This window comes from Gavia stellata, unplaced genomic scaffold, assembly GCF_030936135.1.
Source record: "Gavia stellata isolate bGavSte3 unplaced genomic scaffold, bGavSte3.hap2 HAP2_SCAFFOLD_170, whole genome shotgun sequence".
NCBI classification, from domain to species: domain Eukaryota; kingdom Metazoa; phylum Chordata; class Aves; order Gaviiformes; family Gaviidae; genus Gavia; species Gavia stellata.
In genome coordinates this window covers 29,458-97,695 of record NW_026776357.1, presented here as the reverse complement: position 1 = coordinate 97,695, position 68,238 = coordinate 29,458, and the positions used below count along the sequence as shown (strand labels likewise).

General features: G+C 55.0%; 2 protein-coding genes and 1 long non-coding RNA gene across 3 annotated transcripts; 2 read left to right on the top strand and 1 right to left on the bottom strand.

Moving 5' to 3' along the window:
• Window positions 1-929: 929 nt before the first annotated feature.
• Window positions 930-21,230, bottom strand: LOC132320929 (maestro heat-like repeat-containing protein family member 2B). Its single transcript, XM_059834572.1, has 36 exons — window positions 21,152-21,230; window positions 20,944-21,055; window positions 19,080-19,153; window positions 18,430-18,569; window positions 17,609-17,731; window positions 16,915-17,080; window positions 16,414-16,512; window positions 15,772-15,923; window positions 15,239-15,382; window positions 14,354-14,453; window positions 14,129-14,242; window positions 13,575-13,648; window positions 13,114-13,233; window positions 11,981-12,088; window positions 11,626-11,785; window positions 11,200-11,240; window positions 10,781-10,933; window positions 10,017-10,058; window positions 9,470-9,577; window positions 9,144-9,263; window positions 8,836-8,958; window positions 7,847-8,008; window positions 7,498-7,620; window positions 7,114-7,181; window positions 6,618-6,753; window positions 6,417-6,512; window positions 5,844-5,948; window positions 5,495-5,618; window positions 4,442-4,542; window positions 3,859-4,011; window positions 3,158-3,303; window positions 2,748-2,910; window positions 2,255-2,451; window positions 1,502-1,639; window positions 1,199-1,310; window positions 930-1,043 (listed from the first exon to the last, which is right to left on the bottom strand). The coding sequence occupies exons 1-36, from the start codon at window positions 21,228-21,230 to the stop codon at window positions 1,005-1,007; spliced, it is 4,215 nt and encodes a 1,404-aa protein (XP_059690555.1). The 3' UTR covers window positions 930-1,004.
• A 5,793-nt stretch (window positions 21,231-27,023) lies between these two features.
• On the top strand, window positions 27,024-38,202 carry LOC132320930 (uncharacterized). The gene is made up of 3 exons (XR_009484618.1): window positions 27,024-27,072; window positions 29,968-30,138; window positions 37,593-38,202. It is a non-coding gene; the product is annotated as an uncharacterized LOC132320930 (long non-coding RNA).
• A 3,632-nt stretch (window positions 38,203-41,834) lies between these two features.
• Window positions 41,835-60,127, top strand: LOC132320928 (maestro heat-like repeat-containing protein family member 2B). The gene is made up of 34 exons (XM_059834571.1): window positions 41,835-41,838; window positions 42,647-42,786; window positions 43,485-43,607; window positions 44,136-44,301; window positions 44,704-44,802; window positions 45,293-45,444; window positions 45,834-45,977; window positions 46,755-46,839; window positions 46,951-47,064; window positions 47,543-47,616; window positions 47,958-48,077; window positions 49,103-49,210; window positions 49,406-49,565; window positions 49,951-49,991; window positions 50,258-50,399; window positions 50,984-51,036; window positions 51,476-51,583; window positions 51,790-51,909; window positions 52,095-52,217; window positions 53,045-53,206; window positions 53,433-53,555; window positions 53,872-53,939; window positions 54,300-54,435; window positions 54,541-54,636; window positions 55,105-55,209; window positions 55,435-55,558; window positions 56,511-56,611; window positions 57,042-57,194; window positions 57,750-57,895; window positions 58,143-58,305; window positions 58,602-58,798; window positions 59,413-59,550; window positions 59,742-59,853; window positions 60,009-60,127. The coding sequence occupies exons 1-34, from the start codon at window positions 41,835-41,837 to the stop codon at window positions 60,045-60,047; spliced, it is 3,939 nt and encodes a 1,312-aa protein (XP_059690554.1). The 3' UTR covers window positions 60,048-60,127.
• Window positions 60,128-68,238: the final 8,111 nt, after the last annotated feature.

Sequence of the window (68,238 nt, the reverse complement as noted above, 5' to 3'; positions counted from 1 at the left end):
GGCTTGACTCCCTCTTCCAGCTCCAGCCCCACCTCTGTCAAGGAACGTGACTGTGCAAGGCAGGAGCACGTGTTTGAGCAATCTTTGCAGGGTCTTCAGTTAGGAACACAGGGATGGTGGGACCCCCGGGACAGGGGACCAGAGGCTTACATGGGCTCACAGCGGGGCCAGGGTGCCCAGCAGCCTGAGGGATGAAACTGCATCTCTGCTGGTGGGCTCCCTGTGTGGAGCTGCCCCTGCCCCACACAGATGTGCCCAGGCCCGCCGGGGCTGGGGACCAGCACCAGTGGGGCCTGTGTTGGTGGGCAGGGGTCCGATGGGCCAGTCAGAGCCCTCTGCTACACTCTGTCCCTCTGCTCAGCCCCTGAGCCATAGCTGACCCTTTAAGATCCCCCGACATTCCCTACTTGTCCCCCAGTGCCACCCTTCTGCCCCCTGACCACACCCCTCTAAACTGCTGTGCCTCCCTTGGTTCTCCCCACCCATCCTCCAGTGCCCCCTACTCCCCCCAGTGCCCCCCTTTTCCCCTGATACCCCCCCACTCTGTCCCTGGGCAAGTGCTGGGGGGGGGCCCAGCATGGCAGGACACCGGGGAGGGCAAAGCCTGCTGTGGTGGTATGGTCAGGGCTCTCCTGGGCTGTTCCCTGCGCCAGCCCTTGCTGGTGCCAGAGGTGGTCGTGCCGTGGTGGGAGGGGTGGCAAGGGGATCCCCATGGGCAGTGGGAGGGCACGGCAAGGCCCCAGGACCCCATGGGGAGACCCCTGCTCTGGGGTCTGTCCCAGCACGACTGCGTTGTGCCCAGCCCATGAAGATCCAGGAGGGGCCATGCAGCTGGCAGCCCCCAGCCTCGGTGTCACCCACATGTGGTCCCGCCAAGCACAAGGGTGCCATCGGTGGAAAAAAGATACACTGCCCTTTAGGCATCTTGTGCTGAGCTTTATTTAATTAACTCCTTGGTGCTGGCTGGGGACAGGTATCGTGGAGAGACTCCTCTAGCACCTGCTTCACTCGCGGGTCCTTGTTGTGCTGCAGTCCCAAGAGAGCTGGAAGGACACAGGCAGTGCTGTGGGGACCTGGTCCTGGCCAGGCGCTCCCCTGTCTGCTCCGCTCCAGGGATCTTCCCACAAAAACAGACGTCCCAAGGAGCCGGATCTCACTAAAACCCTCTGAACCCTTCCTTCCCCACCCCCTGCCTTACCTCAGCAAAGAAGGCTGTAGCTGTCACCCGCAGCTTAACTGAGCAGGAATCCAGCCATGGGAAGAGGGTCTGCTTCAGACAGGGTGATAGAAGCCCAGCATGGACCAGGACGCTGCGCAAGGGAGCACAAGCGAGGGACACACAGTTACCCAGGAAGGCCAGGTTGCCAAAATTCATGTACACCAATGCAGATACTATTCTTCAGCTCAGGACGGCTTCCCAGGCATGCTGGAAGGGTCCTGCAGGCATTTCCCTGGGCACAGCCCCACAGGAGGCAGCCATGTGCATCCCTGCGACTCTTACCTGGTCAGGAGACGCACCCCATCAGAATGGGTCAGGGGGTCTTCAAGGAGAGCCCACGCTGCCCGATTCATGAGCAGCCGCATCCACTTCTCTGCCATGCATTTGCCTAGCACCAACTCTAAAGCCATAAGGAAAACCCTGGCAAAAGAAACAAAACACAAACCCAGTCAAAACACAGGCAAACAAAACAAGAAAAAAATCAAAACAGCAGCAGCACCACAAAACCAAAGAAAGATCAAATCACTGCAGTTTAGGGGAAGATTTCTCTTTAGCAGAGCTAAATACCCCAGGAATGATGCTTCGTAGACTGCAGCTAACGACACTGGCATTTTCATCATGCCCCAAACCCACTGAAGCAGAAGAAACTCCACGCCCCTGGACTGACTCCATGCTAGAGAACCAAGGCAACACCTAATACCTCTTCCCACCAGCATTTTGTGAAGAATGATGCCATTGCCCGCAAGAGTCACGCTCCCCCCCGGTGGGGGTCCGCTGAGGGAGTGCAAAGCTATCGTGCATGCAAGGGTATGCAGAAGGCAAGATGACAGCCGTCCACAGCACGAGCTGCCTCAGACCTTCCTGCCTGGGAGCTGGAGTTTCCCCATGAAGGAGCAGAAGTAAACCCAACCACGACGAGCAGTTTGCTCATCTAGGAAGCGGGGCAGGCAAAGCCCTCCCTCAACCCCACAAAGGCACGTGCCTTGGCAAGGGGAACCGAAGCCAGCCCCTCCATCTGCCCCTTCGGCTCCTTACCTGCACGGCTTCTCCTCAAGCACCTGGCCCTTGAGGAACAGTTGTCTTCCGCCTTCTCCCAGGGGGGAAAGCAGCCGCTCCTCGCCCAGGGTTTCGCTGGCCCACCTCAGGAGGCTGGGAAGGAGGTGGGGAAGCAGCTGCCTGAGCTCCTCTGTGCTCCTCAGGGCAAGCACCACTTCGGAGATGGCATGGGTGATCTGCAGAGAACCGTGACCAAGAAGCCCCTCTTCAGGCAAGGCCTTTTCCCACCAGCCTGGTTCCCCTGCCTGCCTGGGGCAGGGGGGTTACTGTCCGCAATTGTCACTTCTGCGACAGCCTTGTGGCTCAGGAGCACAACACTGTCCCAGCTCCCCACACTGCTTGAGGCCGGCCCAGCACAGCGCCCTGGGAGTCTCCAGGGGCATCTGCAAAGGGCACCTGACTCCCCCTTTTCCGAAGCAGGAGTTACAAAGCAGATGCAAAGCTACAGAAACGTGTCTGCCATTGAACGTACCATCAAAGTCTCCAGAGCAGTCTCATGGTTGTGCCACTCACAAGCGGAGGAGTTGGTCCCCAGGCAGTTGTTTCGTGCTCTGTTTAGTTTCTCCACTAAGCACCTCAGGACCTGAATCCCAATGGTGCTTCTCCCCAGGCTCCTCCACAGCTCCACCGTGTCACTGCAAGGGAACAGATGTTCACCCCTGAGCCCGTATCTTCGCAGTCCTGCAGTGCCCTCAAACCTTCTCCTCCTCTGCAATGGGGCTTACAACGCCCCAGTCACGGCAGAGACACAAGCACGCAGTCTTGCAACACTCAAGACAGCTCAGGCAGAAAAAAGACCTGCTTCTTAACTGGGCCACCCCAGTGCACGCAAGCTGTGGGGTCTCTGTTTGACTACAGTGGGGAAGTGGCTGGTGCACGTACCTGTCCATGGGCAGACCTTTCCGGAGGAGACTGCTGACGACGGGCTCCTGGTGAAAGTGGGCGAGGAGAAACACGGCCCAGAGCAGGAAGGGCCTGTGGGTGCTCTGCCGCATGTAGGTGCAAAGGGTCTTCAGGATTTTTGGCACCTGAATGGAAATGGAGGAGAAAGAAGGGCTCGGTGCATCCTTTACCCCCTCCTGCGGGGCCCAGACACAGTCATTCAGCACAGGACCAGTGCCTGCTCCCGTGACACAGGGTCCAGACCTAGCTTGAAACCTCACCCCTTCCACCCTGCCTGGCCCTGGCTCACGTCTGGAGCTGGGTGTGCTCTTGGCAACTGCGCACACGTACGCACACATGCACGCGCTCACACGCACAGACTCAGTCACTGCATGTGCCTGGGCCCAACCGTACGAGCAGCTGCGTGCCCTTGTGCACACAGAGGACACGGGCACGTTTCACACCCAACGCTTGAAGAACTCTCCCCACATGTGTGTAGCGATGCAAGAGCAAAACCAAACACGCTCTTTGAGACCCTGAAGTTGCCTTGCAGGGCCTCTGCAAGGGCACCTGACTCCTTCAGCAGCCCCTTGGCTCGACACACAGGTGGCATTTCTTGAGCCTCTGCCAACTGCACAGGGTGTCGTTAAACAGCCAACAGGAGCAAAGACAAAGTCAAATGGGAAAAAGGTCGCCTTTACCTCCTGGACTATTTCCTTCCTGCATTCCACCAGGAAGATGAACACCCACTTCCATAGTGGCTTCACACACGTGGGTGTGACGTGCAGCAAGCTGGGCAGGACCGCAGTCAGAAAGTCTGTAGCCTGCGCTGGAGGGATGCACTTGCAAACAGCCTGGAGAGAAGTCAGGAACAAGAGAGACCACGTCACAGCTCTGCTCCAGCAATTCAGAATGGAAAGGAAACTTGACAGAACTGTTAGTTCGGCAGTCGTGCAGGGGGCAATCACTTTTTCCTCCTGCTATGCATACAGTGCTGTTTACATCTGATGCAGCTACCCGATTGGGAAGTGTCGCCCCCCATGTTGTTTGCTTATTATGTACCAAATTTGTATTCTGACAAGAGCAATCACACACGCACACATATACGGTATCTGCTCCAGCATGCCTGAAGGACAGTCTTGTCTCAAAGCCTCCTGCTACTTGCTAACAACAGCCATCCTGGACAGCTTGCTCTGGAGACAGCGAGGGACGCTGGAGGGGAGCAGGGAGATGTGCAGGAGCCCAGGAGCTGGGCCCCCACCCCGCTCTTTTGGGGCCAGTTACCTTTGCTATTTTGGCGCAGGTCTGCACGGTGTCTGGGCTGTTCAGCTCCTCACCAAGGCACCTGATCTCATCTGCCTGAGGCACCACCTCCATGGTCCTGGCTGGAACAAACACCAGAAGAAAAGGGGAGTCACGCCCACAGAAAGGCAACCTCTGGCCCTAGATACTGCTAAAGGAGAACCCAGGGGGTGGCAGTGAAAGCCACAGGGAAACCCAGGGCCCTCCTGAACTCGGTGCAGCAGGATTTCCTGAGCCCGATAAATGGCTGACAAATCCCGGGCTGGAAAGAGCCCTCTTCCTCCTCGAACCATTTGTTGGGGCTTCAGGGTTTCAGCAGCTACTGGCCTCTGATCCCAGCAGCTGTGTCCCCTGTTCCCACACAGGCCACCATTGTCTCTGGGAGGCAGGAAACCTCCCCGTGACTGCCTCAGCACAGGCAGACCCTGCTGCCTGAAGAGGAAACGGTTCAAACACAACCCTTTGCGGCACGCCCCGGGCCTGCAGTTCAGATCCCTCTTCCCTGCCCAGTTTGCTCTGGGCAGCAAATTGGTTTCCTCTCTTGTGCTCAGCAGGAGAGTTCTTCCCTGGCGGCGATGAGTTTGGATAGTTTGCCTGGGGAGCTGCCTGTCTCTCCAGGCTCAAGGCAGGGAGCAAGGGGGAAGGCACCCTCTGGAATGTCAGGGGCCTCATCCGAGCGAGTTGTCTGACCACCCTCTGTCTCTCTTGGAACATGGAGGGGGGCAGACATGGAGGGGGACAGTCCCCAGCATTGGTGGCAATGTCCTGCTCTCAGACAGCAGTGGGGGATGGCCCTGACCAACTGCACACATGCGCTGCGGAGGTGGGACTCAGCGACCCTCTCCCAGGGATCCTTCCTGACATGTCCAGGGAGGCAGAGGGCTAACAGGGTGGGGGCACAAAACCAGCCAAGCACGTTGCCTCCCGCTTCCCTCCTGGGGACAGGGCCTGGCCCTGCAGGATCCCAGTGGTGCCAGGCCGGGAAGGGAGGGAGGATCAGGCTGAGCAAGGCTGGGAAGCGCCCACTCTCCTTACCTTGCATTTGGAGAAGGTAGCCAAGGCAGACCCATGCCCTCTGGCGGGACGTGGCCAGGCAGTCGCTGGTCAGAGTCGCCAGCAATCCCACCAGGGAGCCGAACCGCTTGCAAGGACGTCCTCTCTGCAGGGGAGAGCAGCAGGAAAAGGGTCGCAGGCAGCCCCAGCACCCGCTCGCTTCTATCGCCCATCCTGCTCCCTGAGCAGCGACCGGGCAGAGGGGCAGGCAGAAGGGCTGCCCCGTAATCCCTGGAGCCCCAAAACCCAGCACCCAGTTGGGCAGGGTTCCCTTCTGGGGCCATGAATGGTGGGAAAAGGGCGCCAGGGCACGCGAGGGGGCTCTACTCACCATGAGCTCGAATCGCTCCTTGCAAGCTCCCAGCACATGGGCACAAACCTGCAGGGCTCTCTCCCGCTCCCATTCGTTGGCTGAGGTGAGCCAGCCCTTCAGGACCTGAGGCAGGGTGCATCTCTCTCACAACAGGCATCTTTCTCTCCCGGAGATCCCTCTCCAACTCCCTCCTTCTCTGGCCCCTTCCCAGTGCCAACCCCAGCCCCACCGAGCACTGGCACTGCTGCCTCCACTGCCTCGCTCCCTCCAGCTGCCTCTGCCCTGAGGCTGCTGTTGCTACACTGCCAGCGTCTCCCGACTCCAGCCTTCCTCCAGGCTGCTCTCAGCCAGCTCAGGGCTGGCTCTGGGCTTTCCCTCCATCAGGGCCCACTGCTCTGCCTGGCCAGAGGCTGCAGTGGCCGGGCGCTCCCGTCCCCCAGCTCAGCCCCTGGCCCCGGCCAGACGCACAGCCTCAGAGCAAGGAGCCAAAGCCCCACATTCCTGCAGGAAAGGTATCCACCTCCTAACACCCTCTAAGGCCTCCACTCTCTGCCCCTGAAACACTTTCCCTCTTGCCCCACGGCTACTCACATGGACCACGTCATCAAAGCAGGCAGAGGTCACCTCTGCCTCCAGAAAGGTTTCTAGGAGATGGCCCAGATCTTCCACGCATCTCCTGTGCAGAAGCTGAAAGCAGGAAAGCAGAGCTGAGGTTCTGCATCATGGGGGCTGCCGGGGCGCACTGAGGTGGGATCCTGACCCAGGGGTGGGCAGGCACTGGCCAGCGGGTACCTGCATGTTCACAGCTGCCCTCACTGTCTTCCTGCCCTTTTTCATCTGCTCCTTGGAAGGACAGGACAAGACAGTCTGGCAGCACACTGCCAGCAGCTTGTGATTTTCCTCCCGCCTCAGAGGTGGCCTCAGCTTGCTGGCCAGAGGAAAAAGGAAGAGAAAACACAAAGGAGATTTACTGTCTCCAGAGTGGCTCAAACCACACCTGGGTTCCTCCTAATCGAGGGCCCCAAATCCAACACCCCCGCCCACGCCAGCGAGCACTGCCTTCAGCGCCAGCAATTCCTGCCTCCTCCCAGGCAGCAGGCAAACCCCTGCCCCCAGGTTAAGGAACCTCGGGGGCTCCCTTCCTGTGGGAGACACCCGACATGGGGAACACCCTCCCACTCCACAGCCCCAGCAGCTCCCGGCCCCATGCTCAAGGCCACTGGGGCTGCCCCAGCCAGCTGGGATGGGGCACACTGGGAGTCCCCACAGCCCGGGGAACAGACCTCACCTCAACTCCTCCAGGGCCTGGAACACTCCATACACCAGGGAGTCCCAGGGCTCCCCCTTGATCCAGTCCTGCAAGTCCCAGAGAGAGAAGCACAGAGTTGGCAGGGGCACGAGACAGCCCTCCCGCCTCCCCTGGGGACAGGCTCTGCTGCCAGGCCTGGGCAGACACTGCCCCGGCACCCCCACGCATCCCCAAAGGCACTGCAGGAGGGACCCTGCTCCCCAGCCACAGCCACCCAGCACCAGCACTCAAGAGCCCCACCAGCTCCGGACACAGCTCCAGGAGCTCACGTGAAGCCCAGAGACCATCGTGCCTCTGGGGTAACGAGTCCGATGGCACAGCCCAAAACTCCCCCGTGCGACCGCCCCGGCTACAGGCACTCACCAGCAAGGTCCACGTTGCCTTCTGCTTTAAGGACAGCTCAAAGCTGCCGCAGTCGCCCACAGCCTGGATGGCACAGCTGACCTCGGTGATGCTCTGCACCAGGGCGAGCTTGAGCTGCAAGTCCTGAGGCCAAAGAGAGCAAAGCACCCCTTCAACTCTTTGAAGGGCTGAGAGGTGGAAGAAGAGCATGGGCAGGGGAAACCCATGGGGGGCTGGATCTGGACGTTGAGGACAAACCCTTCCTTGGGAGATCTTTAGAAAGGGACCGTCCACCTCGGTGCACCCCAGCCCCAAGGGGCTGAAGCTGGGACACCCAGGCATCCCTGCCCTGTGTGCCCCATGCTCCTACCCTCTGTTTAGCTCTGGAGAGCCGCAGGATGTTGCCCACGATTTCTTTATCCACGCGGGTGAGCAGCTGCTCCTTGGGGGCACGCAGTGCAATGCCGCTGTAGGTGCACATCAGAGCAGCACGAATGGCCTGGGCGCTCTCCATCTTCTGCTGCTGCTGGACCTGTGTCAACAGAGATGCCCTGAGAGGTCAGCCCCGGGACTCTGGCAGGCTCCTGCGGCAGGCCCTGCCCTGCACCCTCACCAGCTCCTTGTTTCCCTGGGCACCTCCAGGCAGCTCCCCAGGCCACTCCTCGAGCTGCGAGTTCCAAGGCCAGAAGTTGTTCCCATCCCACAGCTTGGGATCTCGCATGGGGATGGGGATGAGGTGCAGCCAGCATCGCACACACTGCTGGCTCTTTTACCACTGATTTGAGAGGTCGGGGAGCTGCCTGGAACCTTTCTGTGGAAAGGTATCTGACATAGCCTGCCACGGTCCTGCTCAGACACGCAGCCCGTGCTCGTCAGGGGTGCAGATGAGCCCACTCTGCTCACCTCCCCAGGCCAGGCTGCACCACTCTCTCTGTAGGGCCCTGCCCTGCCCTGAAAGGCTTCCCCACAGCCCCCAGGTGGGGAGCAGAGCCAGCGAGACTTCACCAGGCTCCTGCTCTTGGCTCTCAGCTTTGGGGAAGGGTCAGAGTGTCACACCGTGCCCACCCCCTTGTCGCCAGCTCCTGCTGAAGTTAAGTCAGGGGCAAGGTGGCTGCAAGCAAGCAACCGCTGCAGCTGCCCCAGCTGGGTGGCTCTGATCCACCCGGTGTCAAACCCCCTCCTCTCCAAAGACACCTCAGGGGCCCCAATGTCAGGACGTCCCCTCTGAAACAGAGGTCTCGGCTAGCTCTTACACGAATGCTTATCTCAAGGCAGCTGCCACAACTTGGCTGCTGCAGGTGTAGAAGTGAAAGAAGGCCAAAAAAGGAAAGCCAAACAGGGAAACCCTGGATCCTTTACCTTCCAGCCCATGGAAGTCTGATAAAACCAGCCTCTGGTGAAAGCAGTGGAGAACATGTTCACTGTGTCCAAGACCAGATGGAAGTGGCTCTCAGCCGTGTGGGACACAACAGAAATCATTCCCTGCAACCACAGAGAAACAGGGAGTTGGCTCCAGCCCAGGCACTCGGCCATGGCCAGCAACAACGGCCAGGCAGGACATTGCGGCAAGGGGGAAATGGCAGCAAGGGGGAAATCGAGGTCTGGAGCAGCCCTGCCTCTCCCCCAGGAACAGGCAGGGGATGCGCAGGACAGGAACATCACCTCACCTGGGCTTCAGACAGCTGCACAGGGTTTGTCTCCTGCAGGAACCTCAGCACCTGCCCTTGGACGTGTCTGAGATCCTGACAAGCTGCCAGCACTGTCCCAAGGGCCTTGTACAGGAAAAGCTGCAAGAGAGGAGGCCACGTCCCAGATGTGGTCATGGACCGACCTGTCAGGAAAGGTCTGGCCCCAGACAGACCCGACCACCCCTGGTGGTAGCCAGCCACTGGAATAGCCCAGGGAGGTGCATTTTGGGGGCAAGAGAAGGGGAAGCAATGAAAACCGCCTGCGTGGGCAGAGCCCAAGCCCTGGCGCGGGGCAGGAGACACACCTTCTCCCAGGAGCCGGGGGCAGAGCTGCCCAGCTGCTGGCTCAGCTCCTGGCTCAGGCCCATGGTCCAGGCCCTGTCCTCGATGGGCTCCAGTGACGCTCGCAGGAACTGTGGGGAACAGAGAGGAAGCGAGTGTTCCCCTGCCCTTGGCCAGGATGCTTTCTACGCTCGCATGTCCCGGGACACTGCTGAGGGGAGCTACTGGGAACGGCAGACTCTTCCCCTGCCCCACCCAGCCCTCTTTTCACCAGCCTCCCTCTTCTCCTAACACCTCAGGCGAGAGCCCCCCGGCATGCCAGACATAGAGGAGGAGGCAGTGCTAAGGCGTGTGCCACAGCGATAGAGGGCATTAGCCATCAGCCGTGGCACGTGCGCAGACAGCAGCTCCTCTGAGCGGGCAGGCACCTACTGCGGGGGGAGGCACAGGGCACTCAGGAGGTGCCCCCACCTCCTGCTGCCTACACAGGCAGCCCCGAGCTTCCTCCCACAACTTTGTCTGTTCCCTCTTCTCCCCCTCTATTTGTGACACCCCCCAAGGATGCTGTACCTTGAGCACACGATGCTCCCACTCTGCAGAGTCCAGGGACCTCTTGGTTTTCTCTAGAAAGCAAGAGGAAGCAAAAGCCGTCGCTGCTATTTAAGCTCACACCAAAGACGAGCCCTGTGGTCTCCTCTGCGGTCAGACCTCCCAACATTCCCAGGCCATCAGGCTAGAAAGGGCCTACAAGCACCTACACCAAAGCCCTTGTGAGGCCAAAGACACAGGAGGGATCCCAGGAACATTTGTCAGGGCCACTGATTCAAGCTGGGCAAGGACGTGCTGTCCACAACAGATCCCCACTGCTTGACTGCAGCTCCCAGAACAACTCCGACCACTGCGTGCCAGCGTGCATTGGCAACACACATTTTCTCCTTAATGACCCACCACTTTCTGCCCATTTGCAGCTCTTCTCCCAGGCTATTGCCAAGGACAGCTGCTGCAAACCTGGCCTGGCCTGGCAACTTGGTTCTCCAAAGCCAGGGGCTGCACCCCCTCCAGGAGCACCAGTCCTGTCCCTCCCCCAAACACCGTCCCGGCCAGGACATGGGGGTGCCGCAAAGACCTGCCCTCCAAAAGGACATCAACACCCCATCCATCCCTTGGGCCAAATCGACACTGGGGGACGGCTGCCCCCAGCCTCAGCTTTGGCTCCCTGGAAGGGGAAAGGCTGCAGAGCAAGTGCTGGGGAACTGGGGACAATTCTCCTCCGTCACGCTGGGAAGCTGCATTTTCCTGACCCCCTTCCCTCCCCCCAGCCTCTCCCTCCCCACCCGCACTTTACCTTCCAAGTACTGCAGCAGGAGGGGGATCTTGGTAGTCCACACCACCCCCAAAGCTCGGTGTATCCTGCCATGCAGGGCCTGCAGCAGCTGCAAGGCAGCGACTGCACGTTCGCCGCTCTTGTGAGGAGCTGCTGCCACCACCTAGGCGAGGGCAGGAGAGAAGGGTCACTCCTGCCACCAGAGCTGCAGTTTTTCCCGGGAGGGAGGGAGGGAGCTCGATGCCGCTCCTGCACCCGGGGTGCTGCTAGCCCCAAGAAAGGAGTGGGATACCGGACAGGCCCAGGCAGTCTCAGGCACACTGCCTCCTCCTTGGGGGATCCCGGCACGGGCCTCAACAGCATCTCTGCCCTGGGCTCCCCCACCACCCCTGGCCAGAAAAGCTCTTTCCCCCGGGCCCCACTACTCACCAGCAGCCGAGCCAGCAGGGCCTGGGGAGCCGGCAGCCGGGCTGTGGGGAGGAAGAAAGGCTGGGTGAGCCAACAAGCCCCCTCCGTGCCCTGCCCATCGCGCCTCCGATGCCCCACACAGGGCTGAGGGCTGAGAGCAGCTGTGCTGCCACAGCGCTGACCCGGGAGAAATCCCCAGGGCTGCCCAGCACGGGACGAAGGCAGCTCCAGCATGGCCAGGAATGGGCCCCGGCTCGCCAGGAGAGTGCTGCGAGCAGGAGAGGCAGGCCTCTGCGCTGGGCAAGGGGCAATGCAGGGCAGAGCCCCTCGTGCCCAGCAGCAGAGCCTGGCTCCGCCCTTTGGTTCTCCCAGGCTTCTGCTGAGGGCTGGCAGGGTGCATGTAGACACAGACTGGCCAAGCCCCTGGCTGAACCCATTAGCTTCTACCTCGCTCCTGGGAGTCCACGGCGTCAGGCTCCTCCTCGTCTTCTTCACACCCTGCGCTCTCCCGTCTCTCAACTAGGGCTCGGAGACAGCGGGAGAGTGGGATCAGCATGCCGCTGTACTGGGCTGGCACTACGTACTGCAGCAACCTCGGCCACAGGAGCTGCAGAGAAGAACCGGGCAATTCACCACATCAGCATTTCTATTCAGCTCAAAGACAAAAGTGACAGTCTGCGGTTCCCTGAGCCTTGTGTGCTTCAGCACATGTGAGGGGAGAGGTTCACAGCATGGGGAAGCATGAAGAAAAATGTCCTGAAGGCAAGAAGTGGCCACAGCAGCAGGGCACAGGGTGACTTACTTTGGTCATCCCTCTCAGAGAGACGTCCAGCGAGCCCAGGATATCCACACACAGGGCTCGAAGAGCTCCTTCCTCCGGTGTTACCCAGGCAAAAAGGCCTCCTGCCACCTGTAAGACAGAGTTGGCAAAACCCCTGTTACTCTCAGCTCCCGACCGACAAGGCTCAGGCATGGCCTCACCAGTGCTCCTGCGCCAACCTCCCAGGAGCACTGACCTCCTGAAGGAGGACAAAAATGGCCAGACCCAGCTCGGGAACCACTTCCCAGACCCTGGGAAGGACTAGGAAGCCTGGGAGCAGAAAGAGACACTGCTTGTCTGCACGGTCCCCCAGGGCCCAAATGCTGCTGTCGTGCCATGGTGAGGAACGTGCCCTTCAGCAGGGCTGTGCTCGATGCCAGCCCTGGCAGCAGCACGCCCAGCCCGACAGATGTGGAGGAGAAGCTGGCTCTTTCCTTTGCCCTGCTCCCAAAGCAGAGCCTCCCCGAGCCCTGGAGGAAAGCAACACCCACAGATCCCCTGGTTGGAGGGAGGCTCTAGCCAGAGGGAAGATCCTCAGCAAGTCAGCAAAAGGCTCAGCCATGCCCATCCTTCATCTCCTGGGCACCCAGCTGGAAACACTCACCAAAGGGACTGCCAGACGGCCTGTCCCCTTGCCAGAAGGGATGCGGGTCCCCAGACTGCTATTGGATGGGCAGGGCATGCTTTGGAGGGCCAGAGTATGAGAACACCACAGAAAGATCCTCTAGCCAGGCCCATCTGGCTGCAGTGGCTGTGTTTTGCTGATTGTCTGTGAGCACTTAAGGATGGAGGATGTCCTGTCCCTAGAAGACCCCTCCCTTTGCAAGGCAGCTTTGCTGAAGGTGTCTGTGGGCACAGCTCAGCCTGTGGGGTGCGCAGGCAGACCCACAGTCCCAGGTGGCACGCCTGGGTGCAAACCCTCATCATTCACTGACGTCTCCACCAACATCAGCACACACACACACGAGGAACAGCCATTTGCAGGTCATTCCAATGGCAGCGCCGGCGCTGATGGCCCTGCAGCGTGGAGCTCTCCATGCTCAAGGATGCCTGCAGAAGCTCTCAGTGCAAGCCAGGCACTGCTGGAAGCCCCAGGTGTCCCGCTCTGCCCTTACCAGTCTGCCTGAGGTCCGGCTGAACTCGCTGAAGATGTGCCCCACCACATCCCATGCCCAGCAGCTCTGGGAGCCGGAGCTGAGCAGCTCCCGGATGAACTCCAGAACTGCCCTCCGCACCTGCCAGGGGAGAGTGTGGTTACGGTCCTCCTGTTCAAAACCCAAAGGGAAGCCACCTTTGCTTGGGGGCAGCCTTTGTGGCTTGCGGAGAGATGACAAGCGCATGGCAGAAGCTTTCGCTCCTGCCATCAGGGCTGGGCTTTAGCACCAGGCTGGACGGGCATTTGCCCCACAGAGCACAGCGACCTCCCCGCTCCACTCTGCCAGCTCTCCCCGGGGACGAGCCATCACCCACTGCCTGGGCAATGTGCCGGCACTTCCCCAGGCACCCCAGCTCTGCCCTGAGGGAAAGGCTTCCTCTGCCTCCCCTGGTGGCACTGTCCCTTCCCAAACCAGCTCACCTGGGCACTGGGGTCGTTGCACACTGACCCTATGGCCTCCATCACCTGGGGCAGCTTCTCTCTCACTGAAGGTGCTGGAAGAGATATGGAGAGGTGTGCATTGAGGCAGAGCCCCAATGGCAGAAGCTTCCAAGTTTTTCGCACACCAACGGGACAGAAAAGCGGGGCCTGACTCTGACTTCACAGGAGGCAGCGGCATAGCCAGAGCGACTCCATTTCCAGAGGCACAGCTGTTTTATAGGGACTGAAAGCTATGGTAATATGGTAACACAGAGCACGTGAGAAATGACTTGGGTACAAGCAGCTCCTGTGCACCAGCCCACCCGCCCACCCACCAGCCTGCCCGTGTTACTGAGCTTGGAGCATCATCCCTGGTGTGCCACCATTTCTAACTGCCGGAGGAGAGCTCGAGCCCTGTCGCAGGGCGTCACCTCGGCTGGGGGACCCGCTCTTTGCAGCTCCTTTTGGGTGCAGGTGCACCGCTTTCAGCCCGTTCCTGCTCTCAGCCCAGCAGCCCCAACCCCTGCCTTCTGTCCCTGGCCCATGGCACTGACCGTCAGAGTGGGCCAGCGCTCCCAGCAGGCCCAGGGCTGCCACGCGACCGGCCTTGCTCCCACCGCTCTCCGGGGAGTGCAGAAACATGCCCGTCTCCTCAGGGCATATTCGTGCTGCAGGGAAGAAATCGCATTCTGCACTAGCAGGCAGCTGCCTCTGACTGCCGAGGACAGGGAGAGAGCCGCCACAGCACGACGGGGGATCGCCCAGTCTCCTCTCCTTACCCTGCAGCGCGATGCAGCGGTGAAGTTCTGCCTTAGGGGCCAGGCCAGGCTCTTTGGTCACGTCAGGGAGCTGTGGGAACAAGGTCTGTGTTAAAGAAATCTGCATCAGCATTGAGGGGGACTGAAAAGAAAGGGTGCTCTCTGCCCTCCTCTCCCAGAGTCCTGCTGCGACTTGGCTGAGAGGGAAATCACTGTGGGAACAGGGCTGCCCCTCAGGCCCATTCCGAACAGCCAGGATCAGGCCTCCTGCAGCCTTAAGGAACCTACGTGGCACCTGTCTCACAAATCCTGGCGTGTTCCTGGCCTGCAGGAAGGTCTGTGAGACAACGGGGGAGGAAGAGGAGGCTAAAGCTACTTAAAGGCACTTGGGAAGGGAGAAATCCAGCACATCTGGGAGAAGGGGAGTCCCTAACAGCAGCTCCCAGGGAAAACCACAAACCCTCCTGGATGGGGCTTCTTGTTTGCCCTCCCCTCAGAGCAGCATCGGCAGGGTCTCTTTCCTCTGAACAGAGCCCGCTGTTGACAACTCCGTTTCCCGGCACTTCCCACTCATCAGACCTCAGCCCTCACTGGACAGGACTGGACATAGCGCTGGGCATTAGGGCAAAGCTCTTCCCACACACAGAGCCCTACAGAGATGGCAATGCCTCCCTTCCTGAGAAGACGAGCCCCGGGGACTCTTGCCTCCCTTCTGGCCCCTCCCCGCATTTCTCTTTTCTTGCCCAAAGAGTGCGGGGAAGTCTCAAGCCTCCTCTGCTCTCCCCCTCCCTGTTCCTTCTCTAAGGCCTTCCCAGCTCCTCCTGGCACCCCACAGCTCCCCAGTGCCTCGTGGCACTCGCGCAGACCCACCCCAGCAGCCACGCCGGGCCCTGCGCAACACCTCACCTTGTTGACCCGGGAGGTGTCTCGGACCTCCTGAGATTGGTGCAGCAGCCAGAGGAGCTGCTCCCAGGCATGCTCGCGGTGCTGCTCCTCACGCAGCAGGACCTCCATCATGGCAGCCACCGCCCTGAGCACAGCCTGCTTGTCCTGAAGAGGGAAGGGAGAGGCTCTGCTTGGAGGGCTGAAGGTCTGCCTAGCACTCAGCATCGCCTGCACACCAGTCTGCCCTTCCCACTGGGAGGGGTTTCCCTTTCCCTTCTGCCCTGCAGCAGAAGGGCTCACTCCAGAGGAGAGAGAGCAGTTCCCCACGCTCGCACCCCAGCCCTCCCTGCAGAAAGGCCCCAGGACTCGGCTGCTTCCTGCCAGAGAGCCTCCAGCCCCAGGCACAGTGACAGCAGGCTCCCGGCCTGGGATGCTTTCTCATTCAGACCGCTCCCTCCCCTCACCCCTCTGCTCGCACCCCACCAGCCACAGACAGACCCACCAACGTGGACATCCCCGCTGTGGCCCCAGGCGTGGAAAGCAGCACTTCTTACCTCTTCTTCCTCGCAGCCCAGCCAATTTACCAGCGCGTAACGGAAGACTGGGTAAATGTCTTCACAGAGCTGCGCTTCCCCGTTGCGAGGGAAGGGGCATTGCTCCCGGCTGCCGAAGTATGTATTGACCCCTTTTGACCATTGCTCCAGAACTGCACCAGGAGAAAGGGAAGGGCAGCACGTGAGAGTCTGCAGCAGGGACGGTACCTTGCACCCTCACCCAAGCCTGCTCTAAGGATGGTCCCAGGCTCGGCAGGGCTCAGCCCAGGACCAGATCTGCATCTGAGGCCAAGCTGTGCCCTTGAGGTGTCTGGTTTCAAACACCCCACTGTTTCTCTCCTCCTCCCCATCCTTTTCCTCCTCAATGGCCTGTTCCCCTCCAGTATTTCCCAGGGGAAACAGGGGAACAGAAGCCATGGGAAGGGACCCAGGAGTTCCCCTGTGCAGCACCGTCACGTCCTACCCACAGAAACCTCCGGGGCTTCTCCCGCTCCTTCTGCACACTCACAGTGGTTTGGGATCGCCAAGGCCTGACCTCACTGTGGGCTGACACCTGCCATGTTCCCTCTGAGATCACATGGAGGCATCAACGGCCACCCCAGCCCCTGACCCTGGGACCCCAGCTAAGGAGGGGACACTCACCACTGCAGACGGCGCGCAGGATCCGGCCACTCCCCACCCGGCTCAGCATGGCACGCAGGGCAAGCAGCGTCATTCCCACGAAGGGGATGCACCGCAGGGCTGCAGAGAAGGCAGGGACAGAGGGACCGAGAGGGTCAGTGAGAGACACGGGAGACCGGGGTCGATCCCTGGCAAGGCTGGGGCTGCTGGGCCATGTGGGACATGCCAGAGGGTGTGGGGAGGGCTGCCTTCCCCAAGGGGGACACAGGAAAGCCCTTTACGGAAATGGGGAGGACAGTGCGGGGCAGAGACCCTGCGGGTTTGTCTCCAGTGGGTTCCCACCCTCCAGGAACCAGGACTGGGCTAGTAAGGCAGAGCTGCCGGCCAGCCCTGGCACAGAGCAAGGAGGCATGGCGACTTCATAGCCCCCCAGTTCAACACAGAGCCTTCAGGAAGGGGGAGGGTGCTTTCTCCCCGTTATCACAGACCCCTACCCAAACCAAGAGGCCCAGGGTGCCGTACCGTAGCTGCGGGCCATTTTGCCCAAGGTGAGGAGCACAATCTCATCAGGGACCTTCCCCATGGCCTTCAGGTGGCTCTGGAGCTCAGACATGACAAAGTGGAAGCGGGAGCGGGCCAGAGCCACCAGGACGTCGCTAGCAGCCATCTTCACATCATCTGTCACACCCTGAAAAAGTGCCACAAGTTAAACACTCCCGAGAAAAAGGCTGAGGCACTCGGACAGGCTGAACGCCCCTGTCTCCCCTGCAAGACCCCTCGGGGCAGTTTGCTCAGACCGGGCGCCTGCTGCCTCTTGTACCCTGGGGTAGGCGAGCAGCTCCCCAGTGAGACGCGGGAGGCTTTTCCCTAGCACAGCCCTGTGCTGCTGCCTTCTCTCCCTCTCTGCAGAGATGCCAGGAACAAACTGTCACAGACTCAAGGACCCCCTGGGGCCTCTCCACGGGGCTGCTGGGTTCCCAGGGCTGTTCCTCAAGTGAGCTTGAACCCAGCTCTCGCTCAGTTAGAAACAGCCCCGCGTCCACCTCTCTGCACTACTCTCTGCATCTCCTCTTCAAATTCCCTATAAGGAGGAGTCCCCTTCGGACCTCCACTGGGTCTGAATAGTTGAGGAACATCTCTGTGCTGCTCTGGATTTCCCCAAAAACCAGGGCCAGAGGCAGGCTGCTTTGGCGGCCTTGAAAGAGAACAAGCTCACCTGGGCTGCTCGCATGTCACTGGACACCTCTGCTATCAGGCGGTTCACGACACCGCTCTGCAAACTGCCATCGTCTCCTTGCAAGAAGCTCTCCAGCTCCCGGTATGTCTCCACTCGGTCACCCTGGGGACAGACCACACATGGGAGTGATGGGACTTGCTTTGCCCTCGTTGCCAGGGACCCACGAGAGAGACCTACTGCCCCCCAAATCATCTCTCTGCCATGGGCACGAGGTACGAGCTGCAGGCATCGGTCAGGACAGCCATGGGGAACGGCAAGATCTTCCACAGCACCTCTGACACTACCAGAGAGCCAGACAGGGAGGTTGATTCCACCAGGGTAAAAGGCCATGCGGGAGCCTAGGAAGTCGGTCCTGAGGATGGGGGATGGTGGAGGTCAGACGGACAGTGCCAGGCGAGGAAGGGGAAGATGTGGGAATGAGACCAGTCCCTGAGGAGGGGGAGCCATGAACTCCCTGCACCTTGGGGCACAGTGTCGCTCCCCTCGCACAGGCAGGAGCCCAGGCGCTGGGACAGTTCTGGAACCAAAGCTAAAGTGGGGCCTTGAGCGCTTGGGCAAAGGTGCTGGAGAGATGCTGGGATTTATGCCAGAGGCTTTGCCTTGTCCAGGAGAGCACTGCAAGCTCCCAGGGAAAGGAGGGAGGGAGCAGTGGCATTAGTCCAGCTGGAGCGGCAGGATCGGCGCTTGGGGACGAAGCGCCTGCAGGAGGGCAGAGGTGCCATCACGCGAGATCCCCCTCTGCCACGGCACCTGGGGAAGTCAAGGGCTTGGAGGGGAGCCCTCGAGCCCCCTTGTCTCACCTCATGGTCTTGCAGCCGCTTTAGCAGAGAAGCCCCACTAGCCACAAAAGTAGTGACGGCTTCAGGGACAGCCTTCTTTGCCCTGCCTCCATCCTCAGGATGTGCAGGTCTGGACTGAGAACCAAAGCACGGGCAGAGAGCTGGAAGAAAAGAAAGAAATGGTTTTGCTGGCTGCAGGGCTTTGCACCAGGGAGGGGAGAGGATCTTCCCAGCCTCTCCCAGCACTAACAGCCCGTGCTGGGCTGTACTGGCAAGAGGGCAGTCAGTGGGACGAGGGAAGGGAGTCTTCCCCTCACTGCGGCACTGGGAAGACCGCACTGGGAATACCACACTGGGGGACTGGATCCATTCTGGGCTCCCCAGTGACAGAATGGCAGCAATGTGCTAGAGCGAGTCCAGCACGGGGGCCCCGAGCTGGGCGGGACATGGACATGGGGCCCTGCAAGGAGGCGTTGGGAGGGCTGGGGCTGGGCAGCCCCGACAAGAGTCGGCCGGGCCAGGTCGTCTTTGAGCAGTCCCCAGATGCCCCACGGAGGGCAGGGAGAGGATGGAGCCAGAGCCCCCTCGGAGGTGCCTGGCAGCAGGATGAGAGGTGACGGCGACGCAGGCCCCAGCAGGCAGCAGCCCCCAGCCCCCCACCACCGCCTCACCTCTGAGTGCTCTCATCCTCCTCAGGGCAGCAGGATCCCCCAGATGGACGCACTGCTCTCTCTGGGTCCTCCTCCTGCGAACGCCATGAGAAACTGGGGCAGCACCAGCCCCTTGGGAAGATATAGAGCCTGCCCACTGTGACACCCGTGTGGGGCGCGGCGCGTCACAGAGGGCTGCTGTGACACAAGGACACGTGCTGGGGACACGCCGCGGGGCGGGGACCAGACACGGAGCACCCTGCGGATCTCCACAGGCCCTGAAATGCAGGATTTCCCCATTCTCCATCACTTGAACTCACTCATGGTCCTCGAACAGTTCTAGCAAGGACTTTCTCCCAAGAGCCCTTCCCAGCCCCGTCCCCGATCCACGTCCCCCTCCAGGGACCCGAGGCCACCGGAGCACTTTGTGCCACCGCTCACAGCCGCACGGCGTTACTCAGCCATCTGGAAAGCCTCGCTGGCACCCAGGGCCTGAGAGCATCGGGCCACAAGTCTCTAGTAAACATGCACGGCAAAGTTTTTCCCCATTTTCCCATTTTCAGCCCAGAACAGCAGCGCTGATGGGGGGCCCCAGCCCAGCCTGTCTGGGCCCTCGGGGCACAGCTGCTCCTGGCCCATCCCGCCCTGCGGGCCGTGCTGGGCCTTCTCAGGGGAAGGCGCGGGCCCTCGCCCTGAGGCCTCGCAGCACGAACAGGCGGAGGGTGCCCAGCCCAGCCCTGCTGCAGCCCGGCCCCGGTCGGGCGCCCTCCTGCTCCCTCCCTCAGTGCCAGTGTCACCGAAATCAGGAATGAAACCCCTTCACACTGGTCTATTAAAGAGCAGGCATTACTTCATTCGGTGCCGGGTGCGTGGGGGATCTCTCCAGCCAGCATGCACCCCGGGCTGAAATCATGACAGGGATTTAAAACAGGTGACAATGTTAGTTATGCCTACTGCTCCTACCCCTTAACTAACTATTGGTTAGTACCTTTCTTACTTCATCTTACAGATACAGTTCCAATTCCCTACGCATGCCCAGAGGGGAGGGGGCTTATTTGGGTTGGGGGCGTTTTCTAGCTAGGAGGTGTGGGTTTCACATGACAATGAGGCAGGTCAGCCTTAAAACAGTTTTGGCACTCTATTCTATTTTCCTAGACTTCGTCCTTGTGGTAATCCTTACTGTTAGTTAGTGGAGACAGTTTTTAACTGTAATTTTATGTCTACATACCAGGTGCACGCATTACAAAGTATCTTCTTCACATTATTTCCATTCCTTTTACACTACTTTGACCCTGCGTTTCAGGATGTTCTGTAACACCAGCACCAGGCCGAGCCACTGACTGCGGGGGCCTGGGGTTGCGGCCGTCAGCTCCTGCTGAGGCGTAGGAGCCCCCAGGTGTGGGGGGGCCTGGCTCTCAGCCTGCAGAGAAGTGGCCTCACCCTCAGCCTGCAGAGAAGTGGCCTGTGGAGAGGGTCCAGGTCGGGCCGGTGCCCTCCCCTGCCCCAGCCTTACTTTCAGGGGCGCAGCGTGATGCTGTGTGGTTACGCACGGGTGGGCCGGGAGCGGCGAGGGGCTTCTGCAAGTAGGTTCCCAAGAGCTCGGTTACTGTGTTGCTCCTCTTCCATACTGCCCCTTCTGCCTTCCGTGCAGCGGATCAGCCTGGGGCTGAGTCAGGTGGGGCGAGACCTTGGCTGTCCCAAACAGGTATTCCCCCCTCGGGGCAAGGCGTCTTGGTGCCAGGCCTCTGCAAAGGGAGGACAGACCCTGGGTTGGAAAGGGCAGAGCCAGCCATCAGAGGGGTCCCTCTCTCTCCAGCCAGGTCCCCCACAAAAAGACAATTCAGGTGCCCAGCAAGCCCCTCTCCGGCGTCAGGGAGGTACTTACCAGGGCGGCTGCCTCTGCAGCTCTTGCTGCTGCCTGTTGGTCTCAGTGACGTGCTTGAATATGTCCCAGCCTGCTTGATGCGGCTCCAGCCTTTCCAGGACCCGGACCGCTCCTGGAGAAAGGTGGCTGCAACAGCAGGAAAAAGTCATCCCTCAGCTTCTGCTGGAGACCCCTTCTGCCTCCACGCCCGTCCGGCCTCTGCACCCACCCACTCCTCCGTCCACCCGCACTTTCGCCCCGTGGTGAGTTTTAGGCCTTGGCTGTGGGGGAACCCTGGTCATGCCCATGTTAGGAGGAATTAGGTACACTTGCTTACTCTTTTATTACAGGAGCAATGAATCACACAGACACAGAATCACAGAATCACCAAGGCTGGAAAAGACCTGTAAGATCATCAAGTCCAACCATCAACAAAAAAAACCCCAAACCAACCAAACAAAAAAACCCAACACACACCACACACCGCCATGCCCATTAAGCCATGTCCCGCAATGCCACGTCCACACGTTCCTTGAACACCTCCAGTGAGGGTGACTCCACCACTTCCCTGGGCAGTTTATTCCAGTGTGTCACCACTCTCTCAGTAAAGACATTTTTCCTAATGTAGATGAACAGCAGAAAAGCTTTGGAGAAAAGCACTTCTTCAAATCTGTTATAAAGCTGTTATCTTCGAAAGCTACATACTTATTGGGAAGAGCTGAAGAGATGATTTAAAGGGAATATGTGAAGGAGAAAAAATAGTCTGTAAAGACTTACACCTCCTGTGCTTTCCATTATAAACCTCCCCTGGCGCAGCTTGAGGCCATTTCCTCTCATTCTATCGCTAGTTACATGGGAGAAGAGACCAAGACCCACCTCACCATAACCCCCTTTCAGGTAGTTGTAGAGAGCCATGAGGTCTCCCCTCAGCCTCCTCTTCTCCAGGCGAAACAACCCCAGTTCCCTCAGCCGCTCCTCACAAGACTTGTGCTCCAGACCCCTCACCAGCTTCGTCGCCCTTCTCTGGACACGCTCCAGCACCTCAATGTCCTTCTTGGAGTGAGGGGCCCAAAACTGAACACAGCATTTGAGGGGCGGCCTCACCAGCGCTGTGTACAGGGGCACGATCCCCTCCCTGCTCCTGCTGGCCACACTATTTCTGATACAGGTCAGGATGCCACTGGTCTTCGTGGCCACCTGGGCACACTGCTGGCTCATCTTCAGCCGGCTGTCGACCAACACCCCCAGGTCCTTTTCTGCTGGGCAGCTTTCCAGCCACTCTTCCCCAAGCCTGGAGCGTTGCATGGGGTTGTTACGACCTGAGTGCAGGACCCGGCACTTGGCCTTGTGGAACCTCATACAATTGGCCAGGAGAAAATGCAAGGAAAGGATGAGGAGAAACAAAAGGAAATGGATGAGGAGAAAATGCAAGAAAAGTTGAAGGAGAAAGAGAAGGAGGAACACAAGAAGGAAGATGAGGATAAGGAGGAGGAAAAAATAGGATGAGGATGAAAAGGAACAGAACGTGGCAGAGGAGGAGAAAAATGAGAAATGAGCAAGCGGAGGAAGACGAGGTGGTGGAGGAGGAACAGGAGGAGAAGAAATAGGAAAAGGAACAGCAGTAAGAAGAGGAGGAGAAGGCGAAGGAAGAAAAAGTAGGAGGGGGGATAGGAGGATGAGGGGGAAGAGAAAGAGGAAGAGAGGAGGAGGAATAAGAGGAAGAAAATGAAGAAAAAGAACAGAAGGAACAGGAGGATGAGGGTAAGGAAGAGGAGTGTTAACAGCATAACTGCATAACAGGAAGAGGAGGAAGAAAAACAGAAGGTAATAGAAGCAGGGAGAAGGATGGAGGAGGAGCAAGGAGGAGGAGGAGGAAGAACAGGAGTAAGAGGAATGGGAGGAGGAGGACGATGATGATGACGAAGAACCAGCGGAGGAGGAGGAAAAGGAAGAGGAGGAGGAGGAAGAAACACCTCCACATTCACACTAGAGTGTCAGCACATCAAAATTCTTGGATGGAGCACCTGCTACATCCCTTTGTCCATGGGGATTCACTAAATCCAAGCCTACTGGTGAAGCCATTACTCACAGGAGTTGTTCCATGTTGTGGCCATCACTCCTCTCAGGAACAGACAGGAAAGCTTTGAATGACAATGGCTGTCAGGACGCGATCCAGAAACAGAAGACGAGTGCAAGAAGATTCCCATCACCTAATGGCATAGAAATAATTCTAGCTCAATGCAATGATTATTGAAAATGAAACACACAGAACAGCATTCGCCATAAAAATTCTTTCAGTGAGCTGCAGGCTGATGACCTTACCATCCCTGTCACAGGACCCCAAAAGAAATAATAACTGGCAAAGAGTAACTCTACCCATAGCCCATACCTATCTAGCCTTCAAAGGTAGAGTAGAATAGCTCAGCCTACAGCTCTGAAGGTATAGACCAGCCCATACTTATATCTTGTGTCTGCCTATGCGATGATCTGTCCAGAAAGTCAAATCATAATTACCTTTGAAAGAGGGTGGAACTGAAGGGGGGGAAGGGGGGGAGAGAGAAAGAAATTGCTGAAAAAAAGGGAAGTGTAGGCACCCAATTAAAAAAGAAAGGAGCCGAGTGATCCCAAAGACCATCTCAGCCCAACTCACTTTCGCTGGCAAAAAGCTGTGCAGCTTGGAGGGAGAAAACCTGACTTGGTGCTGGGATGCACACAAATGTCTGAGTTCAGATCTGAAACAGCAGAAAAACCTTGACACAGCTCCTTTTCATTGTCCTCATACACGCGTGCATGCTTTGACTTCCTCGTTTCCCTGAAGTCCTCTCAGACTAACAGGGAAGTGGCTTCTGTCCAGTCCGTGTGCCATGAAGAGAAGCAGTTTTGACCACTAAGGGGGCAGCAAATAACCGCATCTGCAGAAGCAAAGGGGCAGCCGCACCTTGGCTTCGGAGATGCCCAAACCTGCCCTGAGCCCCAGGAGCCCCCAGCGCTCCGGCATTTGCTTGGCCCTGAAGTTCTGTGGGGCCTGCCAGCACGGGGGAGCTTCGGGAACAGAAGCGAAGGACAGCGGCCAGTCCCCGCGGGGAGAGCGACGGGGGCTCTGTCCTTCCCTCTGGCCACAGGAGGATGTCCTGGGCCGCGCCAGGACGGGGTGTCTCTCCTCCTCATTGCCCAGAGGAAGGCGAGGCCTGAGGAAGGCCCTGGGCTCAGCGCAGAGCCCTGCCTCCTGCCAGGTGCCGGCCTGGCCGATGCGAGAGGCTCCCATCACGCAGCTCCTCCTGCCCAGGGCTGTGGCTGGCAGCACAGGCACACCTGCTTTTCTGGAGAGACTGACCACGCCAGAGCAGATCCAAGGGAGCGCCCCTCCTGCCCCGCTCCCTCTCCCCTCCCCGAGCAGGCCCAGAGCCCTGAGAGCACTCAGGGACAGGGAGGGCAGAGCTGTGCACGCGCCTCGTGCTGCGGAGCGAACAGCCCCCGGTGCAAGGGCCCTGCTCGAAGGGCCCTGCTCGAAGGGCCCTGCTCGAAGGCCCTCTCCCCCAGGCCCGGCGTCCCGGCCGGCTGAGCACTGCGCTGCAGCACAGCGGGGCAGCAGGCACGGGGCAGCTCGGCGAGGAGCCCGGGCTGCCTGTGCCCACCCAACAACAGCCACGCCATTGGCCGTGGCTGAGCCAATCAGCGGAGCTGGCGGCAGCCTGTCAGCCCCAGGCAGCCTGAGGCGGGGCCGGAGGGGGCAGAGGCTGAGCAGGCTGAGGAGGAGGAGGGGAGGGCGGGGCCCTCGCCAGCCCTGGGCCCGAGTGCTCAGCCCCACAGCCAGGGTCAGAGCGGTTCCTGCTGCTGCCCCGGGGGTCCCCAGCTGGAGCCCGGACAGCTGGAGGTGAGTGTTGCCTGTCGGCAGGCCAGGGGAGGGCAGAGTTGCCTCCTCGCCGAGGGGCGGCTCCAAGCTGTGGAGCAGGCGTGCTCTGGTGGGGACAGACCGGGTGCCTTTGCTGTCCCCAGGCCTTGAAGCGGGTCTCATGCTCATGGACAACCCCATCGCTGTTGACAGCCTTTCATAAAGGGGGCTTTCCAGACGTGGAAGCTGTTTCTCGCTCCTGGTGAGACCATGCACCGGGGCTTTGCTGTCAGAGAACTCGGTGGGGAGCGGCCCTGGTTGGAGGCAGCTCCCTTTGGCAGATGTTGGTGCCTCTCTCTCAGCCCCAGGTTCTGATATGTGCCTTTCCCCCCACCGATGCTGTGCTGCCGGCTTTTGGGAAATGGGGGTACAGGGGGTGGATGGTTTTACTGGAGCCAGGAGAGGCTGTATTAACTGTATGTGCGAAGTGACGGAAACAACTTGAGGGTTTTAAGGAGACTGTCAGTTGTGATTAAGGCAGCGAGTGAGATAATCCCTGTAGGAGCTTTCTGAGAGGGCCAGAATGGGGCAAGACTGCATGTAAGGCCAGAAAAGGCTGTGGCAGCAGCTGAGCTGATCAAACTCAAATAGGAGATGATTTGGGCAATATCTGGTGGAGTCATCCTCTTGTACGTGTTGCGCAGACTGTGTAAGGCCTGCCTGCGGGCAGGGCAGGGAGTGTGAAAGGAGTGTTGGAGTGCCAAGGAATGGGGATGGGAATGACTCATTTCTCAGTTTTCATTGGGCTGTCTGTGTAGCCCATGTAACTCATCTTGCATTCAGAAAGAAGTGCTATGCTTTTGGTGAAAAGAAAAAAAGAAAAAGGTAATTTGTGACAGAGCTAGAACTTGGAGTGAGATTCCCATGCTTAGTCTGACCATTCTAGAGTGTTAAAAACATTTCCTTGAAACACTTTCCCAAAATCACAAGGCGTGACTTTCTGAAAGAGCTGTTTTCCTAGGAGCTGCATCTCAGCTAAGGCAGATTAGAGATTGTTGCTTGCTGTTAGTCACTGGGGCTGATGACAGGTCACCCAGCAGTTCTGGCAAGGACAGAACAAGATAGATACATCTGGTTCCCTGTGCTGACTGTAATTTCTGGAACGTGTCTTGCCTAAGTTGGTCTTCACATTTTGCAGGTTGTAGGTTTGGCAGGATCTATTGTGTCATTAGCAGGATGGTAATAACAAAATCTGGTGCGATGGGGTTGAGAATCAGAAGGGTAAAAGTGAGAAAGAAACTTGTGAGCTGAGATAAAAAGTTTAATAAATAAAAAGAAATTAAAAAAAAAAAAAACCTAAGGAAAAAAAACCCCAAACAACAGAGAGAGGAAAATAAAACCCAAGAAAAACAAGTGATGCAAATGAAAAGAATTGCTCCCCACCAACTGACCGATGCTCAGCCAGACCCAGAGCAGTGGCCCCCCTGCCACCCTCCCCCCCAGTTTTATTGCTGAGCATGACATCCTATGGTATGGAAAATCCCTTTGGTCAGTTGGGGTCAGCTGTCCCAACCGTGTGTACCCCCCCAGCTTCTTGTGCACCCCCAGCCTACTCGCTGGCGGGGCACTGTGAAATCTGAATTTACTACCTTATGAACAAGTGCATAACTGCCACTGTGAACTGGCACCTATGCGTGTAGCTTTAATGTTCTCCGCATGTTTACTACTTCCTTGCCCTCTTGAAAGCCAGAGTAAAGAGAAGGTAAGTACAGTGACGTGGATTTCTTAATCTCTAATACTTGATACTTTCTACAATAGTGGGAAAAAATAGATGAAGGCACGCCAAACCGTAGAAACGGAAGACCTGAACTGTCAGCTGACAAATAGAGAAAGCTTTTCTGAACACACCGCTGCTAATTCAGCATGGCAAATCTGCAAGAAGCAGGATAGTTAGACTTCAGTTTGTGGTTGGAAGTAATAATGTATATGCAAAGAATCAGAATTCTGTTACGTACAGATTATTTATTGTGGGGTTCTTAAAGAGTAAATTGGGCGGGGAGAAAACATAGAAGACTTTAAAATCTCTAATGTGGAAAGCATATGCAATTTTGGTGTGCCATCCAATCGATCATCTCGTTGTGTCCTATCTGAAACATGTTTTAACTTCGAAGCATGTTCAATTTTATCGTACTGTTTTAACTTTTTCAGACTTCCAGCAGCACCTTTGATATTCCTCTCACTTTGTCTGGAGCAGTATTCTATGGGAAAGACTAAATTACGAAGAAAAGACACATTATTTTGTCATTGTTCAAGCAAATGTAAGTATAGCTCTCTTAACGACCATTTGTGCCACTGATTTGGGGGGGGTTTAGTTTAGAGATTGAGATTTTTCAAAGGAAAGGAAAAGTCTCGCTGAACTACCAGGTCTGATAATACTCTTCTCCTGAAGATCTTATTTAAGATTTATCTGGGTTGCTGAAAGCTTAGACATATTATTACTGGTTAAAAAAGCTTGCTCAGTGTGTGTAACAAGACAACCTTTTTGGCACAAGGAGCAAGTTGCAAATTCATAGTACAGCCCATGCAGAAAAGTGCCTTCTGGTGTCACTAAGTGTTCATTTTCTAACAAATCTAGCGATGCTAATTTGATCTCAGATGAGTTTAATGGCTATAATTTGGTTGTATCCTTCAGGTTTGAAATGCATTTTTCTATGAAGGTATGATTTTTCTTTCAAGTTGTCTTGCAAGCGTATGTGGAGGTTTTGATAGAGTGGCTGGCAGTGGATAATGCATACGGAGAAGAGTGATGTTTAAACTGTATCTTATGTATCTGTCATCAGGGAAGTTTTTTGGTGCCCTTGAAGGCTGTGAAAGCTTTTTTCCCTTTTTGTCCTTCCGACAATAGCCGAAACGAAAACTTCTCCTCTGTTGTTTACCTCTGTTGTGACACTACTTTGTTTGTGGGAAAATGAGAATGCTCTGAAGCAACTTTAGATAGCTTGCTCCTGAATTCACGCATTTATATTACTGTCATCCTTCTGATACAGAATTGTAAATACATTTTACAATCCACTTCCCTACATATTTTGTGGCATGTTCAGCATTCCCCCAATAGAAGACAGGCTCCGAGGATGTCTCGGTGCTTCTCGCACTCAGATATATTTAAAGATGCTCCTGGCCCACACAGTTACGGCTGTTGCAACAAGTCGTTTTACCCGGGTAACGTAACTTGCTGATCTCTTGAAAAGGAATACGTGAAGGCTCAGAACTGATTTGCCTTGTTGTTTTATCAATAATTTATTCTGCATTTATTCTGCTCTTTTCCTTTGATGTCAGAGCTGTGAGTTTCATGAGACACAGCACTCCTAGAAAAGTAACTGGGGTAGTTGAGCAGGTCGTGGTTTTCAAGAGACGGGCATGGCGTGCAGCAGTGCGAACACCTCGCGTGAGGAGGGAAGTCTGTCACGCTGGGAGAGCAACTGGTGAAGGCATAGCTTGGGATCCATGGTGGCAGTACAACAAAGCAATCTCATCTTAATTTGTTCGTTCCTTTGAATATATGTCCTTAGACAGTAAATTGTCACCTTTGTGGTACTGGGTTTGGGACTAGAGCTGTGCTGATAGCCTCTGTATCGTGTTTTTTTATCATAGGGCAGCTTGCATGATGGAAATGTCTTGCAAGGCCATGTGTTTTCTTATGAAATCAATAACTCTGTATCTGTGCTTTGACCCAGTATTACTCAAGAGCACATATTGGGGGAATGTAGAAAAGATTGGTTGATGATGAAGGCTGCTCCTTGTAGCTGTTACTGTTTTTCATCATTGACCATGAAGAAAACTGAATTCAGAAATTCACGTATTTAGTAACTGTAAAGGTAAAGGGGTTCCAAGAACTGAGTGGACTCCAAAATAGGAAAAAAAATGTAAGTACCCAGTCTGATTCAGAGCAATGACCTATTCGTCTTACGCAGATGACGATATTAAACAGCATAAATACTTAAAAAAAATTGCTTTTTTCTGTCAGTGTTATCCTCGGATAGGAGGGCAAGACTTAGCTAATGGCCCATACTCCCTCCGCAAGATTTTCTTTTTGTAAAGAAAAGCTATCACAACAGTTGCTTCATGAAAATGGAAATATTTTTGACTATTTAAAAAAAAAGTATTGGAGAGTCATGCTGGTTTTTTGCTGTGATAACAAAAGAAGAAAGAAAGGAACGGTGAACTGTTGCTAGCGTGTACATTGTTCAGCGTATAAAAATAATCCGGGTGGTTCCCACAATTCAGGAAAGTATAGTTTTATTCTGTACCACCTGGAAAGAGAAAAAAGAGACAATAAAGAAGTTGCAGTAGTCAATGGTGTCTTGTGTACCCAAAGAGTTAAAAAAACCCAAAACAAACAAACAAACAAAAAAAGTGAAACCATGATAGATTGAAAAGAACCTGTCATGCAGCATGGAGACTTTTTTGGGATGCAGCATTGTAGCTGCTTTATTGTGGACAGAAGTGTTCTTCAACCTTTAAACCATGAGCAGTATAACTCATTCTCTAGACAAATCAGCTTTCCACATGGAGTACAGTTTGGAGATCTTAGATCAATCTCATTGCTGTCCTCTGGCTGGTTATTTTTTTTTGGGGGGGGGGGGCGGGGAAGGAGGTGCTAAATCTTTCCTAAAATGTGGCATGCAGAGGTGGATTGAGCATTACAGTCCATGGCCTTCCCACTGCCAATTAGAAAAGTAGCTGTTACTGCTTATGCTTTCTGTTTCTGTAAGTGAAAGTCCTTTTACTTACAGATAGGATCCGGTAGAGCTACACAAGGCAGCATAAGAGTACATTTCAGATTTTAAGTAAGGCACGAGGGACTCTCTATGTCATACAAATACGCTCCATTTTTATATATATTTAACAAGACATGTATCTTCATCTCACACATTTCCTGAGAATTAATTTCTCAAAACTGTATTATTTCTGAGTAATAGATGTCTCACACCATTTCTTAATTCAAGAGGTAAATTTTTACCTCTTAATTGTATTTCTGAGCCTTTATGAAATTAAAGGCTGTAGCTCGGAGGCGGAAGTTTCTGTAATTAGCTATTTCCTAGAACCTGGATAATTATGGTGCTTATATGTTTTGCCCTTCGCTTTAACTTCAGACTTTTTTGTAGATTCTGAGTTCAGAAAGTCTCACCAGATGTAACTCATTTGCTCCACAGGACTGAGGACAGAATCTTAATGAGCGAAGGACAAGTACAACCAGCCTGACAGTAGATGTGCTCGATGGGGACGATGTGGGACCAATGTTTCTTCCCTGTGTCTTGGTGAATAATACTTGTGACTGTAGACCTCTCACCTACCAAGCGAGCTTGCCAGAACTGACTGATCCTGTAAGTCCTCTTGATTTTTTGCGAGTTTTATATGTTTATTTTTTATGTTAGTTTTATTATATATATATTTTTAATAGATATAAAAATGTATATAAAATCCATTATTATATTGTATATATTGTAAAATGCATATATATAGTTATAAAATACATTTTATTTTTATACGTTTATTTTGCAAGCGACCGTCGTCTTTTTCTGTGGACACAGTTGAGAACTGTAACTAGAAAGGTCACGTACGCTTTATGCCACATTTTATGTGCTAAACAAAAGAAAACCGTGGTAAGAGGTATGTAGGAATAGATGGTGCAGTTCTAGCTTTGATACAGTGGCAAACTGCTTGTTTCCTACAAGGGCTGAGTCTCTCTGAAATTTGGTAAATTGTGGAATTGCTTTTCCTGATGTGTCCGTGTTTTGCTCTCGAAATACCCTGAAGAAGCACCTTTGAGAAGGGACTTGACACATTATTCCATTCAGGCTTGTTACAGACCTTAGGAGAAAGATTTTTTGGAAGAGGAAGCATTAGTCACTAGTCCCTGAAAAGATTGTGTGTTGCTACGGTCTGGTTTCAATCAAGAGGCACTAAAGAGCAATGTTTTTTCTCATGTAAATGCTTGCACTAAGTAGATCGGTTAATGCGTCAGTTAGGGTAGGGATAAAGGTCAGCGTGAGGCTCATTTCACACTGGAACATGCACAGTGAATCACAAAAAGGGGCAGCTGAGAGCTTTATAATTTCTTGATGAAAGATGGTGCCAACTCCCCTTCCTTACAGGAGAACTGCTGCTTGGTATAATGGAGATGTGTGTCTCTGTGGTGGGTGAAGCAGAAGAATTAATTTCCTGACTGATATTGATATATGACCTTTGATTCATGTATTTCAGAATAAGAAAAGGGAGAACCAATTGAATCACTAGGTATTACCCCTCCGGATTGACATTGACATTAAGAGAACATTGAGTATTGACATTAAGATCATGACTTCCCTTGTTCATTGCAGGACACGCTCTCTGTTCTGCTTCCTCCGACCAGGAGACGGGGGAGGTTTAGGCTCTAAGTGTGGAGGTTCTTGCTATCCTCTGCCTTACTCATCCTCTCTGCCTTACTCATCCTTGCCGTCCTGTGCCTCGTAGTCTTTTGCCAACCTGCACGTTACGGTTTCCTGCTTTGTCTGGCCTCAGGGTCCCGCTGCAAATATGCTTGAGCAGGGTCACCAAGCACTGCTGCCACTGTGCTTGGTTGATTCAGATGATACTCTTAGCGAGTTTCAGAATCTCCCACAGTTGTTTTATTCATTTTAGGACCAGCCGAAATTGTGTCTAATATACAGCAGTTGATCAATTGCTTCTGCACAGGTTAACAGTACAGGCTCTGGTTTAATAACCAGTGCAATCTCAAGGAGGTAAGACAGGGCTTATTGTAATCAAGGTGTGTGATTAGTGTGCCTTCTGGATAAGGGAGGGCTGGAACAAGCTTCGGGGAGGTGGTATAAGTCTGTCTGGACCCTTTGGGAAACTTCTGGGAGAAGACTGGGTCTTGCAGGGCACGTGCACCTCCAACAGAGGTGATTTCTCTCTACTGGAGAATCACTTCCTAACAGCTGCAGCCTGATTTGTAAGGTGTAGCAAGACTGGAGCCTTGATATTCAGCTTGTAACAGCAGCAAATCAGCTGTGAAAGGGAAGGGGAGAGATGTTCCATATTTAACCTTGTTATATTGACTTACACTTCTTTTTTTTGCACTTCTACATGTTGGCATTTGATAACCCTTTGTAACTGTGTTGTTTGTTTTTGACTTTGTGAATAAATGCTTTTCTTTAAATTTTACATTAATTTGGCTTGGGCTTAGTGTCATTTTAAGGAAACTGGGCTACCACAAGTTACTGTCCAGCTGAGTATGCGGCCTCATCAGGGTTACTAGGGCACCCAAACTATGCAGGGTGACAAGAGTATGACCCCATTGTATCTGCACAGATATGATGGAGTGCCCAGTACAGAGGCAGTGAGGCAGAAATTATTAATAACCGCTGTTTGGTCGTTACCTTGGTTTTTGTCTGGTTATCTTAAGGTATAATGCAGATCATAGAATTTTCCTGATACAGCTCTCACAGATGAAAGGAATCCAGCTCTGTATGCGTTCCTGCCCTTCGTCAGGCACATACGCTGTGCTGGGAGACAAAGCAGTGTCTGCCAAGGAGCGTGTCTAGGCTAGGAAAAATCTGACTAGTGATTTAGGTGCTGAGTTGCCAAATGTATTCGTTTAACTTCATAAGCTACAATCTGTTCAGGTGTCGGCTTTTTGTGTTTGCTTTTTGGCTTTTTTGTGTCAAACTGCACTTTGAGAAATCTGATCTATGAAATAAGAAACCGGTTCTGTTGATAAACTACCGGCTCTTTGCTGTTTATCTATTTGGAGTGCTGTAGCAATTTTGATAAACTGAAGTGGAAGAAGGATGTTTGAACTCAAAGTTTTACCTTGGTACCTCAAATCTTTACCTGACTTGTAAATGATAATTCCTTTAGAAGATATGGATGGTACCTAAAAAGATTCAGCTAGTAAATAAATGTAGTACATTTGTGCTGCAAAAAGCAGTGTGATAAAGTGCAGAGAAGCCTGAGCATCTGGACTAGCCAGGGGCTGGCAGTGGACTCCTGTGATGCTCTGATCTGACAAAGCAGCCTGGGCAGAGGACCTTGTTCAGAGATAGGTTGGAGCCTTCTGCGTGATGTGAAACGGCTGCATTGCACCACATAGACGAGACCCATCTGAGTCCGTGATGCTGTAAGACGTTAACTATGATGTCAGGTTCTATACAAGCTGATAGTAGCCAATACGCTCCTCAGAATGATTTGTCTGAAGTGACTCGCACCAGTTGTTTTGGTTTTTTTAAAGATCAAAATTTACTGCACTGTAGGTGTTGAACCTCCAGTGTGTGTAGCAAAAGGAACAGAATGCTGATTGCTGAGGGTTTTTTGATGGTAGCCACTACATAGGCCAAAGGACTATTTTTAGTCCAATACCATCTTTTTTTTTTTTAATTTGCTTTTTAATTTTTCAATGAACATGAGAAGGAATATTAATGACTCTAGAACAAAGTTGAAGTATGAATTATTCAGAAGCAGTAGCTTGAAAAAGAAGTCCTGCTTTACAGGGCAAGACATCTACTCAGCTGACCCCTAAAGTAAAGCATTTCATGTAACTGGTAAGAATAATATTTTTGTTCAGTCTTGCGCAATTACTTACCTTTAGCTGGCATCTATCCATGAATTTACTGAGGTCAGAATCATATTTCCTTTCCAAGCTTCTTTCCCTTCGACGCTCTAAAGCAGTTGGATAGATTGGCAATGAAGAATCCGTACAGTGTGAGCTTTGTTTATGGTCTTTGGTGTGCAGAGATGGAAAAGGCCGGCAAAATTAATGGATCTCTTTGTTACCAGAGAAGCAATTTATTTTCCTGAAGAACAATATCAAGGTTTACACTATGCCCTCTGAGAGTTGGTCTGACTCATGGCAGTATTAATAATAATATTATTAAATCTGCTCCAGGCTGGGCACAGTGCTGTATAATTACAGTTTATACACTTGTAAAAACCTGGTTTGCAGTTCTGCCATTTGCACAGACAGTGTAAATTCCCCCGAAGCTGCAGGTCTTCCAAGCAGAGCCAAAGGTCATCTCATGGTCCTCTCTGGGTGTGCATATAGGGTGAAATGTTGTGAGAGTCCCTTCTCGGTCAGCTGGGTGCTGCCTGTAACCGACCGAGCTTTGCCACAAGGTGCGACGATCTTCATTGGTGGTTGCCTGGTTTTGTGAGTGTCACTTTTGCAGTGCCACCAATGAGCTACTGTAATTGATTGCTATCATGGCCTTACTAGGTCTAGGATCACAGCTAAGGTCATATAAACATCAGTGCCTCTGGTATCAAATGCTTGTGAGGTGCTTCTGCAACTTTGTAGAGGAGGCAGAAACTCGTAGTTCAGAGTAAACAAACTTTGGATGTTTTTGCAGCACGTGAGCTATTCTGAATGCTTAATCCTGCGGTAGGTGAGTGGTAAGTGTGGGCTAAACTGCCTCACCGCTGCTGAAGCACGGACACAGAGCTAAGTTAACAGCCTGTGATCTGCACCTTAGATTAGGTATTGCTTCCCTGGGCAGAAATTTGCTTGTGAAGTGCTACCTGTTGAGTCCGATTCAGTGCCCATGACAGTGATGGAGTAAACTGCTTTACAAGTTCCCAGACCAGGAGGGAAAAGAAATAAATCTACTGAGTTTTGAGTCCTCTAATAATCATTGCAAAAATTATTATCTTGCAAAAAAGTCACCAAAGCCCACGATAAGACAGCGTTCAAAGTCATTGTTCAAAGTTCTGTCTCATAATACATGTGCAAATCCTTTCACTTCATTTCCGTTCGGGGAATGCAAAGCACAGCTTCAGTATTGTCTTCCAATGAGCTAGCATAAACCTTTCAAAAATTCAAGTGTCACAAACCAAATATATTGCCTTATAACAACAGGAAAAACCATGTCCCATGTCTTTGCTAGATGAAAGGATGCATGTATGAACTCCTGTGTCTGCTAATTGCTCCGTATGCTTCTGTGTGCGTTCCCTAGTTGTCGCCATCTTACTTTCTCTCTGGGAATGAATTTACTGTTGTTAGATAAATTCCGGTTTCCAAGAAAACCTGTGGTGTTTGTTGTTTGGGTTCTTCTTTTGCTGTTGTTACATAGTTTTATATTTACCTTAGTGTTTCTGTGTCTGATCAAATCTGGTAAGTAATTTTTTTTTTCCCCATTGTCTCAGGAAGCCTTCAATAAATTAGCATTTATTATCAGGATGTGCAAGTCATCAAATGGAGTTAAAAAAAGACATCCTCGTGAATGTCTCATAACATTGGAAAGAAAATTTCTCCTCCCTCTTTCCCCTTCGGTCTGTTCCTGGCATGCTCACTTTGTGAAGGTTTTGTCCATTTCTATACTGAATTTTTTCCATCATCATGCAAAGAAGAAAAGCCAATTAGCAGTAAAATGTAGATTAGGTTTATTTAATCAGTTGCTGGACTAGTTTTGCAACAAACAGATTCATTATCAGGTTCCATGGGGTAATTATCAGTCCACATGAACACTAATATACTCCATGACACCTCAGAGGCTTTCTTTGTACCAATTCAAGATTCAACACTTTAAACACGTAGCTGCATTGTGAGACATCGCTTATTAATGCACCACTGAAGTATCTTTTTACATGAAAAGCATTTATTTTTGTACTAATTATCCTCAGTATCCTTAGGAGTTGTGTCAGCAGGGATCTGACAAAGTCTGTGGGCTCAGCTGCCCTGTTGAGCAGAGACTCAAGGAGATGGGTAGACAAAAGGCTGAAAAAGAAAAATAAAAAACTTCTGCTAAGAACAGTGTGGTCGAGGGGGGTAAAAAAAGACATTGAGGAGCAGGAAGCACCCTCAGAAGCCCTCAAGCTGTTGTTAGCAAGAAGGACCTCTTTAGTTAGATGAGTTTGGATTCAGGGGAAGAAAACTGAACTTTTAAGAGGTGGAATTGTAATCCTGCTGGTTAAAAGCCTTGCTCGATCAGTCAGGGAGCGAGTCCTCCCTGAAGAGCACTGCGTGCGTCCTGCAACACATAGTTTTGAAACTGTGGAAACTGCTGACTTTTGATGGTAAGGTGAAGTGAACGGTTTGGCTCGACTGTCACGGAAATCAAGAGTTACAGTATTTTTTTATTGCAGAGTTTAGGCCATTGTATATTCTATATTTAAAACTGAGTAGAGTCTTTTCTGATCACTTCAACAACCTTTTTTATTTTATTTTATTTTTTTTACAAGGAGAAAGGTTTTGACTACTTCATGCAAGGGACAAAAAAGTTCATTGACTTTCACATACACAAAGCAATATAAACCATCATAATCTGAAGAATTGTGGCTATACAGTAAACTCATCAAATCCTCAATATATCTTGACGGAAGGTACATCTTACTTGGAATCCAGAATCACTTGAAGAGTTTCCAGTTAGCAGTGAAAAATTGTGTTTTGCATCAGACTGATAATTATGTCAAAAATGGCAGGTGCTTTTTAAAACTCAGCTTTCATCTTTGCATTTCTTGCTGAAGCTCTAGGGGCAATCACAAGAGTTTTTCTCCAAGCCATTTCCCATTCCCTTGCAGTGTTCTAGCTCAGCATCGTACGGTGACGTACTGTAGCGGCTGCAGTAAAATAACTTTCATACCACCTTCCGTGGTGTATTGCTGTCCAGCAGTTATTTGCATTTATTGTTTGGGGAATTGGGAACTGCCCCTTTATGGTACCTTCTGGGCCCCAGCACCTATTGCAGTAGGGAGACCACGGCGTATGGAGGGAAACGGGTTATTCTCTGGGTGGGAGAAATGGATGTGCCGTAAGGGGGAACTAAGGTTACAGCAGTACAGGAAAGGCTAGTTTTATTGCGGTGGAGAAGAAAAAAGGAGTTTGGTGGAGGACTGAAGTCAGTGGCGGGGCCGCTGTTGGGAACTCAGCCCGCTTCTGTACGCAGCCAGGTTTAATCACCTCTGTACAAATGAGTTTTATGCTTATTATTGATAGCTGATTAACATTGCAGAGGATGTGCTGGTTTTTCAGTACCTCCAGGCCTGAGGATGACAACCACTTACCAATTCTTTCTGAAGTAATTTCATTGCAGTTCCTTCCTATGCGACTGTACAAATCCCAATTCCTTCCAAACAGAAAACCTGGAAATTTTCTTAAAGACACACATTAGTATAAAACCTGCTGCAAAACAAATAAACAAATCTCAGATTAATGAAACTTAGCTAACTGTACTGAAAAATGTCTGAAAGTTTTGGAAACAACATCTCCCGATCTTAGTTATAGCAACAGCTATTAGTCAAAGAATAAAGTTCATCAAATGTTCTGGGTATTTTTTAGATTTTTTGTTGTTGTTGTTTTTCTTTTTCCTTTTTAATTTCTATTTTTTGCTGCGGGAAATACCTACCCATAGAAGACTTTTTATACAGGTATCTACTATGCAAACTAAAAGCAAACAACCTTCCCTGAGTTTTGAGAGTAACTTGCTAGTTCAGCCTGAGCTTCCATACAGATGCTAAGTAAGATTTTTGTGGCACCGAAATCCCCAGTCTTTATAATTTGGCAAATGAAGACGTTAGTCTGAGTTGAAATAAATGTGTGTGGTTAAAATCAAGTGCAATAAAGACCTTACAATGTATAAGGAAGGGGCCTTTTTTTTACCTGTCTGAAGGATAAAATTTCACAAAAAGGCAGGAATGCTTCCCCCTGATAAAGGTGATTTCTTTCTTGGCTTTTCTTGTAAGCATGACTGCTTAAATGTGCGTGGGGGTGAATTTACCCCTGCAGACAGTCAAACTGCATGCAGCTAAAAAACCAAGTTAGATTGCCAGTTTTTATTGCCAAATCAATTTTTTTTCCACTCTCCAGGCCACCCAAGACGGTCTTGAATCGCTCCACTCCATCCATTTCTGCTCTTCCAGTAAAAGGCTCCAGCACCTGCTCACAGCTGCAATGAGAGAGGATCAGCAGCTACCCCACAAGCCAGGACAGGAGTGTGCAAGTGCAGACCCGTTGTAAAACAAAGAGTGGGACTCAGAAGAAAGACTCCACTGAGAGGCCACTAACAGTCAAAAGCTCAAGAGCAGCAAAAGGCAGGACTTCTACCACCGTGTACACGGGTTGAGGCAGGACACAGGGCGTACACAGACCCTTCACAGCATCTATCATCATGCAAGGGAGTTTTGATACCAACAGCTCTTGCCAGGAGCAGCATCCTCTCTTTTGTACCCAGCGGTGTTTTGCACCCAAACTAAGGAGCAAAGAAAGTTGCAATCAATGTCTGAGACCAGGCCAGCTCTGAAGAAGAGGGTGATGGGAATGCCTCGTGACTGAGGGCGCTCTGAGGAATAACCATGAGAAAACACTTGCTCCAGAACCTTGTCCAAACATCTATGTGACCCTTCTTTCTGATGGGGCAGAGGAGTGACAAGAAAGGGAAAGATGCATCTGAAACCACACGCTGCCAGCAAGAGAAAGGCTTTCGGTGGAACTTAAGGCCCCAAGAGCCACCAAAGGAACGTGAGGACTTGGGAGGCCACAGAGACTCCGTTTACCCAAGGAGAGCGGGGAATGGCACAGACAGGGACAAGGAAGTGCCCCAGCTCATTCAGAGGGAAGGGAAGAAAGGTGTCCACTGCACAGGAGTGTAAAATAATAAAAATAAAAAAAACCCACAGATGCAGAGAAAGACAAAGAGGAAAAAATACGGAAGCGCATCAAGCCCTCAGAGATAAGTTAAGAGGCACGATCAGAGAGAAGCAAAATAAGCCGTGCAACAGGGCAGAGCAGCTGAAGTCTCACAGGCGTGGACAAACAGAAGGAAAGTACTTTGTAAGTCCCAGAAAAAGTGTATGATGGTGGTGGTACCAGGAAATGTACAGTAGGGGAAAAAGCAAAACAAGCAATGTGACGATAACAAGGATTTACTAGAGAGCAGGAAACTTCCACCACCATTTTCCCTCCCCATTCCAGCAACTGTCCCGAGATATCTGGGCACACGTCACGCGGCGGGAGCTGTGGCTGTGTGAAGTTGTCTCCGGACACTGGACAAGGCTTTCACCTGGTCGTGCATAAAAGCCTTGAGGCATCAGATGGTCTCCTGCCTGCCCTGTGTACCATATAAACTGTGAGGAAGCAAATCAGTAAGCTGCCAAACTTTTGGAAGAAGACACCTCTCCTGTCTCCTCCAGAGCTCTCCGACTAGGCTATGATGAGAACTTCAGCACCAACAGTCACAGTGAGATTCCACCTCAATTGGCTCTTACCTCCAGAAGACAGCAGAAAAGGTTGTTGATGCAAGAAACCACCAGACTCAATTCCAATGCAGCCAAGATTCACACTGCGATCAGTTGCCCCCCCCCCACCTCACAGGAATCCCTCAGCTCAGTCTCAAGCACACACAGCCCCATCTCCATCTCAGAAGAGATCTTTAAGCCCCCAAACAAACCACTGCCTCATCCCCACATGAGCGACCTGCCCTGATCCTCGTTCCTTTTCCCTCCATCCCTGGCTGTACCACACTGAAATGGTATTTCTTTCCCTACTCACATAACCACACCATATCCAAACACAGTAATAATCCTGCATAGGAAAACCGTCTGCAGTGCCCAGGGACTGCTCTTCCCCAGTTGCAGCACAGTGCACCACAGTGTCATGGTGTCATCACTGATGTAGTGCTGCACACTATACAACAATCAGCAGAAAGCACAGGAGGTATAAGTCTTGACAGACTATTTTTTCTCCCTCACATATTCCCTTTAAATCATCTCTTCAACTCTTCCCAATAAGTATGTAGCTTTTGAAGATAACAGCTTTATAACAGATTTGAAGAAGTGCTTTTCTCCAAAGCTTTTCTGCTGTTCATCTACATTAGGAAAAATGTCTTTACTGAGAGAATGGTGACACACTGGAATAAACTGCCCGGGGAAGTGGTGGAGTCACCCTCACTGGAGGTGTTCAAGGAATGTGTGGACGTGGCATTGCGGGACATGGCTTAATGGGCATGGCGGTGTGTGATGTGTGTTGGGTTTTTTTGTTTGTTTGTTTTTCTTTTTGTTGATGGTTGGACTTGATGATCTTACAGGTCTTTTCCAACCTTGGTGATTCTGTGACTACGTGTGTGTGTGTGATTTGTTGCTCATGTAATAAAAGAGTAAGCAAGTGTACCTAATTCCTCCTAACATGGGCATGACCAGGGTTCCCCCCACAGCCAAGGCCTAAAACTCACCACGGGGCGAAAGTGCGGGTGGACGGAGGAGTGGGTGGGTGCAGAGGCCGGACGGGCGTGGAGGCAGAAGGGGTCTCCAGCAGAAGCTGAGGGATGACTTTTTCCTGCTGTTGCAGCCACCTTTCTCCAGGAGCGGTCCGGGTCCTGGAAAGGCTGGAGCTGCATCAAGCAGGCTGGGACATATTCAAGCACATCACTGAGACCAACAGGCAGCAGCAAGAGCTGCAGCGGCAGCCGCCCTGGTAAGTACCTCCAAACAGGGAAGGTGCTTCCCCCGGCTGCAGGGCCAGCCCGGGGCGGGGAAGAGGGGACTTCTCTGACACTCCTCGTGAGACAGAAGCAGGTTTTGGAGCCTGGCGTTGGACTGGAGTTCCCTGATGCCGGAGAGGGGCTTGCGGGGGACCTGGCTGGAGAGAGAGGGATCCCTCTGATGGCTGGCTCTGCCCTTTCCAACCCAGAGTCTGTCCTCCCTTTGCAGAGGCCTGGCACCAAGACGTCTTGCCCCGAGGGGGGAATACCTGTTTGGGACAGCCAAGGTCTCGCCCCACCTGACTCAGCCCCAGGCTGATCCGCTGCACGGAAGGCAGAAGGGGCAGTATGGAAGAGGAGCAACACAGTAACCGAGCTCTTGGGAACCTACTTGCAGAAGCCCCTCGCCGCTCCCGGCCCACCCGTGCGTAACCACACAGCATCACACTGCGCCCCTGAAAGTAAGGCTGGGGCAGGGGAGGGCACCGGCCCGACCTGACCCTCTCCACAGGCCACTTCTCCGCAGGCTGAGGGTGAGGCCACTTCTCCGCAGGCTGAGAGCCAGGCCCCCCCACACCTGGGGGCTCCTACGCCTCAGCAGGAGCTGACGGCCGCAACCCCAGGCCCCCGCAGTCAGTGGCTCGGCCTGGTGCTGGTGTTACAGAACATCCTGAAACGCAGGGTCAAAGTAGTGTAAAAGGAATGGAAATAATGTGAAGAAGATACTTTGTAATGCGTGCACCTGGTATGTAGACATAAAATTACAGTTAAAAACTGTCTCCACTAACTAACAGTAAGGATTACCACAAGGTCGAAGTCTAGGAAAATAGAATAGAGTGCCAAAACTGTTTTAAGGCTGACCTGCCTCATTGTCATGTGAAACCCACACCTCCTAGCTAGAAAACGCCCCCAACCCAAATAAGCCCCCTCCCCTCTGGGCATGCGTAGGGAATTGGAACTGTATCTGTAAGATGAAGTAAGAAAGGTACTAACCAATAGTTAGTTAAGGGGTAGGAGCAGTAGGCGTAACTAACTTTGTCACCTGTTTTAAATCCCTGTCATGATTTCATCCCGGGGTGCATGCTGGCTGGAGAGATCCCCCACGCACCCGGCGCCGAATGCAGTAATGCCTGCTCTTTAATAGACCAGTGTGAAGGGGTTTCATTCCCGATTTCGGTGACACTGGCACTGAGGGAGGGAGCAGGAGGGCGCCCGACCGGGGCTGGGCTGGGCACCTTCCGCCTGTTCGTGCTGCGAGGCCTCAGGGCGAGGGCCCGCGCCTTCCCCTGAGAAGGCCCAGCACGGCCCGCAGGGCGGGATGGGCCAGGAGCAGCTGTGCCCCGAGGGCCCAGACAGGCTGGGCTGGGGCCCCCCATCAGCGCTGATGTTCTGGGCTGAAAATGGGAAAATGGGGAGAAACTTTGCCGTGCGTGTTTACTGGAGGCTTGTGGCCTGATGCTCTCAGGCCCTGGGTGCCAGCGAGGCTTTGCCAGATGGCTGAGTAACGCCGTGCGGCTGTGAGCAGTGGCACAAACTGCTCCGGTGGCCTCGGGTCCCTGGAGGGGGACGTGGATCGGGGACGGGGCTGGGAAGGGCTCTCGGGAGAAAGTCCTTGCTAGAACTGTTCGAGGACCATGAGTGAGTTCAAGTGATGGAGAATGGGGAAATCCTGCATTTCGGGGCCTGTGGGGATCCGCAGGGTGCTGCGTGTCTGGTCCCCGCCCCGCAGCGTGTCCCCAGCACGTGTCCCTGTGTCACAGCAGCCCTCTGTGAGGCGCCGCGCCCCGCACGGGTGTCACAATGGCCAGGCTCTATATCTTCCCAAGGGGCTGGTGCTGCCCCAGTTTCTCATGGCGTTCGCAGGAGGAGGACCCAGAGAGAGCAGTGCGTCCATCTGGGGGATCCTGCTGCCCTGAGGAGGATGAGAGCACTCAGAGGTGAGGCGGTGGTGGGGGGCTGGGGGCTGCTGCCTGCTGGGGCCTGCGTCGCCGTCACCTCTCATCCTGCTGCCAGGCACCTCCGAGAGGGCTCTGGCTCCATCCTCTCCCTGCCCTCCGTGGGGCAGCTGGGGACTGCTCAAAGACGACCTGGCCCGGCCAACTCTTGGTGGGGCTGCCCAGCCCCAGCCCTCCCAGCACCTCCTTGCAGGGTCCCATGTCCATGTCCCGCCCAGCTCGGGGCCCCCGTGCTGGACTCGCTCTAGCGCATTGCTGCCATTCTGTCACTGGGAGCCCAGAATGGATCCAGTCCCCCAGTGTGGTATTCCCAGTGCGGTCTTCCCAGTGCCGCAGTGAGGGGAAGACTCCCTTCCCTTGTCCCAGTGACTGCCCTCTTGCCAGTACAGCCCAGCACGGGCTGTTAGTGCTGGGAGGGGCTGGGAAGATCCTCCCCCCTCCCTGGTGCAAAGCCCTGCAGCCAGCAAAACCATTTCTTTCTTTTCTTCCAGCTCTCTGCCCGTGCTTTGGTTCTCAGTCCAGACCTGCACATCCTGAGGATGGAGGCAGGGCAAAGAAGGCTGTCCCTGAAGCCATCACTACCTTTGTGGCTAGTGGGGCTTCTCTGCTAAAGCGGCTGCAAGACCGTGAGGTGAGACAAGGGGGCTCGAGGGCTCCCCTCCAAGCCCTTGACTTCCCCAGGTGCCGTGGCAGAGGGGGATCTCGCCTGATGGCACCTCTGCCCTCCTGCAGGCGCTTCGTCCCCAAGCGCCGATCCTGCTGCTCCAGCTGGACTAATGCCACTGCTCCCTCCCTCCTTTCCCTGGGAGCTTGCAGTGCTCTCCTGGACAAGGCAAAGCCTCTGGCATAAATCCCAGCATCTCTCCAGCACCTTTGCCCAAGTGCTCAAGGCCCCACCTTAGCTTTGGTTCCAGAACTGTCCCAGCGCCTGGGCTCCTGCCTGTGCGAGGGGAGCGACACTGTGCCCCAAGGTGCAGGGAGTTCATGGCTCCCCCTCCTCAGGGACTGGTCTCATTCCCACATCTTCCCCTTCCTCGCCTGGCACTGTCCGTCTGACCTCCACCATCCCCCATCCTCAGGAACGACTTCCTAGGCTCCCGCATGGCCCTTTACCCTGGTGGAATCAACCTCCCTGTCTGGCTCTCTGGTAGTGTCAGAGGTGCTGTGGAAGATCTTGCCGTTCCCCATGGCTGTCCTGACCGATGCCTGCAGCTCGTACCTCGTGCCCATGGCAGAGAGATGATTTGGGGGGCAGTAGGTCTCTCTCGTGGGTCCCTGGCAACGAGGGCAAAGCAAGTCCCATCACTCCCATGTGTGGTCTGTCCCCAGGGTGACCGAGTGGAGACATACCGGGAGCTGGAGAGCTTCTTGCAAGGAGACGATGGCAGTTTGCAGAGCGGTGTCGTGAACCGCCTGATAGCAGAGGTGTCCAGTGACATGCGAGCAGCCCAGGTGAGCTTGTTCTCTTTCAAGGCCGCCAAAGCAGCCTGCCTCTGGCCCTGGTTTTTGGGGAAATCCAGAGCAGCACAGAGATGTTCCTCAACTATTCAGACCCAGTGGAGGTCCGAAGGGGACTCCTCCTTATAGGGAATTTGAAGAGGAGATGCAGAGAGTAGTGCAGAGAGGTGGACGCGGGGCTGTTTCTAACTGAGCGAGAGCTGGGTTCAAGCTCACTTGAGGAACAGCCCTGGGAACCCAGCAGCCCCGTGGAGAGGCCCCAGGGGGTCCTTGAGTCTGTGACAGTTTGTTCCTGGCATCTCTGCAGAGAGGGAGAGAAGGCAGCAGCACAGGGCTGTGCTAGGGAAAAGCCTCCCTGGTCTCACCGGGGAGCTGCTCGCCTACCCCAGGGTACAAGAGGCAGCAGGCGCCCGGCCTGAGCAAACTGCCCCGAGGGGTCTTGCAGGTGAGGCAGGGGCGTTCAGCCTGTCCGAGTGCCTCAGCCTTTTTCTCGGGAGTGTTTAACTTGTGGCACTTTTTCAGGATGTGACAGATGATGTGAAGATGGCTGCTAGCGACGTCCTGGTGGCTCTGGCCCGCTCCCGCTTCCACTTTGTCATGTCTGAGCTCCAGAGCCACCTGAAGGCCATGGGGAAGGTCCCTGATGAGATCGTGCTCCTCACCTTGGGCAAAATGGCCCGCAGCTACGGTACGGCACCCTGGGCCTCTTGGTTTGGGTAGGGGTCTGTGATAACGGGGAGAAAGCACCCTCCCCCTTCCTGAAGGCTCTGTGTTGAACTGGGGGGCTATGAAGTCGCCATGCCTCCTTGCTCTGTGCCAGGGCTGGCCGGCAGCTCTGCCTTACTAGCCCAGTCCTGGTTCCTGGAGGGTGGGAACCCACTGGAGACAAACCCGCAGGGTCTCTGCCCCGCACTGTCCTCCCCATTTCCCTAAAGGGCTTTCCTGTGTCCCCCTTGGGGAAGGCAGCCCTCCCCACACCCTCTGGCATGTCCCACATGGCCCAGCAGCCCCAGCCTTGCCAGGGATCGACCCCAGTCTCCCGTGTCTCTCACTGACCCTCTCGGTCCCTTTGTCCCTGCCTTCTCTGCAGCCCTGCGGTGCATCCCCTTCGTGGGAATGACGCTGCTTGCCCTGCGTGCCATGCTGAGCCGGGTGGGGAGTGGCCGGATCCTGCGTGCCGTCTGCAGTGGTGAGTGTCCCCTCCTTAGCTGGGGTCCCAGGGTCAGGGGCTGGGGTGGCCTTTGATGCGTCCCTGTGATCTCAGAGGGAACATGGCAGGTGTCAGCCCACAGCGAGGTCAGGCCTTGGCGATCCCAAACCGCTGTGAGTGTGCAGAAGGAGCGGGAGAAGCCCCGGAGGTTTCTGTGGGTAGGACGCGACGGTGCTGCACAGGGGAACTCCTGGGTCCCTTCCCATGGCTTCTGTTCCCCTGTTTCCCCTGGGAAATACTGGAGGGGAACAGGCCATTGAGGAGGAAAAGGATGGGGAGGAGGAGAGAAACAGTGGGGTGTTTGAAACCAGACACCTCAAGGGCACAGCTTGGCCTCAGATGCAGATCTGGTCCTGGGCTGAGCCCTGCCGAGCCTGGGACCGTCCTTAGAGCAGGCTTGGGTGAGGGTGCAAGGTACCGTCCCTGCTGCAGACTCTCACGTGCTGCCCTTCCCTTTCTCCTGGTGCAGTTCTGGAGCAATGGTCAAAAGGGGTCAATACATACTTCGGCAGCCAGGAGCAATGCCCCTTCCCTCGCAACGGGGAAGCGCAGCTCTGTGAAGACATTTACCCAGTCTTCCGTTACGCGCTGGTAAATTGGCTGGGCTGCGAGGAAGAAGAGGTAAGAAGTGCTGCTTTCCACGCCTGGGGCCACAGCGGGGATGTCCACGTTGGTGGGTCTGTCTGTGGCTGGTGGGGTGCGAGCAGAGGGGTGAGGGGAGGCAGCGGTCTGAATGAGAAAGCATCCCAGGCCGGGAGCCTGCTGTCACTGTGCCTGGGGCTGGAGGCTCTCTGGCAGGAAGCAGCTGAGTCCTGGGGCCTTTCTGCAGGGAGGGCTGGGGTGCGAGCGTGGGGAACTGCTCTCTCTCCTCTGGAGTGAGCCCTTCTGCTGCAGGGCAGAAGGGAAAGGGAAACCCCTCCCAGTGGGAAGGGCAGACTGGTGTGCAGGCGATGCTGAGTGCTAGGCAGACCTTCAGCCCTCCAAGCAGAGCCTCTCCCTTCCCTCTTCAGGACAAGCAGGCTGTGCTCAGGGCGGTGGCTGCCATGATGGAGGTCCTGCTGCGTGAGGAGCAGCACCGCGAGCATGCCTGGGAGCAGCTCCTCTGGCTGCTGCACCAATCTCAGGAGGTCCAAGACACCTCCCGGGTCAACAAGGTGAGGTGTTGCGCAGGGCCCGGCGTGGCTGCTGGGGTGGGTCTGCGCGAGTGCCACGAGGCACTGGGGAGCTGTGGGGTGCCAGGAGGAGCTGCGAAGGCCTTAGAGAAGGAACAGGGAGGGGGAGAGCAGAGGAGGCCTGAGACTTCCCCGCACTCTTTGGGCAAGAAAAGAGAAATGCGGGGAGGGGCCAGAAGGGAGGCAAGAGTCCCCGGGGCTCGTCTTCTCAGGAAGGGAGGCATTGCCATCTCTGTAGGGCTCTGTGTGTGGGAAGAGCTTTGCCCTAATGCCCAGGGCTGTGTCCAGTCCCGTCCAGTGAGGGCTGAGGTCTGATGAGTGGGAAGTGCTGGGAAACGGAGTTGTCAACAGCGGGCTCTGTTCAGAGGAAAGAGACCCTGCCGATGCTGCTCTGAGGGGAGGGCAAACAAGAAGCCCCATCCAGGAGGGTTTGTGGTTTTCCCTGGGAGCTGCTGTTAGGGACTCCCCTTCTCCCAGATGTGCCTTTAGGTAGCTTTAGCCTCCTCTTCCTCCCCCGTTGTCTCACAGACCTTCCTGCAGGCCAGGAACACGCCAGGATTTGTGAGACAGGTGCCACGTAGGTTCCTTAAGGCTGCAGGAGGCCTGATCCTGGCTGTTCGGAATGGGCCTGAGGGGCAGCCCTGTTCCCACAGTGATTTCCCTCTCAGCCAAGTCGCAGCAGGACTCTGGGAGAGGAGGGCAGAGAGCACCCTTTCTTTTCAGTCCCCCTCAATGCTGATGCAGATTTCTTTAAAACAGACCTTGTTCCCACAGCTCCCTGACGTGACCAAAGAGCCTGGCCTGGCCCCTAAGGCAGAACTTCCCCGCTGCATCGCGCTGCAGGGTAAGGAGAGGAGACTGGGCGATCCCCCGTCGTGCTGTGGCGGCTCTCTCCCTGTCCTCGGCAGTCAGAGGCAGCTGCCTGCTAGTGCAGAATGCGATTTCTTCCCTGCAGCACGAATATGCCCTGAGGAGACGGGCATGTTTCTGCACTCCCCGGAGAGCGGTGGGAGCAAGGCCGGTCGCGTGGCAGCCCTGGGCCTGCTGGGAGCGCTGGCCCACTCTGACGGTCAGTGCCATGGGCAGGGACAGAAGGCAGGGGTTGGGGCTGCTGGGCTGAGAGCAGGAACGGGCTGAAAGCGGTGCACCTGCACCCAAAAGGAGCTGCAAAGAGCGGGTCCCCCAGCCGAGCTGACGCCCTGCGACAGGGCTCGAGCTCTCCTCCGGCAGTTAGAAATGGTGCACACCAGGGATGATGCTCCAAGCTCAGTAACACGGGCAGGCTGGTGGGTGGGCGGGTGGGCTGGTGCACAGGAGCTGCTTGTACCCAAGTCATTTCTCACGTGCTCTGTGTTACCATATTACCATAGCTTTCAGTCCCTATAAAACAGCTGTGCCTCTGGAAATGGAGTCGCTCTGGCTATGCCGCTGCCTCCTGTGAAGTCAGAGTCAGGCCCCGCTTTTCTGTCCCGTTGGTGTGCGAAAAACTTGGAAGCTTCTGCCATTGGGGCTCTGCCTCAATGCACACCTCTCCATATCTCTTCCAGCACCTGCAGTGAAAGAGAAGCTGCCCCAGGTGATGGAGGCCATGGGGTCAGTGTGCAACGACCCCAGTGCCCAGGTGAGCTGGTTTGGGAAGGGACAGTGCCACCAGGGGAGGCAGAGGAAGCCTTTCCCTCAGGGCAGAGCTGGGGTGCCTGGGGAAGTGCCGGCACATTGCCCAGGCAGTGGGTGATGGCTCGTCCCCGGGGAGAGCTGGCAGAGTGGAGTGGGGAGGTCGCTGTGCTCTGTGGGGCAAATGCCCGTCCAGCCTGGTGCTAAAGCCCAGCCCTGATGGCCGGAGCGAAAGCTTCTGCCATGCGCTTGTCATCTCTCCGCGAGCCACAGAGGCTGCCCCCAAGCAAAGGCGGCTTCCCTTTGGGTTTTGAACAGGAGGACCGTAACCACGCTCTCCCCTGGCAGGTGCGGAGGGCAGTTCTGGAGTTCATCCGGGAGCTGCTCAGCTCCGGCTCCCAGAGCTGCTGGGCATGGGATGTGGTGGGGCACATCTTCAGTGAGTTCAGCCGGACCTCAGGCAGACTGGTAAGGGCAGAGCAGGACACCTGGGGCTTCCAGCAGTGCCTGGCCTGCGCTGAGAGCTTCTGCAGGCATCCTTGAGCATGGAGAGCTCCACGCTGCAGGGCCATCAGCGCCGGCGCTGCCATTGGAATGACCTGCAAATGGCTGTTCCTCGTGTGTGTGTGTGCTGATGTTGGTGGAGACGTCAGTGAATGATGAGGGTTTGCACCCGGGCGTGCCACCTGGGACTGTGGGGCTGCCTGCGCACCCCACAGGCTGAGCTGTGCCCACAGACACCTTCAGCAAAGCTGCCTTGCAAAGGGAGGGGTCTTCTAGGGACAGGACATCCTCCATCCTTAAGTGCTCACAGAAAATCAGCAAAACACAGCCACTGCAGCCAGATGGGCCTGGCTAGAGGATCTTTCTGTGGTGTTCTCATACTCTGGCCCTCCAAAGCATGCCCTGCCCATCCAATAGCAGTCTGGGGACCCGCATCCCTTCTGGCAAGGGGACAGGCCATCTGGCAGTCCCTTTGGTGAGTGTTTCCAGCTGGGTGCCCAGGAGATGAAGGATGGGCATGGCTGAGCCTTTTGCTGACTTGCTGAGGATCTTCCCTCTGGCTAGAGCCTCCCTCCAACCAGGGGATCTGTGGGTGTTGCTTTGCTCCAGGGCTCGGGGAGGCTCTGCTTTGGGAGCAGGGCAAAGGAAAGAGCCAGCTTCTCCTCCACATCTGTCGGGCTGGGCGTGCTGCTGCCAGGGCTGGCATCGAGCACAGCCCTGCTGAAGGGCACGTTCCTCACCATGGCACGCCAGCAGCATTTGGGCCCTGGGGGACCGTGCAGACAAGCAGTGTCTCTTTCTGCTCCCAGGCTTCCTAGTCCTTCCCAGGGTCTGGGAAGTGGTTCCCGAGCTGGGTCTGGCCATTCTTGTCCTCCTTCTGGAGGTCAGTGCTCCTGGGAGGTTGGCGCAGGAGCACTGGTGAGGCCATGCCTGAGCCTTGTCGGTCAGGAGCTGAGAGTAACAGGGGTTTTGCCAACTCTGTCTTACAGGTGGCAGGAGGCCTTTTTGCCTGGGTAACACCGGAGGAAGGAGCTCTTCGAGCCCTGTGTGTGGATATCCTGGGCTCGCTGGACGTCTCTCTGAGAGGGATGACCAAAGTAAGTCACCCTGTGCCCTGCTGCTGTGGCCACTTCTTGCCTTCAGGACATTTTTCTTCATGCTTCCCCATGCTGTGAACCTCTCCCCTCACATGTGCTGAAGCACACAAGGCTCAGGGAACCGCAGACTGTCACTTTTGTCTTTGAGCTGAATAGAAATGCTGATGTGGTGAATTGCCCGGTTCTTCTCTGCAGCTCCTGTGGCCGAGGCTGCTGCAGTATGTGGTGCCAGCCCAGTACAGCGGCATGCTGATCCCGCTCTCCCGCTGTCTCCGAGCCCTAGTTGAGAGACGGGAGAGCGCAGGGTGTGAAGAAGACGAGGAGGAGCCTGACGCCGTGGACTCCCAGGAGCGAGGTAGAAGCTAATGGGTTCAGCCAGGGGCTTGGCCAGTCTGTGTCTACATGCACCCTGCCAGCCCTCAGCAGAAGCCTGGGAGAACCAAAGGGCGGAGCCAGGCTCTGCTGCTGGGCACGAGGGGCTCTGCCCTGCATTGCCCCTTGCCCAGCGCAGAGGCCTGCCTCTCCTGCTCGCAGCACTCTCCTGGCGAGCCGGGGCTTGTTCCTGGCCATGCTGGAGCTGCCTTCGTCCCGTGCTGGGCAGCCCTGGGGATTTCTCCCGGGTCAGCGCCGTGGCAGCACAGCTGCTCTCAGCCCTCAGCCCTGTGCGGGGCATCGGAGGCGCGATGGGCAGGGCACGGAGGGGGCTTGTTGGCTCACCCAGCCTTTCTTCCTCCCCACAGCCCGGCTGCTGGCTCCCCAGGCCCTGCTGGCTCGGCTGCTGGTGAGTAGTGGGGCCCGGGGGAAAGAGCTTTTCTGGCCAGGGGTGGTGGGGGAGCCCAGGGCAGAGATGCTGTTGAGGCCCGTGCCGGGATCCCCCAAGGAGGAGGCAGTGTGCCTGAGACTGCCTGGGCCTGTCCGGTATCCCACTCCTTTCTTGGGGCTAGCAGCACCCCGGGTGCAGGAGCGGCATCGAGCTCCCTCCCTCCCTCCCGGGAAAAACTGCAGCTCTGGTGGCAGGAGTGACCCTTCTCTCCTGCCCTCGCCTAGGTGGTGGCAGCAGCTCCTCACAAGAGCGGCGAACGTGCAGTCGCTGCCTTGCAGCTGCTGCAGGCCCTGCATGGCAGGATACACCGAGCCTTGGGGGTGGTGTGGACTACCGAGATCCCCCTCCTGCTGCAGTACTTGGAAGGTAAAGTGCGGGTGGGGAGGGAGAGGCTGGGGGGAGGGAAGGGGGTCAGGAAAATGCAGCTTCCCAGCGTGACGGAGGAGAATTGTCCCCAGTTCCCCAGCACTTGCTCTGCAGCCTTTCCCCTTCCAGGGAGCCAAAGCTGAGGCTGGGGGCAGCCGTCCCCCAGTGTCGATTTGGCCCAGGGGATGGATGGGGCTGTTGATGTCCTTTTGGAGGGCAGGTCTTGGCGGCACCCCCATGTCCTGGCCGGGACGGTGTTTGGGGGAGGGACAGGACTGGTGCTCCTGGAGGGGGTGCAGCCCCTGGCTTTGGAGAACCAAGTTGCCAGGCCAGGCCAGGTTTGCAGCAGCTGTCCTTGGCAATAGCCTGGGAGAAGAGCTGCAAATCAGTGGCCCTGACAAATGTTCCTGGGATCCCTCCTGTGTCTTTGGCCTCACAAGGGCTTTGGTGTAGGTGCTTGTAGGCCCTTTCTAGCCTGATGGCCTGGGAATGTTGGGAGGTCTGACCGCAGAGGAGACCACAGGGCTCGTCTTTGGTGTGAGCTTAAATAGCAGCGACGGCTTTTGCTTCCTCTTGCTTTCTAGGGAAAACCAAGAGGTCCCTGGACTCTGCAGAGTGGGAGCATCGTGTGCTCAAGGTACAGCATCCTTGGGGGGTGTCACAAATAGAGGGGGAGAAGAGGGAACAGACAAAGTTGTGGGAGGAAGCTCGGGGCTGCCTGTGTAGGCAGCAGGAGTTGGGGGCACCTCCTGAGTGCCCTGTGCCTCCCCCCGCAGTAGGTGCCTGCCCGCTCAGAGGAGCTGCTGTCTGCGCACGTGCCACGGCTGATGGCTAATGCCCTCTATCGCTGTGGCACACGCCTTAGCACTGCCTCCTCCTCTATGTCTGGCATGCCGGGAGGGTCTCGCCTGAGGTGTTAGGAGAAGAGGGAGGCTGGTGAAAAGAGGGCTGGGTGGGGCAGGGGAAGAGTCTGCCATTCCCAGTAGCTCCCCTCAGCAGTGTCCCGGGACATGCGAGCGTAGAAAGCATCCTGGCCAAGGGCAGGGGAACACTCGCTTCCTCTCTGTTCCCCACAGTTCCTGCGAGCGTCGCTGGAGCCCATCGAGGACAGGGCCTGGACCATGGGCCTGAGCCAGGAGCTGAGCCAGCAGCTGGGCAGCTCTGCCCCCGGCTCCTGGGAGAAGGTGTGTCTCCTGCCCCGCGCCAGGGCTGGGGCTCTGCCCACGCAGGCGGTTTTCATTGCTTCCCCTTCTCTTGCCCCCAAAATGCACCTCCCTGGGCTACTCCAGTGGCTGGCTACCACCAGGGGTGGTCGGGTCTGTCTGGGGCCAGACCTTTCCTGACAGGTCGGTCTATGACCACATCTCGGACGTGGCCTCCTCTCTTGCAGCTTTTCCTGTACAAGGCCCTTGGGACAGTGCTGGCAGCTTGTCAGGATCTCAGACACGTCCAAGGGCAGGTGCTGAGGTTCCTGCAGGAGACAAACCCTGTGCAGCTGTCTGAAGCCCAGGTGAGGTGATGTTCCTGTCCTGCGCATCCCCTGCCTGTTCCTGGGGGAGAGGCAGGGCTGCTCCAGACCTCGATTTCCCCCTTGCTGCCATTTCCCCCTTGCCGCAATGTCCTGCCTGGCCGTTGTTGCTGGCCATGGCCGAGTGCCTGGGCTGGAGCCAACTCCCTGTTTCTCTGTGGTTGCAGGGAATGATTTCTGTTGTGTCCCACACGGCTGAGAGCCACTTCCATCTGGTCTTGGACACAGTGAACATGTTCTCCACCGCTTTCACCAGAGGCTGGTTTTATCAGACTTCCATGGGCTGGAAGGTAAAGGATCCAGGGTTTCCCTGTTTGGCTTTCCTTTTTTGGCCTTCTTTCACTTCTACACCTGCAGCAGCCAAGTTGTGGCAGCTGCCTTGAGATAAGCATTCGTGTAAGAGCTAGCCGAGACCTCTGTTTCAGAGGGGACGTCCTGGCATTGGGGCCCCTGAGGTGTCTTTGGAGAGGAGGGGGTTTGACACCGGGTGGATCAGAGCCACCCAGCTGGGGCAGCTGCAGCGGTTGCTTGCTTGCAGCCACCTTGCCCCTGACTTAACTTCAGCAGGAGCTGGCGACAAGGGGGTGGGCACGGTGTGACACTCTGACCCTTCCCCAAAGCTGAGGGCCAAGAGCAGGAGCCTGGTGAAGTCTCACTGGCTCTGCTCCCCACCTGGGGGCTGTGGGGAAGCCTTTCAGGGCAGGGCAGGGCCCTACAGAGAGAGCGGTGCAGCCTGGCCTGGGGAGGTGAGCAGAGTGGGCTCATCTGCACCCCTGACGAGCACGGGCTGCGTGTCTGAGCAGGACCGTGACAGGCTCTGTCAGATACCTTTCCACAGAAAGGTTCCAGGCAGCTCCCCGACCTCTCAAATCAGTGGTAAAAGAGCCAGCAGTGTGTGCGATGCTGGCTGTACCTCATCCCCATCCCCATGCGAGATCCCAAGCTGTGGGATGGGAACAACTTCTGGCCTTGGAACTCGCAGCTCGAGGAGTGGCCTGGGGAGCTGCTGGGAGGTGCCCAGGGAAACAAGGAGCTGGTGAGGGTGCGGGGCAGGGCCTGCCGCAGGAGCCTGCCAGAGTCCCGGGGCTGACCTCTCAGGGCATCTCTGTTGACACAGGTCCAGCAGCGGCAGAAGATGGAGAGCGCCCAGGCCATTCGTGCTGCTCTGATGTGCACCTACAGCGGCATTGCACTGCGTGCCCCCAAGGAGCAGCTGCTCACCCGCGTGGATAAAGAAATCGTGGGCAACATCCTGCGGCTCTCCAGAGCTAAACAGAGGGTAGGAGCATGGGGCACACAGGGCAGGGATGCCTGGGTGTCCCAGCTTCAGCCCCTTGGGGCTGGGGTGCACCGAGGTGGACGGTCCCTTTCTAAAGATCTCCCAAGGAAGGGTTTGTCCTCAACGTCCAGATCCAGCCCCCCATGGGTTTCCCCTGCCCATGCTCTTCTTCCACCTCTCAGCCCTTCAAAGAGTTGAAGGGGTGCTTTGCTCTCTTTGGCCTCAGGACTTGCAGCTCAAGCTCGCCCTGGTGCAGAGCATCACCGAGGTCAGCTGTGCCATCCAGGCTGTGGGCGACTGCGGCAGCTTTGAGCTGTCCTTAAAGCAGGAGGCAACGTGGACCTTGCTGGTGAGTGCCTGTAGCCGGGGCGGTCGCACGGGGGAGTTTTGGGCTGTGCCATCGGACTCGTTACCCCAGAGGCACGATGGTCTCTGGGCTTCACGTGAGCTCCTGGAGCTGTGTCCGGAGCTGGTGGGGCTCTTGAGTGCTGGTGCTGGGTGGCTGTGGCTGGGGAGCAGGGTCCCTCCTGCAGTGCCTTTGGGGATGCGTGGGGGTGACGGGGCAGTGTCTGCCCAGGCCTGGCAGCAGAGCCTGTCCCCAGGGGAGGCGGGAGGGCTGTCTCGTGCCCCTGCCAACTCTGTGCTTCTCTCTCTGGGACTTGCAGGACTGGATCAAGGGGGAGCCCTGGGACTCCCTGGTGTATGGAGTGTTCCAGGCCCTGGAGGAGTTGAGGTGAGGTCTGTTCCCCGGGCTGTGGGGACTCCTAGTGTGCCCCATCCCAGCTGGCTGGGGCAGCCCCAGTGGCCTTGAGCATGGGGCCGGGAGCTGCTGGGGCTGTGGAGTGGGAGGGTGTTCCCCATGTCGGGTGTCTCCCACAGGAAGGGAGCCCCCGAGGTTCCTTAACCTGGGGGCAGGGGTTTGCCTGCTGCCTGGGAGGAGGCAGGAATTGCTGGCGCTGAAGGCAGTGCTCGCTGGCGTGGGCGGGGGTGTTGGATTTGGGGCCCTCGATTAGGAGGAACCCAGGTGTGGTTTGAGCCACTCTGGAGACAGTAAATCTCCTTTGTGTTTTCTCTTCCTTTTTCCTCTGGCCAGCAAGCTGAGGCCACCTCTGAGGCGGGAGGAAAATCACAAGCTGCTGGCAGTGTGCTGCCAGACTGTCTTGTCCTGTCCTTCCAAGGAGCAGATGAAAAAGGGCAGGAAGACAGTGAGGGCAGCTGTGAACATGCAGGTACCCGCTGGCCAGTGCCTGCCCACCCCTGGGTCAGGATCCCACCTCAGTGCGCCCCGGCAGCCCCCATGATGCAGAACCTCAGCTCTGCTTTCCTGCTTTCAGCTTCTGCACAGGAGATGCGTGGAAGATCTGGGCCATCTCCTAGAAACCTTTCTGGAGGCAGAGGTGACCTCTGCCTGCTTTGATGACATGGTCCATGTGAGTAGCCGTGGGGCAAGAGGGAAAGTGTTTCAGGGGCAGAGAGTGGAGGCCTTAGAGGGTGTTAGGAGGTGGATACCTTTCCTGCAGGAATGTGGGGCTTTGGCTCCTTGCTCTGAGGCTGTGCGTCTGGCCGGGGCCAGGGGCTGAGCTGGGGGACGGGAGCGCCCGGCCACTGCAGCCTCTGGCCAGGCAGAGCAGTGGGCCCTGTTGGAGGGAAAGCCCAGAGCCAGCCCTGAGCTGGCTGAGAGCAGCCTGGAGGAAGGCTGGAGTGGGGAGACGCTGGCAGTGTAGCAACAGCAGCCTCAGGGCAGAGGCAGCTGGAGGGAGCGAGGCAGTGGAGGCAGCAGTGCCAGTGCTCGGTGGGGCTGGGGTTGGCACTGGGAAGGGGCCAGAGAAGGAGGGAGTTGGAGAGGGATCTCCGGGAGAGAAAGATGCCTGTTGTGAGAGAGATGCACCCTGCCTCAGGTCCTGAAGGGCTGGCTCACCTCAGCCAACGAATGGGAGCGGGAGAGAGCCCTGCAGGTTTGTGCCCATGTGCTGGGAGCTTGCAAGGAGCGATTCGAGCTCATGGTGAGTAGAGCCCCCTCGCGTGCCCTGGCGCCCTTTTCCCACCATTCATGGCCCCAGAAGGGAACCCTGCCCAACTGGGTGCTGGGTTTTGGGGCTCCAGGGATTACGGGGCAGCCCTTCTGCCTGCCCCTCTGCCCGGTCGCTGCTCAGGGAGCAGGATGGGCGATAGAGGCGAGCGGGTGCTGGGGCTGCCTGCGACCCTTTTCCTGCTGCTCTGCCCTGCAGAGAGGACGTCCTTGCAAGCGGTTCGGCTCCCTGGTGGGATTGCTGGCAACTCTGACCAGCGACTGCCTGGCCACGTCCCGCCAGAGGGCATGGGTCTGCCTTGGCTACCTTCTCCAAATGCAAGGTAAGGAGAGTGGGCGCTTCCCAGCCTTGCTCAGCCTGATCCTCCCTCCCTTCCCGGCCTGGCACCACTGGGATCCTGCAGGGCCAGGCCCTGTCCCCAGGAGGGAAGCGGGAGGCAACGTGCTTGGCTGGTTTTGTGCCCCCACCCTGTTAGCCCTCTGCCTCCCTGGACATGTCAGGAAGGATCCCTGGGAGAGGGTCGCTGAGTCCCACCTCCGCAGCGCATGTGTGCGGTTGGTCAGGGCCATCCCCCACTGCTGTCTGAGAGCAGGACATTGCCACCAATGCTGGGGACTGTCCCCCTCCATGTCTGCCCCCCTCCACGTTCCAGGAGAGACAGAGGGTGGTCAGACAACTCGCTCGGATGAGGCCCCTGACATTCCAGAGGGTGCCTTCCCCCTTGCTCCCTGCCTTGAGCCTGGAGAGACAGGCAGCTCCCCAGGCAAACTATCCAAACTCATCGCCGCCAGGGAAGAAATCTCCTGCCGAGCACAAGAGAGGAAACCAATTTGCTGCCCAGAGCAAACTGGGCAGGGAAGAGGGATCTGAACTGCAGACCCGGGGCGTGCCGCAAAGGGTTGTGTTTGGACCGTTTCCTCTTCAGGCAGCAGGGTCTGCCTGTGCTGAGGCAGTCACGGGGAGGTTTCCTGCCTCCCAGAGACAATGGTGGCCTGTGTGGGAACAGGGGACACAGCTGCTGGGATCAGAGGCCAGTAGCTGCTGAAACCCTGAAGCCCCAACAAATGGTTCGAGGAGGAAGAGGGCTCTTTCCAGCCCGGGATTTGTCAGCCATTTATCGGGCTCGGGAAATCCTGCTGCACCGAGTTCAGGAGGGCCCTGGGTTTCCCTGTGGCTTTCACTGCCACCCCCTGGGTTCTCCTTTAGCAGTATCTAGGGCCAGAGGTTGCCTTTCTGTGGGCGTGACTCCCCTTTTCTTCTGGTGTTTGTTCCAGCCAGGACCATGGAGGTGGTGCCTCAGGCAGATGAGATCAGGTGCCTTGGTGAGGAGCTGAACAGCCCAGACACCGTGCAGACCTGCGCCAAAATAGCAAAGGTAACTGGCCCCAAAAGAGCGGGGTGGGGGCCCAGCTCCTGGGCTCCTGCACATCTCCCTGCTCCCCTCCAGCGTCCCTCGCTGTCTCCAGAGCAAGCTGTCCAGGATGGCTGTTGTTAGCAAGTAGCAGGAGGCTTTGAGACAAGACTGTCCTTCAGGCATGCTGGAGCAGATACCGTATATGTGTGCGTGTGTGATTGCTCTTGTCAGAATACAAATTTGGTACATAATAAGCAAACAACATGGGGGGCGACACTTCCCAATCGGGTAGCTGCATCAGATGTGAACAGCACTGTACGCATAGCAGGATGAAAAAGTGATTGCCCCCTGCACGACTGCCGAACTAACAGTTCTGTCAAGTTTCCTTTCCATTCTGAATTGCTGGAGCAGAGCTGTGACGTGGTCTCTCTTGTTCCTGACTTCTCTCCAGGCTGTTTGCAAGTGCATCCCTCCAGCGCAGGCTACGGACTTTCTGACTGCCGTCCTGCCCAGCTTGCTGCACGTCACACCCACGTGTGTGAAGCCACTATGGAAGTGGGTGTTCATCTTCCTGGTGGAATGCAGGAAGGAAATAGTCCAGGAGGTAAAGGCGACCTTTTTCCCATTTGACTTTGTCTTTGCTCCTGTTGGCTGTTTAACGACACCCTGTGCAGTTGGCACAGGCTCAAGAAATGCCACCTGTGTGTCGAGCCAAGGGGCTGCTGAAGGACTCAGGTGCCCTTGCAGAGGCCCTGCAAGGCGACTTCAGGGTCTCAAAGAGCGTGTTTGGTTTTGCTCTTGCATCGCTACACACATGTGGGGAGAGTTATTCAAGCGTTGGGTGTGAAACGTGCCCGTGTCCTCTGTGTGCACAAGGGCACGCAGCTGCTCGTACGGTTGGGCCCAGGCACATGCAGTGACTGAGTCTGTGCGTGTGAGCGCGTGCATGTGTGCGTACGTGTGCACAGTTGCCAAGAGCACACCCAGCTCCAGACGTGAGCCAGGGCCAGGCAGGGTGGAAGGGGTGAGGTTTCAAGCTAGGTCTGGACCCTGTGTCACGGGAGCAGGCACTGGTCCTGTGCTGAATGACTGTGTCTGGGCCCCGCAGGAGGGGGTAAAGGATGCACCGAGCCCTTCTTTCTCCTCCATTTCCATTCAGGTGCCAAAAATCCTGAAGACCCTTTGCACCTACATGCGGCAGAGCACCCACAGGCCCTTCCTGCTCTGGGCCGTGTTTCTCCTCGCCCACTTTCACCAGGAGCCCGTCGTCAGCAGTCTCCTCCGGAAAGGTCTGCCCATGGACAGGTACGTGCACCAGCCACTTCCCCACTGTAGTCAAACAGAGACCCCACAGCTTGCGTGCACTGGGGTGGCCCAGTTAAGAAGCAGGTCTTTTTTCTGCCTGAGCTGTCTTGAGTGTTGCAAGACTGCGTGCTTGTGTCTCTGCCGTGACTGGGGCGTTGTAAGCCCCATTGCAGAGGAGGAGAAGGTTTGAGGGCACTGCAGGACTGCGAAGATACGGGCTCAAGGGTGAACATCTGTTCCCTTGCAGTGACACGGTGGAGCTGTGGAGGAGCCTGGGGAGAAGCACCATTGGGATTCAGGTCCTGAGGTGCTTAGTGGAGAAACTAAACAGAGCACGAAACAACTGCCTGGGGACCAACTCCTCCGCTTGTGAGTGGCACAACCATGAGACTGCTCTGGAGACTTTGATGGTACGTTCAATGGCAGACACGTTTCTGTAGCTTTGCATCTGCTTTGTAACTCCTGCTTCGGAAAAGGGGGAGTCAGGTGCCCTTTGCAGATGCCCCTGGAGACTCCCAGGGCGCTGTGCTGGGCCGGCCTCAAGCAGTGTGGGGAGCTGGGACAGTGTTGTGCTCCTGAGCCACAAGGCTGTCGGAGAAGTGACAATTGCGGACAGTAACCCCCCTGCCCCAGGCAGGCAGGGGAACCAGGCTGGTGGGAAAAGGCCTTGCCTGAAGAGGGGCTTCTTGGTCACGTTTCTCTGCAGATCACCCGTGCCATCTCCGAAGTGGTGCTTGCCCTGAGGAGCACGGAGGAGCTCAGGCAGCTGCTTCCCCACCTCCTTCCCAGCCTCCTGAGGTGGGCCAGCGAAACCCTGGGCGAGGAGCGGCTGCTTTCCCCCCTGGGAGAAGGCGGAAGACAACTGTTCCTCAAGGGCCAGGTGCTTGAGGAGAAGCCGTGCAGGTAAGGAGCCGAAGGGGCAGATGGAGGGGCTGGCTTCGGTTCCCCTCGCCAAGGCACGTGCCTTTGTGGGGTTGAGGGAGGGCTTTGCCTGCCCCGCTTCCTAGATGAGCAAACTGCTCGTCGTGGTTGGGTTTACTTCTGCTCCTTCATGGGGAAACTCCAGCTCCCAGGCAGGAAGGTCTGAGGCAGCTCGTGCTGTGGACGGCTGTCATCTTGCCTTCTGCATACCCTTGCATGCACGATAGCTTTGCACTCCCTCAGCGGACCCCCACCGGGGGGGAGCGTGACTCTTGCGGGCAATGGCATCATTCTTCACAAAATGCTGGTGGGAAGAGGTATTAGGTGTTGCCTTGGTTCTCTAGCATGGAGTCAGTCCAGGGGCGTGGAGTTTCTTCTGCTTCAGTGGGTTTGGGGCATGATGAAAATGCCAGTGTCGTTAGCTGCAGTCTACGAAGCATCATTCCTGGGGTATTTAGCTCTGCTAAAGAGAAATCTTCCCCTAAACTGCAGTGATTTGATCTTTCTTTGGTTTTGTGGTGCTGCTGCTGTTTTGATTTTTTCTTGTTTTGTTTGCCTGTGTTTTGACTGGGTTTGTGTTTTGTTTCTTTTGCCAGGGTTTTCCTTATGGCTTTAGAGTTGGTGCTAGGCAAATGCATGGCAGAGAAGTGGATGCGGCTGCTCATGAATCGGGCAGCGTGGGCTCTCCTTGAAGACCCCCTGACCCATTCTGATGGGGTGCGTCTCCTGACCAGGTAAGAGTCGCAGGGATGCACATGGCTGCCTCCTGCGGGGCTGTGCCCAGGGAAATGCCTGCAGGACCCTTCCAGCATGCCTGGGAAGCCGTCCTGAGCTGAAGAATAGTATCTGCATTGGTGTACATGAATTTTGGCAACCTGGCCTTCCTGGGTAACTGTGTGTCCCTCGCTTGTGCTCCCTTGCGCAGCGTCCTGGTCCATGCTGGGCTTCTATCACCCTGTCTGAAGCAGACCCTCTTCCCATGGCTGGATTCCTGCTCAGTTAAGCTGCGGGTGACAGCTACAGCCTTCTTTGCTGAGGTAAGGCAGGGGGTGGGGAAGGAAGGGTTCAGAGGGTTTTAGTGAGATCCGGCTCCTTGGGACGTCTGTTTTTGTGGGAAGATCCCTGGAGCGGAGCAGACAGGGGAGCGCCTGGCCAGGACCAGGTCCCCACAGCACTGCCTGTGTCCTTCCAGCTCTCTTGGGACTGCAGCACAACAAGGACCCGCGAGTGAAGCAGGCACTAGAGGAGTCTCTGCACGATACCTGTCCCCAGCCAGCACCAAGGAGTTAATTAAATAAAGCTCAGCACAAGATGCCTAAAGGGCAGTGTATCTTTTTTCCCCCGATGGCACCCTTGTGCTTGGCGGGACCACATGTGGGTGACACCGAGGCTGGGGGCTGCCAGCTGCATGGCCCCTCCCGGATCTTCGTGGGCTGGGCACAACGCAGTCATGCCGGGACAGACCCCAGAGCAGGGGTCTCCCCATGGGGTCCTGGGGCCTTGCCGTGCCCTCCCACTGCCCATGGGGATCCCCTTGCCACCCCTCCCACCACGGCACGACCACCTCTGGCACCAGCAAGGGCTGGCGCAGGGAACAGCCCAGGGAACACCCTGACCATACCACCACAGCAGGCTTTGCCCTCCCCGGTGTCCTGCCATGCTGGGCCCCCCCACAGCACTTGCCCAGGGACACAGTGGGGGGGTATCAGGGGAAAAGGGGGGCACTGGGGGGAGTAGGGGGCACTGGAGGATGGGTGGGGAGAACCAAGGGAGGCACAGCAGTTTAGAGGGGTGTGGTCAGGGGGCAGAAGGGTGGCACTGGGGGACAAGTAGGGAATGTCGGGGGGATCTTAAAGGGTCAGCTATGGCTCAGGGGCTGAGCAGAGGGACAGAGTGTAGCAGAGGGCTCTGGCTGGCCCATCGGACCCCTGCCCACTAACACAGGCCCCACTGGTGCTGGTCCCCAGCCCCGGCGGGCCTGGGCACATCTGCGTGGGGCAGGGGCAGCTCCACACAGGGAGCCCACCAGCAGAGATGCAGTTTCATCCCTCAGGCTGCTGGGCACCCTGGCCCTGCTGCGAGCCCATGTAAGCCTCTGGTCCCCTGTCCCGGGGGTCCCACCATCCCTGTGTTCCTAACTGAAGACCCTGCAAAGATTGCTCAAACACGTGCTCCTGCCTTGCACAGTCACGTTCCTTGACAGAGGTGGGGCTGGAGCTGGAAGAGGGAGTCAAGCCCCTGACTGGGTGGAACACCAGGCCTGGGGAGGGTCCTGCTGTGGAGGGGGCACCAGCAAGGGCCGAGGTGCTGGGGGTTTCCCTGGGCACCAGCAGTGCTGAGGGCTCTGGTAGTCCTGGGAGGTGAGTGTGCCAGGCACGGGGCAAGCGACTGAGCTGGACCTTCTCCAGCAGCAGGCATTTGTATGAGGGGGGCTCAGAGGGACCCCTGTCCTGCCCCACTGCTGCAGGTCAGTCTGAGGCACGTGTGAGCCCTGGCTCCCTGCACATCGGGCTTTGCGCTGCCCTCAAATGGTCTGAGCCTCCTCCCAACCCCACAGAGCTTCTCAGCCCTGCCGGTAACTCCTATTTCCCCCTGACTTGCCGCTCGCACGGACCAGACGCCTTGGTTCAGCTGCATCTCCTGAAAGAAAGCAAAGGACCAAGAAGCCAGAGACATGGGGAGAGAGGTCCCTGCAGAATGGAGTCCCTGGAGATCATCCCTGGGCGTAACCAGAGAGGAGCAGACTAAGCCATGGAAGAGGCTTCTCACTTTATTAAAGTAACCTTCCTCCACACTGCAAGAGGACAGGCGAGGAGAGCAGAGTCCAGATGCACGGACCTGCACACGTTTGCTCTTGAACGGGGCTGGCTCGTGGGGGTGCAGCCTCCAAGACACTAAAACAGAGTGGCTGAAACCGACGGCACAGCACGTCTCACCCAAAGCCAGGACAGAAAGCCTGCACCCAGCTGCCCAAACCCCCCAGATGTGAACTGAGGCTCCTGCCCCAGACCAGAACATGGCCAGACAGACCGGGCAGGAGGTAGAGCTGCATTTACAGCACGGCCGCTCAGCTGCAAAGACCCGCTCCACCTGAGATTGTAACAGAGGCAGGCTGGCTGCTGCTCACACTTTGAGCAGAGGAGGTATTGATTGCCAACGACAACAACTCCACATCTGTCAAAGGCCACGACCCTGCCGTCAGCTGGGGAAAGATGGCCCAGACGGCCGGACAGGCTCCTCGGCTGGGTCCCTTACTGACCTTGCTGCACCTCCAGAACAAGAACCTTGTGCCGCATTGTTGCTGCGACCGGAATTGCCATCTCTAAGGTAGGAACTCAGCTGCAGGGCTTAGAAATGAAGAAGTAAACAAAGCTTGCCACCATTTCCACCATGCACCATGCACCACTCCTGTTCTGAAGCAGGGTGTCTGCCATCTCAAATTACATCTCCCTGCAAACAGGCCCATCTCCCAGCAATAGGGCCAAGACAGCGTTATTTGCTGTCACAAATGTGATACTGTCACTTACGCTTATCTTGCAAATGCACGCTCAATTACTCTTGGACAGAGATTGTAACGCTCAACGAGCAGATGCAGAATGATAGAATAAACTGATCTGTGCTATGAGGGTGTATATGCACAGCGCGGGAGCAGATTACCAGCCGGTAAGATCTTCCTGACAGAGATTTTATATTCTGCAAAGCTTAAGCTTTTTGTGGGAAAGTTTTGTATTTGCGAGAAAATCATTAGACTTTCACCAATCAGAAATACTTGACACAGTAGCTCCAACTCAAATTACTTCCTTTCCTGAAACACCTTGAAAAATTTCATATCAAGTCTCATGAAAAAGTGGAGTTTTTTTCCCAAATCACCTCCATCGCCTTATGAAAAATAGACTTTTGGCTCAGACCCACCGCTGTGGGCCAGGCCAGCCGCAGGACTTGCAACACACAAACCTGCACAGCCTTTCCCTCGGACACTGCCGCAGGGACCCTCACGCAGGTGGTAACAGGGAGGAAAGTACAGCCTGGGGTCAGGAGGGGAAAGCCTGAGAGGGAAGCAAGTGTGCCACAAACCAAAATATGTCTTTAACGTTGTAGTGACTCACCAACGTTGAAAAACATCAAAACTGAGGCATAACACAGAGCGCTCTGATTTCAGGAGAACCAGATTATTTGTAAATGAATTTCCACCGTGAAAATTTTCAACCTTAACATGTGGGGTTTGGGAAACCTTCCCCAGGAAAACTCCAGGACAGGAATCATAATTTTCCACCCCTTCTACTCCATCCAGAACAGCCCTGAATGAGGAAGCTGGACATCACTTCAGCAATTTCTGCAACCACTTGCAAGAACACTGGGTATTCTTCAAACCACAGTTACGGCAACACGGTCTTCGGGATGGGTCTTAAACTTCAGGAAACAAGGTGGGAAGTCTGAACCAAAAAGGTAAATAAGGAAAAGCCTTGGGGATGAAGTCACTAGGCTGCCTCAGCATTGCCTGGAGCAGCTCCACACGGGGACCAGCCCCACATTGGTTTTACATGGGCAGGATAGGACAAATTCATTTTAATACATACTAACTAATTAGTATGAAAGCAGATTCTCCCACACGCTGGGAGCCCAACTGTGCCTCCCCAATGCCGCACCTTAGGAAGACGGACGAGCACTTCCCTGTTTCTCATCCTCTCAAGAACAACCTTCTGCAAGATGCTAAAGCCCACGACATCCCGTCACCAGAAGACAGGAATAACAAGTTCCCTGTCCATGGACTGAGACGTTGCCTGTTCGCACTGCCCGCCGTTCACGTTGCTGTCCCTGTGCACTCGCACCTCTAACACACGTTCTTAAGAGAGAGGCTGTAGCCCTGGCTTCCAAGGGAATTATGAAGTCAGGGGCGAGGAGTGACAGCTCCAGTGTCACTGGCAAGTCACCCCTTCTGACACTAGAGGAGCGGCACATTACAGCTCCGGGAGCAGTGGGGAGGATCTCCTGCTGAATGGATTAATGCAGCACGAGGTGTTGCAAATCCCCTGAGCCCTTCCTCGCTCCCTCCACTCCTTTGTCTCTCCCCTCCTCTCTTCATTCACAATCACCTCCACATTAGTAACAAGCGAGTTGGAAGGCCAGTACGAAAATTTCGGAGCAGACCAAAATCCAAATGCGCTTTTGCCCATGATATTCTACCACTCCTCCGACTTACCTAGTCCTGTCCCAGCTTCTGCTCTTTTACTTGCTTTTCTCCAAAACAGAGGCATATCACATCCTGGAGAGGGGGGAAACACCCCAAACAACAACAACAAAAAAGGTTTATTAAAGAAAGATCAAAAATTAGGTGGGAGGTACAGTGCCTAACAGACCTTTCAGGAGGAGGACTTCCAGGGAGAGTTTTCTGCCCACAAAGCACCAGCGCCCCTGGGAAGAAAACTGATCAAAACTGCAGCCACTGAAGACCCTCTATCCCCTCCTCTGTTCTTACTCTATTTGATAATCGGTTGATTACTGGTCGGATTCCTTCCCTACCTTCAGTTCTGAGGGGATATTGCTTAATTCTTACAGGCCGCGCCCCTGATTTGAGCCTGACCATTACTGGGGAGGCATTTTTCGCTTTTCCTGGTATTTCTGAGGCCCATACCCCTGGATATACTTGGTTCTGGATTTCCTCAGGTACTTCTGAGCTAACAGGAGTATCTCTGAGGGCCAGACTCAGAAGTTCAATTAGCTGGTCATCCCCACTCGAGGTTCTACTTTTCCTTTCTCAAATTTTATCTCCACTTTTAGTTGTTCCAATAAGTCTCGCCCCAACAGAGGTTTTGCTGAGTTAGGCACAGATAAGAATTTGTGTATTCCCAATTGTTTTCTCAATCTAAATTAAGGAGGTTTATAAAAAATACCCCTTTTCACTTTGGCCAGTAGCTCCTGTACCGTTACAAAATCATCATCCGTAGGTGTTAAAGCTTGGTTGATAGGTTTCATCTTGAGAAAATAAAATCAAGGACGGGGTCTGCCCTTTCTCTGTGATTCTGAGCAGCGGGGCTGCTGCCTCCGAGAAGCACCGTTGAGGCGGGAGGGGCCCCCTTGGGCGCTGGTTGGGGCACACACCACGCAGCACCGCGCTCGGGCCTCGTCACAGCGGTTTTATTGGGCTCCAGCTCCATCCCCAGCCTGGGGAGGCCGCGGGGACGTTTCCCTGCTTCCCCCCCATCCGGGAAACGCGGTACCGGCTCCCCCTCAAAACCAACATCAATTGCAACAAGGTATAATTCAAGGTTCCATTAAAGGGCCATTTCTCCTCATCATCCAATTTATACAAAGACCACCACTGATGACAATATTTTATTAAAGTCTTTCTGCTCACGCTTCCTCCTGGCAGCTCTCCTATCTCCTCCCAGTGAGCTAAAATACAGCCTAGAGGGCTCCTTCTCAATATTCCGCCCCTTTGTTTACCTCCCATAATGAACACCCTGCCCGCAGGGGCTTATTCCTCAGCCTAAGAACACAACCTGATTGAACTGACAGCAATACTACCCTATCCAGGGCAAAAGACACAAGGGCGTACTCGCCCCACCGCGAAAGGCCGCGGGGACGTTTCCCTGCTTCCCCCCCATCCGGGAAATGCGGTACCGGCTCCCCCTCAAAACCAACATCAATTGCAACAAGGTATTCTAATTCAAGGTTCCATTGAAGGACCATTTCTCCTCATCATCCGATTTATACAAAGGCCACCACTGATGACCCAGTAATGACCAAAAATGGCTCTTCACATCAGTTTTCTGTATGTTCAGGTTAGTTCTTTCAGTCAGACACAGAAATCAGAAGTGATTTCTTCTTCTTTTGCAGAAGTAGTCAGTCTTTTAAGTAGTTATTGCTAAACAGTGCAGAAGCTACCAAAAGAAGTTGAAGCAGGTACTTTCCTCCTCACAAGCAGCATATCACTGAAGTGCTTCCCCTATTAAATTCTCTTCTCTACTCTAAAGGGTCCCTATTTTCCCTGCCCCCAAGGTAAACTCCAGAGCTATTCATGGGGTTTCAAAGAAAGGCACATGTAGTTTACCTGCCTTTAAAAAAAAAAAAAAAAAAAAAGGGGGACTCAGAGCTCTGAATGGAGAATGTTTACTAAACACTGTACAGACAAATTAACCAAAGAGCAAACATTAATGGGAAAAGCTGGGAGCAGAATGAGAAGCACCACACAACTAAAGCTATCCCAAGCACTTAGGCCTCCATCAAGGACCACAAGCCCTGAGGCTGATGATGGCTCTTGGATGAGTTTCCCTCCCCCAGGTGGAAACACCTCTCAGAAACACTGTGCTCAGACCAAGGAAGGAAAAAGCAATACACACCCCACCCCCACATCTAAAGGCATGCCACTCCATTCAAAGGTAAATTTTGATTTATTTAGATAAACTGCCTGGCCAGTTTTAGCACCTCCCTCTAGAGTATACCGACTTCATCCACCCCTACCCACAAAAACTTTTGACTGAGTGCTGAGTAATGTGGAGAGTGAGGTGGACTTAGACACGCTGCTACCAGGGGACTGGATTTTTAACCTATTTACAAGTATTCGTTGCTTTGAAGCTGCCCGAGGGTCAGCATGCCCTCGCTACTGGAGGTTCTTGCTCTGCGCAGGCACTAAGGAAGACATTTCTGGCGACAGGTTATTTTAAAGCACAGCAGAACATACCGTTTATGACCTCCTGAGAATTATCTCCCAGACAGATCAGGAACAAGGGCAAAACTTGTATATTTAACATGCACTTGGGTTATGTGACTGTTAAACATGTTACAAATCTGTAATAGAAAACCTCACCTACACACTGTACGAGGGTGAGCAGACACTTCTTTATTGCAGCGCTGGACGCACAGGCGATCGCTCCACCTCGTGTGCGTGCTTAGTTTCTCTGCTACAAAAGTTATAGACAATCAAAGTATACATATTCATCACATTTCCAAGCAACGATTAACATACTCATACCGTTTCGGAGAACTCATTAATACATGCAAATGCTCGTGACGCATGCTCCTCCAGGGACACAGGTGGTTGTCTAAGGTCCTCTGGTGGTCGGCCATAGTCTTCCTCATCCTGTCCTTTAGTCGAACCCCATCTTTGCGCATGCTCAGGTTGGTTGCAAAATTCCATTCTTGGCATCTTCCTAGGTTTTCCTCGGTTTACCGACAAGGCCTACAATTTGTCATTCTCTTGACAAGCAAATCCTACCTATTCACAATGCTACATTGTTCAGCAGTTAGTTTATGATTAAATCACAGATAAATCATATCTAGTTACCTTCATACAGAATATATGTAATTTAATTTTTATTAATCGCTCTCTGGATTATACTGTTCTATCAATAGCCATACTTAAAATAATCAATGGTTGTTTCTATTAATATTTATTGATTGGCATTCTTGATATTCGAATCAAGGTGGGAAAGGTAAGGAACTTTCCAAGCAGCATCACTGGCCAGGTCACATTGTTACGGGACCCAGACAAAACTGCTCTATTCGATTCTTCATCGTTCCCTCTCATTACGATTAGTAATATCTTGCTACAAGTAGGTCCTTAATACGGAACAGCGACTCCCTGGTGAGGTTCCTATGGTTATTGTTTCAAACGTAACAATCCTAACTTATACCTTTGTATTTTATTCTTTTATTTATTAATCAAACTTAACCTTTCTATATGATCAAATCTTGATTATTTAAAAATCAGAGTATTTGCAACAAACATACACCACGACCAGCCATTTCACTAGACTGAAGGCTGGCAGCAGCGTACCAGGACAGTCCTTTCTGGTCACTTCACTCCTGGGCAGAAATCCTACAGACTTCCTTTAGTTCAGCCCATAAAACACCACCTAATTTAATGCCAGAAATCCAAAGAGCTACAGTAAGGGTTTGGGTTTTTGTTTTTTTTTAACAGAGCATGGCAGATAAAAAGCAAGCAAACAAACAAAACCCCCGGTAAACCCCTGACGCACTAATGAGGAACAAAAGGTTGAGCCCAAGCTCAGTCCCAGGGCAAGCAGGCTGGCAGAGGGGAGAGGACGCTGCTGGGGGACCGGGCTGCGGGGCAGGAGGCAGCCAGGGACCAGAGCTCTGCCGGCACTGCGGTGCTGCTCCAGCCCGGCACGGCGGCTCACCCAGCGGGACCCGGCAGCTCTTCCCTCCGCAGACCCGTTCTGCTCTGAACCCGAGCTGCAGCTGCGTGTCCACAGCACCCTGCCTTCAGCAGCACCAGAGGGGAGGAAACACCGACCCGGAGCAGACACCAGGCCCGTCCCACCTGCTTCACACGGCATCCCTGCAGCTACAGGCACCTCCTGGAAGGCCGGAGCGTGCAACCACAGTTTTTAAACGTCTTTCCACAAAGACCAGGCGATGACAGAACAGATTCAGAGGGCGAAAAGGGGGGAAAAGGAGGA

Bases quoted from the DNA above. Each gene is read 5' to 3' on its own strand.
- LOC132320928 (XM_059834571.1), top strand. The intron at 54,436-54,540 runs GTACCCGCTGGC...TCCTGCTTTCAG, and splicing joins GGGCAGCTGTGAACATGCAG to CTTCTGCACAGGAGATGCGT. The intron at 55,210-55,434 runs GTGAGTAGAGCC...TCTGCCCTGCAG, and splicing joins AGGAGCGATTCGAGCTCATG to AGAGGACGTCCTTGCAAGCG.
- LOC132320929 (XM_059834572.1), bottom strand. From the start codon at position 21,230: ATGGGCATGACCAGGGTTCCCCCACAGCCAAGGCCTAAAACTCACCAC. The intron at 13,234-13,574 runs GTGAGCTGGTTT...CTCCCCTGGCAG, and splicing joins GCAACGACCCCAGTGCCCAG to GTGCGGAGGGCAGTTCTGGA. The intron at 9,578-10,016 runs GTACAGCATCCT...TGTTCCCCACAG, and splicing joins GGGAGCATCGTGTGCTCAAG to TTCCTGCGAGCGTCACTGGA.